Here is a 72,089-nt window from a genome sequence, read left to right as displayed (position 1 = left end):
CTGGGTATATAACAATATGATGAAACAGTAGTTTACATTGCTATCATATTTAGAAGAATGATTTTAATCCAATAGACAGGAACGTCTTATATATATCAGCAATACAAAACAAAACCAAATGGTTATGAAGCAGCAAGATAAAAAAAAAACACAATGACCACCACTTTTATGAAAAGAAGTAAGTTTTATCTATATTAGTACAAATACGAAAAGCCAGTCACAGGGACCGGCAGAGAAACAAAAACACAATTGCAGTAATTAAAAAGTGCAATGTGTCCCCAGTGTCAAAACTGCAACATTAATGGTATATATGCAATCAAAAGGATGCGTAAGACTTTTGTATAGTAACAGACAACTCAAAAATGTTCAGATAAGTCTTGTGGAGAGATGAAAACAAATAACTATTAATTTGTCTGTTATATTAATCGGTTTGTGATGTTTTGACCGCTTCTTCAGAAGCAAAGGGGTGCAATGGGGAGAGAATCCTTCCTGTATGTATGTATGTATGCAACACCATGGGCAGAGGATAGTGGAAGAATCTGCTGGAGCAGCGTGCTGAAGCACCACTGAATGTGCTTCAGATATAAAGAGACGCATTGGGGAGAGAATCCTCCCTGCACCCATATATGCGGAAGACCGTGTCGTGTCTTAAGGACACACTGGCAACCCTTGTATAGTTCCCACAAGTGGGTGGTCTCTTAGTTTAGACAGAGTTCCCATGGTTGTTTTCTAGCTAAGAACAATCAAAGCGCCAGGGTGGGAAATGAGGCACCCTGGGCCACTGCCCGCCAGAACCTGCCCCTTGTTTCTCAGAAGGGGCCTGGTAACCCTTTCCCCACACCTTATTCTGGGACCTGTCTGTGTCACCTTTGCTGAGGGGAACGTGAACCACCCTTCTTCGAGTCATTGACACGTATCTTCATGTGGACCTTGGTGCTAAACCAGAGGTCTGCTTCATTTGCAAGGATCCTCAAGTCACTGAACCTGATATCTAGCAGGTGCTGAGCATGTGGTCTCTAAAAATCAGATTGTACAGGTCTCGATAATTACTCACATTACTGCCCTTCACTAAACCATTCAGTGCCATACTGGCGTAGTCCATAAAATCTACCTAGTACTGGCTTGGCAGCTTCTGGGTGTCCCTAAACTTCAATCTGTGCTTTTTCAGGGATATAACCATAATTTTGGACATGGGTTTCTTTCATTAGTGTGTATATTATCCTGTCACCTTTACCTAGTGCTAACAGTGAATCCCTCCCCTCATTAGGTATATGCCTCCAGAGGCTGGCTTCCTAATCTTCCTCAGAGATCTATGCATTTCTAGATGTACTTTGAATGCCTCAAATCACTTGTCTATGTCACATCTCACAACAAAGTTAGGCACCAAATCTTTAGGGATTTGGGCTCTCCTGTATCCACTGAACAATGGATTATCACTGCCACCAGCTCTTTAAGACACACTTCATGAGCTGACAAGATGTTTCTTTCCTCCAAAGGCTCTCTCAGCCTTCTTTTCCTCTGGGGTAATCTCCCTTCTTCAAGTTGCAATTTGGCCTGCTGCAGCTTGAGCTCCCTCTCATCCCTCCCGTCCTCCAGGTCCTCAGGGAACACTCTGATAGAGGACACACTGCTCCTGGCTTGGGATCTTGCTCCTGTAGCCAGGTTCTCCTCCCATTTCTGCTGCAGCTATGGCCCTTTGTCTTTACCAAATAATTTCACACCCTCGTCCTCCTCCTTTTCCACCACATCCACCTCCTCTTCCTCTTGTTCATTGCCCTCTCGCTCTCTGGTTGTTGCCTTCATACTGCAGACCTCCCCATAAGTCAAATCTGATATTCACGCTGACGGTATTGCTGATTTCCATTTAGGCACTCAAAGGGGCCATAGTAGGGTTTGCATGGCTCCTGTATGTTATATTGCGGTGTGTGGTAGGCGGTAATGCCTATATTTTTGTTTGTTTTTTGGTATTTGTTTTGTATTTATTTTTAAAACAATTTATTGAGACATACAACATCTGTACAACAAAGAGCATTAATGGTTCAATCATTGTTATTTTCATTATTGTGGTCATCACCTCATCTTCTTCACCATAAATAATGATTAATACAGTTGGATCGAGTGGTTCCTTCCATACTACTATTTTGTTTCCTCCTTTATAGACCCGCTATGTCTGCCATGCCCCCCATATTTTCTCTCCTTTCTTGGGGCAGCCTCTATCCTTATAGACTGTTAACTCAGCTTGCCAGCACCAATCTAAGTTGTTTTCCCAATCTTTCACAGTAGGGGGTGTAATCCCTCCCGATGTTCTAGCTATATTGCTCTTTGCCACCACCGCGGCTAGAGAGAGCCATCGCTGTGTATGTCTTGGCCAGTCTTCGTTCGCCCCTGTTATCAAAAGAAGTCATTTAGGATCAGTGGCACTGCATACCCACTACCTCGGTCATTCTCTGTGCTATCTTTGTCCAGTCCAGTTAAAGAATTGGGCACTCCCAAAGCAAGTGGAAGAAGGAACCCTCTTCCTCACATCCCCTGTGGCATCTCGTGTCTCACAGCGTCCCATTTTGAACAGGGCCAACCTAGCGTAGTAAACTCTATGGAGTATTTTAAGTTGTATCAGGCTGAACCGTGCTCCAATCGCCACCTATTGTGGACCCTGCAGCACTTCCGCCCACTGTTCCTCTTCGAGTGCGCCTATGTCTTGCTCTCAAGACGCTCTAAGTGCTGAGGTGGGGTCAGGGGCGTTATTGACTGTCTTTTTATAGAATAGGGATATGTTTTGTCCTTAATCTATTCAGTCAAAACCCTGTCTTCTAGCGGCGATGCGTCTGGTAGTGCATCACCTTCCCTCATATATTTTTGGATTGCATGTCCCAGCTGGATATATCTCAACCATTCTCCCTTCCCCATTTCATAGTCTCTCTGTTGGTTTTTAAACTCTATTTATGCTCCTCCTCTTCAGATATCTCCCAGTTTTTCCAATCCTATAAGCTCCCATTAAGCAAAGTCCCCTAACTTAATGACTTCTCCCAGGAGTGGGGTCATCCCCGATAACTTTTTTTCCCATCCCAGGTACTTTGTGGCTGCCTTCTAAACTTTCACAACTGTTTGCGTATGCATGGGGAGGTGTTAGTCTATGCGTTTTGCATATAGCAGTTCTAGCGGGCCCTGTGTCCCCATGGTCAGTCTATCCACCCTGTATGCTGGCACAGCCCTGTCAACAAACATCCAGCCATTTACATTTACTAATTGAGAGACCCAGTAATATCCTCGCACATCTGGTACGGCTAGCCCTCCCTTGAACACCCCCTCTGGAGCTTACTCAAATCAATTCTTGGGGCAGTCCAGCTCCATATCAATGCTCGAATTTCTGATTCTGCTCTTCGAAAAAGGGATAGAGGGACCTCATATAGTGAGTTTTGTAGCACATAGAGCAGGCGTGAAAGAGCCATCATCTTAAACAATGCCGCCCGACCCATGAGTGTCAATGGGAGCTTGCGCCAGTGCCTTGCATCGTTTGTGGTCTGTCCACTTGCCGCCCCAGGTTTTGAGTGTAAAATTCATCTGGGTCCTGGGTGATATAAATTCCTCAATATTTAAAGCCCTTCTCCTGGATGGGCACATTGCATCTCGACGTTAAAGTCGGGGCCTCCCCAGCCAGGGGAAAAAGCAGGGATTTGTCCCAATTAATCCGATATCACGAGTACTCACCGAATATTCAGAAGATCTGCAGTATGCGGTCGATTGATTTTCTCGGTTTCTTAACGTTTAACAAAATATCATCTGCGAGTGATATCCGGTCCTCCCTTCCTCACCAATCGGTATCCCCTAGATCAGTGGGTCCTTCCTCACCCATGCAGCCAATGGCTCAAAGGCCAGTGCAAATGTAATTGGGGAGAGCAGGCATCCTTGCCTAGTTCCTCTATGCAGTGCAAACGTACAGGAGATTGTTTCATTAACCCTCACCCTGGCAAGAGGTTGGTTATACAAAAGCCTGACCCAGCCAATTGATTTTGGTCCAAGGCCGCAGTGTTCGAGGACAGCGTATAAATGTTGCCACTCCACGCATTCAAACGCCATGCTCACGTCTAACAACAGGAGTGCCGCCTGCTCCTGTGTCTGTGCCTGAGTTATATGTAAGATTCAAAAAAGTCGTCGGAGGTTTAGCCTTGTACTCCTATGAGGCATAAAGCCCGATTCGTATTGGTGGATGAGAGTCTCTATGACGTTTGCTAGCCTCGTGGCTAGGAGTTTAGCTAGCACCTTTATTTCAAAGTTTAAAAGGGAAATTGACCTGTAGGAGCTGCATCTGAAGGGGTCCTTCCCTGCGGTTCTTTGATCTGCCGGTAGTATTCAATTTTTCAACGCCTGGTTAAACATGTCCAGCGTATGCTTTGGTGTCATGCAACCATTGCCTCGTATAGTTCATCAGGCAGTCCGTTGGGGCCAGCGCTTACCTCTTTACTAGTTAAATCTTCCTCCAGATGTTCTTTATCTTCCTTCGAGAGGCTATCCATTGAGATATCTCTCAGGAAGTCTCTGCACTCATTTACAGTATGTTTGGCATGGGAGGAGTAAATATCCTCATAATATTTTACAAATTTGTCCACAATTGTTTTCCCCTGTTTCATGCTTGTTCCCTTCTTTGTCTATTAAGTCCGGGATTGATCCCCCCCCCCCTCAGCTGCCTTCTCTCTAACCATGCCAGTAATTTGTTGGCCTTATCACCTACTTCATATACTCTGTTCTGTGTTGCACGCGCGTGCGCCCTGGCTCTATCCTCCGACAGTTCCCTAAGTTCTTTTTGTCGGATTCCCACCCAGTGTCTGGCATTGGCAGCTTCAGGCTCCCCTCCCGCTACCTGTGCCTCAAGACAAACTATTTCCTTCTCCAAGGCTATACATTTAAGGTGTTTTTCCTTTATAATTACCCCTATTCTGGATTGGGCCTGGCCCCTAATAACAGTTTAAAAGGCCTCCCAAAGGGTGACTGCCAAGTCAACTCACCCCTGATTTTCTTCAAAGTAGTGTACAGCCTCTTCCCTCATTCTTTCTCAAAAATCTTCATCCTTTAAGTATCAAGGTTCAATTCTCAGCTGAAGCTTGAAGTCTTTTGCTGGGCTACCTAGCCTCACCTCCACGGGGAGTGATCAGATATACCTCTCGCAATATGTGTAGCTTCCCAAATTCTCCCATGTAGGATGCTTGTGCTATCATATAGTCAAGAATTGTTTTGTGTTTTTGCTCATTTTTTCTCCCTTTTAAGTTAGTTTGTTATGGTTCCCAGCACTTCTTACTTGCAGGGGAGGCTGCTCATGGGAATAGGGGTTGCTGGACACCTGTAATCGCTGACTTCATTGCTGATTTCCTTGAAGGCTCTCATGGGGCCATATTAGGATGTGCGTTATATTGCACCGTGTGGTATTGTCTATTTTAATAGTTGTATGTTTTTACTAATTTCTAACCTTTTAAGTTAGTTTGTTATTGGTTCCCAGCAGTTCTTACTTGCAGGGGAGCCTGCTTGTGAGAATAGGGGTTGCTGGACCCCAGTTTGCTCCATTTCATTCTTCCTCCCTGTTTTCCAATCGAAGGCACTTCGTTGAGCCTCAGAAGCCTGGCCACACCCCCCTTGAAGCTGGCCCTTAAAAAGAACGGTGCAGTGCGTACGCGCAACATTCATATCTGAAATCCACACTGACTCATTACTGATTTCCTTATAGGCTCCCACAGGGGCCATATTAGGAGGTGCTGGCTCCTATATGTCCTATATTGCACCGTGTGGCAGGCAGTATTGTCTATTTTATTAGTTTTATGTTTTTACTAATTTCTCCTTTTTAAGTTAGTTTGTTATTGGTTCCCAGTAGGTCTTACTTGCAGGGGAGCGTGCTCATGGAATTAAGGGTTAGTGGACCCCAGTTTGCGCTATTTTGTCCTCCCTGTTTTCCGATCCAAAGCACTTCATTGAGCTTCTTGGAAGCCTGGCCACGCCACCCTGCAGCTGGCCCTTGGAAAAAAACGTGCAGCATTCAAATCTGAAATCCACGCTGACGGCATTGCTGATTTCCATGTAGGCTCTCTCATGGGTCATACTAGAAGGTGCCTGGCTCCTATACATTATGTTGTGCCATGTGGTAGGAGGTATTGCCTATTTTTTATTTTTTTATTTTCTTTACAGAGTTTTATATAGCGCAAACTTGACCCGAAGGTATCGGGTATCAGAGTGCTTTATATAGCACCAGTTGCGTTACATGAGGACACATTAATTTCTGTTAGGCACGGGGAGATTAAGTGATTTGGCCAGAATCACAGGATGGTCAGCGTCATCGCTGAGACTCGAACCCTGTTCCCCATATTCAAGGTCGACCACCCTAGCTGGTAGGCCAACTCCTCTCCCCAATTGTTTTATGTTGTTGCTAATTTCTTCCTTTTAAGTTAGTTTGTTATTGGTTCCCAGCAGTTCTTACTTGCAGGGGAGCCTGCTTGTGAGAATAGGGGTTGCTGGACCTCAGTTTGCTCCATTTTGTTCTTCCGCACTGTTTTCCGATCCAATGTACTTCATTGAGCCTCGGGAGCCCGGCCACGCCCCCTTTGAAGCTGGCACTTAAAATGAACAGTGCAGCGCATCCGTGCCAAAGGCGTGCCAACAGCAAACCCATCTGCGCACGTCTGCGACCGAACTGCGCCAGGCTCTCTGGCTGTTTTTTTTTATCTACCTATTGTAGGGAAGCCCTTCCATTGGCGTGCAATGACAGTGAACATGCTTTTTGTAATACTCATGATTTCAAGAGAGACCCAGGCAATTACCAATGCTTGTCATGTAACTTTGCCTTTCACATGGATACCCCCTCTCTGTTGGGACAAAATATATCTCAGCCTCCCTTTAATGTGAAAGCTGAGTGGAAAGGTACTCTGAAGGCAATCTCATGTGCACTACTAAATAGCTAGTTTCTAATTAAGAATCAATACAAGTTTGCTGATTTTGTGAAACAACATAAACCAGATGTTATATTTGTCACGGAGACCTGGCCGGATATTACCATTACCATCCCGAGGGGTTTAATTTAGTTGATCAGATAGATAAAAGAGTTGGGGGCATTGCAATAGTTTATAGCAAATTTATAAATGCAACCATCCAGCCTATTACCGATCTTGATTGTGAAGCTCTTAGAGTTAACTTAAAACTGAATAATACAAATTCTTTTCAGGGTCTTCTTATATATTGTCCATGGCCCTAGGGGCAAAATTATTCAAATAGTCCAGAACACCATGCAATCATGTGTTGATCTCCCTAATTTCACGATTATGAGTGACTTTCATTCAGAACTTCTTGACAATCTTGACTCAAAACATCTTTTTTTTAACAGCTTTGATCTCCTGCAGATATTAAATGAACCTATCCATCAGGTTAATCATACTCTAGATGGAGTATTTACTAATAACCAAGACTTAAGTCTAGGGAAAGTCCTGCCGTAAGTATGGTCAGACCATAAGGCTATTTTTCTCTCACTTAAAGTTCCCTCCAACAATGGCCCTAGCCCGACGTATCCAGAACATTTAAAATCTATCCATGGAAAAACCTCGATTTTGAGGAACTAAAGAACATTCTCTCTAACACGAGTTCTACTTTGGATCATAATGTGGAAACTGCTGCAGTGAAATATGCAAACTGGAAAGACTCCTCAGCTTCGAGATTAGTTCCTGAAAAATAATGAGTCACAGGAAGAGTCTTTCACCCTCTTGGTATTCACAGGACCTAAAAGATTTAAAACAGAAATGTGGACATCAAGAGAGTAGATGGAGGAAAGAATATTGCTCGGAAGAAAAGATTAAGTATAAATCGATTATTAATGAGTATAAGGCATTAATCATTGCAGTAATATCAAAATAGTTTACCTAAAAAATAAGCTCAGCTAAAGTCTCTACTAGAGAGCTATTTAAAACTGCCAAATTACTGTCTAATTTTAGTAATGACAGTACTTTCAATCCTGATCAATCCGTTTGCAACAAATTGGCAGAGTTCTTTCAGGCCAAGGTTTTTCTTATTTTTCAGGATTTTAGCCTGAATCATAATACCTTTGGTGCTGATGGATATATTGCCACATCCAGGGTTGCTGACACTCAAGAAACCTATAGTGGTACTTACCATACAAGGTTTCAAAAATATACTATGTTCCCCTAAGAAAAAGTAATCAATTCCACCAAATATGGGTCTCCTTTGGACCCCCGTTTGCATCAAGTTTTATATGAGGTTTCTAGGACAGTGTCTGCCTATCTTATGGATTTACTAACCAAAATTCTGATCATAGGACAGTTTCCAGGTATCTGGAAAAAGCTTGTATCTCCCTTTGGTATAAAAAACCTTCACTGGGTCCACAAGATGTACCAAGCTGCATGCACATATCTGGCCTCCCCCCTTCCAGCTCAGATAATAGAAGGGGCTATGAATGATGAAATTCTATCATTTTTGGATTCCAACCAGCTTCTTGATTCCTCGCAGTATGGTTTTAGAGCAAACCATTGTACGGAGTCGTCCTCAGTGGCAGCCACTAGGGAAATAAGGATGGTCGTTGACAAGGGTGGGAAGGTGGCGTTGTTATTTTAAATCTATCCACCACCTTTGACATGGTCAACCATTCACTTCTTACTAATCAGCTCGAGATGTTAGGCTTTAGGGATCCAGCATTGGCCTTGCTTATCTCATTCTTGTGTGATAGGGAGCAGGTGGTGGCATTGGGAGATTTCATCTCGGACCCCTTTTTCCCTCTCTTGTGGGGTGCCTCAGGGGTCCTCCCTTAGAACCAAACTTTTTAATATCTATGTCACTCCCTGGCCAATCTCATCCACAGTTATGGTTTTGCGGTATTTCCCTATGCGGACAACACACAAATTGTGGTGTCAATATCATCTGATGATGAAAAGGTGTCAAATCATTTCTGTGGTTGTATGACTTATATTGTGAACTGGATGCAAAGAAATTGCTTGTAGCTGAACTCAGATAAAACGGAGGTTTTGCTCCTCTGAAACAATCCAGCTTCTGGAATTCCTCATAGTGGCCATCCAATCTTGTTTCACTTCCTTTCCCAGCTCAAAAAGCTAGAAATCTTGGAGTCATATTTGACACCAAACTGTGCTTTTCAGATCAAATAAATCAAACCACCTCCTCTTGTCATTGTGACACTTGTCATTACAATGATTGACTACTGTAATGCCTTGGATATGGGCACCCAGAAGCGTCTGGTGAAAAAACTTCCATCTCTTCAAAACACATCTGCTATACTGCTTTTGAAAATTCCTAAGTTTGTTTCTATTTCTCAATCCTTGCAGAGCCTTCATTGGCTACTCGTCAGGGATAGGATTAATTTTAAAGCAGTATGTCTGGTCCATAAGGCTCTTCATCGGACTGGGGCAGCATGCTTTCAGAAACGTTTTTCTGGCACTCACCTGGCAGGGTACTTAGATCAAGCTCAGGCATACTGGTATCTGTTCCCAGAATAAAAAAGCAAGATGGGGTGCCAAGAGTTTCTTCTTTTGTTCTTGCAAACTCTGCAACATTTTGCCTCTAAACCTGCTTTCTCAATCCAATCTGTTGCAATTAGGAAAGTGGTAAAAACCTGACTTTTCTTACAGATTTATAACTAATTTCATCCGGTGTAATCTAATCTCTAGTGGGTCTTCTTGGTTGAAGGCCAGCGCCAAGACACCTTCAGGTAATTGCATACTATATAAAACCTATTTACATTACATTACATAGGCTTAGAGGGATATAGGAAAGTCCACTTATTTGGCCCCCTTCTCCAAGGTTACCCCCACTCCTTGCAGAACTTCCTCACTCCACCATCTTGAGGTGGTCAAGGATGCTAAGCTACCTTCTGAAGTAGGTGTCACAGGTGGAGCAAATGTGAGTTAGAGATTGAATTTGGAGAAAGGGAAAAAGAATAGCCAATCAAGGAGAATTTAAAAAGGGTTGAATCTGATGTAAGATTGTTTATATGAGATTTTTAGTTTTGCTAAAAATCACTGAGTGGCACAGCACAAACACAAGTACTGGATCTCACTACTGAACACCAATGTAGGAAGTTGGGTTATGGTTTGACGGGGGTGGAAGCCCCACTCAATCAACAACCACAATCCTTGTCAGGGTGAACCACAAAGGTCACTAAATTAACGTCTGCTTAACCCTCTAGTAGCTTGGCATTAAAGCAGGCAGTCATGACCTACAGGGAATGTGTACAGTATTTATGCAGCACTCAAGCAGTATGAAATGAAAACACCACACAAGGAAAATCCCACTGCAATCTAGAAAAATAAATTTTATTAACTAAAATGATACCAGAATGACAAAAGTCCAATAAGTAGAACTGGAGATAAATACATTTTAAAGTTTACAGTGAAAATAGTGCCTAAAAGCATCAAGCGCCACTTACAGTTATCTGGTCGCACTACACTTTGGAAAAGTCATAGGTTTAGGCTGACAGCAATGGAGCCTGGGTCGGATACAGGGACCAAGCTAGTCCTGCTGAAAAGTCACCTTCAAAGTTCAGCACTAAGAGTTCATTTTGCATTAGAGGAGGTTGAGAGGAGGAGGCTTAGCATCAGGGGCGGTCAATGGAGTAGCACGAAGAGCAGGTTGGGCATTGCTGATGGTTGTCGCTGTAGTTTCGCATTAGCGGTCGTCGTTGCTGTAGGGGGAAGTGCAGGTCTCACATTGCAAGTCGTTGCTGATGGTTACTGTTGACGTGAAGAGCTGGTCTCACTGAAGCTTCACATTGACAGTCATCACATGTGGTAGAGTCTTGGTATGAACTACCCATTTACAAGGACCCCTAATTTCAGGATTTGTGACTTTTTTTAGGAAGGAGTACACTTTTGATGCCAGTCAGAGGTTAAGGACTTGGGGTGGCACCTCTTGGAGAGGGAAACAGCCTTTACAACGCAGGAATTAGCACACAGTGCCTTTACCACGCAACTTTTAGCACACACGTTTTTACCAGTCATATGCTTTACCACGCATGCCTTTTTGCACGCATGGTAAGTCTCTTTAAGGTAAATATAAATGTTCATGTGTGTGTGTGTGTGTAGATTTAGGGGTGTTTAGGAGTTTTAAGGATGGGTAGGATGGGTAGGGGTATAGGGTGGTAAGGACATGTTTCGGGTTTACGGTTGGGTAAGGGAATTGGGTGGTAGAGGAGTTTTTAGGGTTTAGGGGTGGGCAGGGGTAATGGATGGTAAAGGTATAGTGCTGACAATGTTTTTATAAAGAACATAATCTCAGAGTGGTTGAATGTGGGAAAGACATTTAGAGGGATGGCTGCTAGGAGAGATATCGGAACAATATGAGGACATAGTGAGAAATGATATTTTCTCTTTTGACCAACTATATTACTGTAATGCAGATTTGAATATTTACCAGGTGAATATTTACTGTTGAATCATTTTCTCCTACCAATAGTCTTGCTTTATCTCGATTACAGTGTTGAAAACCTGATACCAAAAGCATTTAGTTATCATCTACAAGTCACAAGATCACAATGAACATTCCATCACTGCTAGCCCGCTCACAGCAGCTTGCCACTATATTCTCATAAAGAACACTTAAAGTCAAGCAATTGTAAACTACAACTTATTCTTTGATTCTGCTCACCACATTCTCAGTTCTGTTTAGTGGAATTTAGCTTTCGAGTAAACAGACTCAACACTGGTGGCGATTAGAGCAAAACCTCACTGCATGTTTGAAGAGTTCTGCATAAGTAAGGATTTTGGGAATAATAATTCTTTATTCTGTGGTTAATTTTAAGCCATTAACATTTTGGTAAAAACACAGGAAGTTCAAAACAGCAAAACGAGTGGAAACAGGAATTTAGCATCGTTAAAAAAAAGCGAATGTGCAAAGGAAGTAACTCCACCAACCAAAATACAAGTACATCAAAAATGTATCTACAATCACATCAAGTCAAACACCAGTAAAAGGGAGCAAGGGCAATGTTAAAGCTTTGCATGCATTTAAAACAGCTATCAAGCTAAAAAGCATTTTTTTTATTTCTGTTTATTCAACTTGTGCTCAAGTACAGTAAACATATTCACCAATCTTGCTTCTAACACAGGTCTATACACTCTGACATTTGTTACATTTTTAACACTGGTCCCCAAAAGCTGATACTAGCAGAGGGATTCCCCTTTAGGTTCTGTGTGTAATATTGTATCAATGAATAATGAGGTCTCCTTCCACCGTCTTCTGGTCGTCCAGAAAGACCCGCTAATACCCCCGATAAGTCTCCCACATCCACTGCACTTTTTCCCATTTTCTGGCACACCCTCGGCTTAGGTACACAACTTTCTTGGCCTTACTACACCACCCCAAGTACTGTTTCCAGGCTGACACACTTGATGGGAGGCCCACTCCCAGGCCCGTGCTATGTTGCCACCATCACCGGCATCATGAGCCACATCTTCTAGTATTTGTGCCAGACCTCCTGTCCCTTTACATACAGCATAAGCCATTCTATTAAAGCATTTTTAAGAAGAACAAAAACTTTATATAAAAAAAAGATTATTTTTGTAAATAAAAGGGTTAAAACTTATTTCCATAACTCCTATTCACTTAGTAAAAAGGGACAACACACCAGCACTTAAGTGTAACATAGTATTAAATTTCACCTTAATTAAAAAAAATATATATATATTTAAATAATGTTGACAGGAAATACAATTAAGTGCATTTTATTTTGGCCCCCCTGCAGCTTTACAGTATCATTTGTGTTGAATGTGTCACATTCTTGGATCTAAGATATGCATTTTTTTATTTGCTATCGATCACAATATTTTTTTATTATAATGGTATTATATGTATGAAATAATTAACATTTAAAATGTATACATACATGAACATATATTCATATATATGTGTGTAATATTTATATATATAATTGAAATACATCAAAATGATCTCTATTTAAAATGCTATTTAATTTTATTTTTTAAATATTTTCTCTATTTGTTAGTAATATTGCCTACCTCCTTTGATTTTTATGATTGTTTGCTGCAGTACCAGTGGTTGGCAATATGTGGTGCTTGATGCACTTGAAAGCTGGGCTGAAGTACAGATAAGCCTGTGTTGCTAGTAGCAGTACAGAACTTAATGTAAATGTCTATTACCCTCAGGTCCCTTATGTCCTTATCCCATTCATTAACTAATTGTAGATAACCATCTCCCGACAGAAAAAAAGAACAGAGGCATGCTGGAACCCTAATACTGCCCCTCCCACCGGGATTACATAAGTAGTACTTACCCAGCATCCTGTCTGTTCTTTTTTTCTGTCTGTCGACAGAAGTTTGCTGTGGTTGCTGGTGCTGCTCCTGCTGGGCTTGAGTGGCTTCCTCACTTGGTACTCCCCATCCGGCTTCCTGACTGTTCGTTCGGGGTGTCAGCTGTCCTGCCTCCTGGCCTGCCGGGCTTGCTGAGAGGCTGTTTTCTTTGTGGCTGTGGACTCTTGGGTGCTGGCCGGCCCTTTGTGGCTGGTGCGCCGGACTCCGGGTCTCTTCTGGGTCATGGGGCGCGCCTTCCTGGGTACTGGCTGGGAGGAAGACGTGCTGCGATTGCCTCCTGGCTGTCTGCCCGGCCCTGGCATGGTTCCTGTGGTGCGCCTTGGGCTGGTGGGAGGGGGGGCCCCTGTTCATGTGTCCCGGCCTCCCTCCCGGGTAAGTCCCGTGTAGCGGTCTTTTTTTACCCTTCTTTGCTTTTTGTGGGGGTGGTGTCCTCTGCTCGGGGACGTCTGTTTTCCATACCGCTGCAGGCTGCCGCTGTTGGTGCTGGGGAGCCATGTTGTGTCCCGGCGGCTCCTCTGCCTTCTGCGGTTCTGGGCTTGTCTTTTCTCATGCCTTCGGCCAGTGGGGATGCTTTGCCTGTATGAGGCCCTGGGTTCTATCCCCGGTATCTCCCGTTTAGTTTTTTTGCCATGCTTCTCTTGGTAAGTTTTTGCGGATGACTCGACTGGCATCATGTTTATGGGAGAATTGTGTCCTGCTCCTGGCATGCGCACCCCTCCTTTCCCTGTTGGAGGTTTGCCTTACACTATGCCATGCACTGGGGCTGTCTCATGCAAACAGTCCTGGGTTTTGGCACCGGTTGGTCTTCCAGTTGGCTGCTTGGTGTCGCCTCGGTTTTGCCTTGTTCTTCTTTTGTTCCCCCTTTTTTTGCGTCTCGCTTATTGTGGCATGGTGGCGGTGTTTGTGTTGGTGATATGTACGTTCGAGTGCTCTGTTCTGTTGGGTGGCTGAGTGCCTGCTTGTTTCCGGGTTGTGCCGGTGCTCTCCTTTACGAGCTTTCTGTCTTATTGGGCTGTGCCGGTGCACTCCCTCTCACGTTCTATGATTGCCAGTACTCCGTACCAGGCGGTGCTGACCACTTGTTGGGTGATGTCAGCCCCGGACATGCTCTCTTGGGCTCCCTGGCGGTCTGCCTTGCCCTTCCTCCTTTGGGGGTTGTTCCGGGTGCTAGGCGCTGCTTTGTGGGGGTTCCTGGTGCTCTGTTGGGAGGGTTCTCCTCTCCGTTGTGTTCCTTTGGTGCCTCGGCTCTCTATGGTTCTGGGCGTCCACGCTCTGTGTTTGGTTGGCTGCCCTGGGCTGGAGTGTGTTCTTGTCCCTGCTATGGTGGCGAGTTCCTTTTGGACTGGCTCCCTCTTTGCTGGCTCCTGGGGTTGCCTGGTTTTTGGGGTCCTCCTGCGTGCTTGCTTGCACTCTGGCCCCTGCTGCTTGCCCTGGAGTCGGGGTCGTGGCTCGCTCCTGGCATCTGACGGTTGCTTCTGCTTCTGGCCTTCCTCCCCGCTTCCGGGCTCTGCTGTTGCTCCCACCCCGGGTTTTGGGTGGGGTGGTTTTCGAGCTCCTCTGGCGTCTGCTTGGGGGGTCCTGCGCGCTCGTGTTTGCCCTCTCCTGGGTTCCTACTGGCTGCTGGGGTCTGCCCCGCTTTTCTTGATGTCCCTGCTCGGCCCGGCTCCTTGGGGCGTCGCTGGTGTGGGTGATGTAGTCTGGCATTGGGCATGGTCCTTGTGTCTGCCCGCCCTTGTTCTCGTGCAGCCTTGCCTCTTCTGTGGGCATCCTGTTCGGTCATGGAGTGTGCTCCACTTGGGTGTGCTGTGTGTTCGCCTGGTTCCTTGGCTTCTGTGTGGCTGGTCTGGGTCCTTGCTCGGGGGCTCTCGGTTCCTGTTTGGTGGTGCAGTGTTCGCTTTCTCCTCTGGTTTCCGTGGGCTGTTCCTGGTGCCTCTCGGGGCTTCTGGGTTTTGTGCCTGGGGATCTGCGTGGCGTTCCTCCCCCGCTTTTTGGGTCCGATTTGCGCTCTTGGCCTGCTGCTGTTCCGTTCTGTGGGCTGGCCTCTCCGTTGTGGGTTGCTGGTGCTCCTCTTGCGGTTCTGGGGTTTCCTTGGGGTTGTCCTTGTGTTCCCCTGCTTGCCTTTGGACTTGCTTCTGTCGGTCCTGGCCGCCCCTCCTGTTCCGCTCGTTCTGGTTGGGTGTCTGGCGGGCCTGCGGGCACTGTGCCTTGTGTTTTTTCTGGCCTGCGGCTTTCCCCTCCCTGCCGGCTCCTGCTCGTGTCTGGTCTCTGGGGTTTTGGTTGGTGTGGTTGGGCTCCTGCTCTTCCTTTTCCTTTCCCTCTTTGGATGTGTGCCCTGTGGCAGTTCGGCTGTTGGGCCCCTGGGGTTGTGTGGCTGCTGTTTGGGCCTGGCTGTATTTCGCTCTTCTGTCCTGCTGTTGTCCCAGGTGGGGCTCTGTCTGGGCTCTGGGGGGGCTGTTGTTCCCTGGGGGTCTGCTGGGGCTTTCCGGCTCCTGTGATGGCCTTCTTCGGTCCTGCGTTCTTGCCTGGGCTCTCTTGGGGGTCCTGGTGTGGCATCAGTTGGTTTTGGGCCGTTTTCCTGCTGTTTCCTTCTGGGCCTGCTCCTGCCGGCGGTTCTCTTCCTGGGCTTGGTTCGTCTTTGGTTGGGTTTCCGTGTTTCTGCCTGGTTCTGTGTTTCTGTGAGTGTTGTTGGGCTTCGGGTTTCTCCCGTTGTCCTGGGGCTCCTTCTTTGTGGGTTTCGCTGTTTCCCCTGGGTTGCGGCTGCCTTGTTCGGGCCTTTGTGCCGTCCTGGTGTTTAGGGCTTCTGGGTTGCCATGTCCAGTTGCCTCCTGTTGCTCCTGGTCTGCCGGCTGCCTGGTGGTTTGCCTTGGCCACTGGCTGTGCCTCCATGGGTTTGCTCTCTATGCTACCGCCTCTCTGTTGGCTCTGGGGTGTGTTTTGCTGGGCGTTCCTGGTTCTTTTCTGGTTCCGGTGTCCTGGCTCTCTCCTGTCTTGCCTTCCTTCCCCGGGCTCTGTTTCCGGTGGGTGTCTGGTTGGGCCTCCCACCCCCCCTCTCTGGTTGGGGTGCGGTTCTGTGGGGTTCCTCTTGCCTCTGTGGGTTCCTCCCTTCCGGCTGCCGGTTGTCTGGGGTTTGCGGCTGCTTGGCCCTCTGCCTTCTCTGCTTCCTCCGGTTTCCGGTTTCCGCTTTTGCGGTTTCCTCGGTTTGTTTTCTCTTCCTGCCTTCTGTGTGGTCAGCAGGTGGTGTGCTGGGAGTCTCTGTCAGCCTCCCGCTGCTTTCTTTGGCCTGGGTGCTGCGTGGGCTCCTTCCTGTGGCTGGTTGGGCCTGCGGGTCCTCCTGCTTCAACGGGTTGCTTGGCTTCGGTCCTGGCTTCCTGGTTCCTTGTTCGTTTGTTGCCCTGTTTTTACTGGTCTCTTGGCTCCTCTCTGGTGTTGCCTGTGGTCGGGCCTTATAGGTTTCTGGTCTGGATGCTGTGGGCCCTGGGGCCTCTTCCACTGCTCCTGCCCTTGCTGTGTGTTTGGCCTGAGTGTGGGGTTCCAAGGCGGTTCTCCACCTGGTTGGCGCCTGTTTTTGTCTGCCTTCTGTGGTTCGGCGGGTTCGTGCCTGGTTGTTTCCTGGTTTGGGGTCTGCTGGGGGTTCCTGGTTGCCCTGGGTTTGCGCCCTGCCTTTTTTTCCCTGCCTCTGGGGTTGGGGTTTTTGTGGTGGTGGCCGGTGGCCCTGTTCCCACCCTTGCTCTGGCGGTTCGGTCCGGTTTGCTGGCCTCTCTGTTGTGTGGTCGGCTGTTGGCTGGTTCTTTCTCGGTGCTTCTCTGGCCTGTGGTCTTTTGCCTCCTCTACCCCTGCTGTTCTGGGTTTTGGGGCCGACCTGGTTCGGTTGGCGGCCTCCTTCCCTGTGGGGTTTTTTGGCCTCCTGGGGTTTTGGGTCACTGTCTCCTTCCCTGTCGTTTTCGGTGTGGTTGGGGTCTGGTTCCTGTTCTGCTCCTGGGGTTTGGTGGCCCTGGTGGTGCTGCCTTTTCTTTCCTGGGGCCTGGTCCTCCTATGTGGGGTTTGACTCTCTGGGGGCTGGGTCGTTCGGTTTCGTGGGATGGGCCGGTTTCTGGCCTCTGCTTTCCTCCTTCGTTGTTGGTTTGGGTGCTTGTCCCTGCGCCCTGTTGCCTGGGCTGGGCTTCTTTCTTTGGCCTTCTCCGGGGCGGTCGGGGTTTGCTCGGTGTCTGGGCGGCTGCCGGGTCCTGAGTGCCTTCCTGGTGGTACTGGGCTGGGCGGGCTTGTCCGGCCTTGTATGTGTCCTTTTAGCCTGGTTGCCCTGCCTCCTGTTTCTCTGGTTGGCGGCCTCCTTTTTGTGGCCCTGGCCTTCTGTTTTTTTCTTGGTTGTCTCCGGTCCTTGTTTTGACCCTGCTGTCCTGGGTTGCTGGCCGGTTGCATCCTGCAGTCCCCCCTTCCCTCCTTCTCGGTGCTCTCTTGGGTTGCTGCATTTGGTGTGGTTACCTGGGTGTGCTTGTGGTTTCGGAAGGCCGGTATTCTCCAATTAGTTAATGAATGGGACGAGAACATAAGGGACCTGGGGGTAATACTCTATTACTTACCGGTAATCTTCATTACTCCAGGTCCTGTTGTCCTCGTCCCGTTCATACGCCCCTCCCTCCCTCCCTGGCGGCTGGCCTTCCTGTCTGGGCATGGTTATACAGACGGGATGCTGGGTAAGTACTGCTTATGTACTCCTGGTGGGAGGGGCAGTATTAGGGTCCCAGCATGGCTCTGATCTTTTTTTCTGTCGGGAGATGGTTATCTCCAATTAGTTAATGAATGTTTTTTGGAATGTCCCTCCCTGCCCCCTACTTTATTTTTCCTAAATCCCACCCATTTTTGGAGTAATTATTCCCCATTTTCCCACCGCTCTTCTTTCTCTCGTTAACATTTGCTACTAAAACCTGTACCTATGTGTGCAAAGATCTCCGCAATTAGGTGGAAATCTCCATGTTGAAATAAAAGGAGAGGTGGGGCTATGACTAGTGGTTTGTGGACTGCATTTCGGAGTTCATAAAATAGTACTACTTTATGCACCTCAAATGCCTTTTGTAAAGAGTTCCCAATTTATCAGATAAAATAGTAAGTAATTGAAAACTAAACTACTTTTTTGGAATGCACAATACACTACGCAGTGAAAACTGAACCAATACTCTGACAGATTTCCAAATAATCTCTTTTATTCAGAGACCTTTTCGAATCCAAAGAAGAACCACTGTTGTTCTTACATCTATTAAAATATATATTCAACCCACACCTAGCCACGTGAGTGCCATAGCCGACTTATGTCTGAATGTTTTTGACAGCATGCACACTAGCACTATTACTCACTGACTCAGGAACCCCTCAAACGGTGCATAGCCCAAAATCTCAAAGGCTGACAATTATTTTCTTATGGCATGTCATTGAGTACATTACTAACACCAACAAGATGGAATAAGCTACCACCTCTGACTTGTCAGATCCGACGGAAAGGCCCTAGCAAATTGAGTATAATGAAGACACTGTTTTGACCAACAGTTGGCACATACATTCGGAAGTATGCTTTCGGTATGCTCCAACTCTAAAAGAGCGGGATCAGCTATACTTATTAGGTTATTTGATTAAAAGTGTGCAAAAAAATCAGAGATGAATATAATAATTCAGCCGATAATCCCCACAGTCTTGGTTTCAAAACATTTACTTCAACCGTGGCGAGTGAAATGCAGCATGTATAGTATGAATCTGGAACATTGTGGGAGCAGTTTGGCCCAAAATTGAATAATGAGAAGGGGAGCTGTAGTGTGTCCTAGTCACACCCACTCCTTACTCTTCATATCTATACCCTGTTTTAAATTCAAGTCTATATTTGCTAATGATTGAGATTGGTGGTGTGCTCACATTCCTTTATAATGGTAGGAAAATCAATGCAATGATTTGCACCACTGTGCATGACACACACACCAAAGTAACATGTTAGTAAATAACTCACTTAGTTTTTGGTCCTAATAACAAAACAGTGGTGTTCATGTAAGGCAAGAAGGAGAACGCTAAGGGAACTTTTTGGCTTGTGGTTTCACGTGTGGTGGGTTGATCCAATTTGCAATCACAATTTCCACTGCACCCCATCTGTATTTGTAGGATGGGTCTCTTGCCCATTTACCATATGTAGGAGAAGGTTGTGTTTTTTATTCGGAATCCCTCTGGTAGGCACAGTTACTTGCACTTTGAAAAAAATGTAAGTAAATGTTAGATGATATATTGTGCTCCTAGTACAGAAAACCATACTCACAAGTTGTTAAAGTCTGATATTAAGTTAGTTTTTAACCTTTGAAATAATATTATGTTTATTACCATGCACATTAGAAAATTGGTGCATGCCGTTTAATGGTGTTTGGTGTGCTTGGTGGATTTTTAATTTTTAAAAACCAATGCATTATTGATTGAAAAACTTAGAACTCATACACGTTCTCCACTTTTCAGATTTGAAAGATTAGACTAAATTTGAAATAACTCATTTTGCTTCATTCCTATTGTTTGTGTACAAAACAACAGTGCAAAATCCTTTGGACCCATTCCACATGACAAAACAGCATCTCATGTCCATATGAATTTGACCTATGTTTTGTTTGCACTTTGCAGTGCAAATGTTCTGTAATATGGCACTGATGAAATGTGTTATCTGCAAATCAGATCAACCCTGATCTTTTTAATGGTTTTAACTCACTAGAAGTATTGTGTGCCCACTCACTAGAAGTATCATGCGCACACCACCAAAGAAATGTAAGATATATGACAAGAAGCAGTGACAACGAAGGGTGGAGTCAGTTTGGCAACTTACATGGGGTCACCCGAGAGGATTATTCCTAGCCACCATCATCCAGACCATCCTCAATCCCAGAAGTCCACGATGGAGCCCAAGATCATAATCACATTGTGGAACATGGCAGGCCTGAGGTCGGTTATTACAAGCAAATCTGCCATGGCTTTCTTGAATAAAAGTAATATTATTTGCTTACAGGAAACCCGGGCACTCACCCCAACAGTTCTACATTGCTTCTATGTGTTTTTTAAGTCAACAAATTGCACCAACTCATTTGGCTGGCCCTCGGGAGGTCGCTCAATCTTCATCAAGCGAATCGGAAAGATTGGAGTCACACCCCTCAACCGATACTTTCCAGCATTGCAAGTGGCAACAATCTCAAGGCTTACAATTTGTCATAAATATACTCCACTGATGCTGATAAACTGCTATCTTATTGTGCAGAAAGCATTAAAACTGCACACAATTGATGACTTCTGCAGATGCCTAGAAGCCATTCTTCTGGACCACGCCTCACATGAAGCCCTGCTCATAGGTAACTTTAAACTCAGGGACTTGGGAAATGCCAGCATCTCCGCCCAGAAAGCCAAGGAACAGGAAAAGATAAACGATCTACTAAGAACCTTCAAATTAATATCTGCCGAACAAGTTTTTAAGGTTCAAGCTCCCCACCTCCAGTTTCCTCTCACTTTCAAAGGAATGACTACAGCTTCATGTCTGAATATCTAGCGAACCAACTCGTCAACTTTGAAATTCTCATGAGGCGCAAAGTGATCATAATCCCTGGACCTTAACCTTGAACATAGAAGCTCCCATGGACCCATCTACCGTGCAGTGGGCTTCTCTATATGGGTTGAAGCAGCAAAACTAGTCAGGTGCATTAAATGGAGGCCTACATACACCTCCCAGCACTATACTATGGGAACCAGGCTTTTCCTGGGGCCTGCGCTCTGAGTCTAGAACATGCGCAGTGCTCAGGTCTGAAGAAAGCATTAAACCTACCCAGGCAACTTTGTAGGTCCAGTACCCACCTGGAATTCAGCCTGTCAAACCTAACGCTAAACTGCGAGGCTGACATACTGAAATACTATCCGTGTTCTGCAAGTTCCCGCAAACTCACTGAAGACCTGTGTGAAAGCCACTTTCGAGCACCCAGGGAATCCATGGTATAAGCAACTATAGAAGGCAATTACATCTTTTCAAATTGAAGTACCTGTTTTAGCATCAGATACCATCCCGTTCCTGACCTGGAAGATGGCATTTGACAAGCAACTGCATTCAGTTTCATTTCAGCAAGAAATTGCTTCCCTAAATTCCTCATTCTACTCCCTCTGAATACCTCCTATCTGACAGGAAGAACCCAGCCTCACCTCTCAGAGGCCATCAATCGCCGAGTGTGTAGAGACAATATGTACAGGTAACTCCTTGGTTTACCAATAAAAGACTTCAGCCCAGCATGGGTCAACCGAGTACAGTAGGGGGCATTCAGACTATGTAATTTCAGATGGGATCATGCCCACATCTCCTATGCTGCTGCAGCTCTCTCGATGCTTCCATTAGGTCCTTACTGAAACCAAGATCGGTATCAAGGTGTGGCAAATTCATTAAAAACTTAGAGCTCACATCAAACCTCAAACTAATGACTCTCAACCCATCAACTATACTCAAAGGCTCATGAGTGATTAATGTATTCTGAAACCAAGAAAAGTTTAATCACATGGAAAATGGTCTACAGGCTATTTAACACATACAGCCCTTTTTAGGTCGAGCAGTCGAGACCTCTTGTATATACTTTAGTATATACTTTAGTATATACTTACTTTGTGGGCTCTGGAGATCAGCCCTAGGACTTGTCTGCTTCCGCTTAGGGACTTTTTTTCTGTTCAACTGCATCTATTTAACTGTCTTGATGAAAATAACCAGCAGGGGTCAGTAAAATACCAGAATTGCTTTCTGCTGCGTGACTTTCTTTTTTTATTTTTCTGGCAACTGCCTCTATTTAACTTTTTTGATAGAAAACGACCAGCAGAGGTTAGTAAATACCAGAATCACTTTAGCATTCTCTAGATTCCAGTCCATAGAAATTGTCTTCCATGAGCACCCGTAGACAATAATATTTTTTTCAAATCTTGTATTTTCAGTGATATGACCACGAAGGCCCTGCTTTTACATTAAAAACATATCTTTGGACTATACTATTTCCTGATGAAAGGCAATATTTCCCGAGGCGCTCAAACTTGCCAATGCCTCACTCCTGGTAGCGGGGACGCTGTTCTATGCATACTTCGCCACCCTGAGGGGAATGGCCATCGCCAGCATCACCTACCTACCTTGCCTGACATCTGCCCGCTGTGAGGGGAATGGCAACCAGGAGACTACATCTCCCAGTGGCCCTGCTGCGGCGCTGGCCGTGACGCGACCGCCCGCGCCTGGAGGCGCGAAAAGAGCGCTGCTGGCCTCCTGCTGGCGCCCTGGACATCGTCCTTGAATGGATTAAGGAATCCATAGACAAAATAGTGCTCTATTGCACGGTCGCCTAGAGCATCTGGATGGCATATTGACTAACATGTTCGGACGTTTAGAGTTGTCTTCTACCCCCGTGAACCCCCAGGTGTCAAGGTAGGGCCAGGGGTCCGGCAATGTTTCTGATCATCAAAAGTCAGCCCAGGTTCCCCTAGAGAAATTGTTGGCCATGACATCGGTCATTGAGGACCTGTTGAGTAAAGTACAGGGTGTAGGCTCTAACAACACACTGCATAACCACCCAGTGAGCACACTGAATGACGGCAGGGCAGCTCAGATATCTTACAATCGGTCCCCAGGGCCTATTTAGGGAGTTTAAAATGGCATGGAAAGTGGGATGGGTGGGGAAAAGAGATAAAAGATTCCCTGGCGACTGCATTGTTCTGACATTTAGAACGCCAAATCTAGCACAAGAGATTTTGCGCCAACAGGTTTCCAATTATGTGATCAATCATGGTATATATGTACTGCACTTGGGTTATTTTTACCCTCCTATAAACCATATTTCTAATGTATCACAGGAGACCCCGGCTTACCCCATGAACCATTCCCAACTCAGCCTACCCTTGTTTAACAGATTTGAAATGCTTTCTTCCCTGGAGGACTTACATTTACTTAGAAATAGTAGTAGTAATGTGGCTAAATCTCAAACCCTGGGAAATAACTCACTGGGTCCAACCTCGCCATGCATAGTCCCCGTGGCTAATGTCGAGCAAGTCGACACTGAGGCAGGAGATATTCCCAAAAACTATAATACTCAGAACGGAACAACTCAATTTATCATAAATACTTTCCACAGTGACATATCAAATAGCCTTGCTCATCAACTTGATGGCCCCTATGCCATCCTCTCCCCTATCGATTGTGCATCTCAGCCTGTGCCTAGAACTAATGAAATTGAAATTCTGTTTTGGAATGTGGCCGGCCTTAAAGCCGAATTGACTAACCCTGCCTAGCTGGAATGTATTCATGAATTCGATATTATATGTACTCAAGCAACCTGGACGGACAATATACAACATATTAATGGTTATAAAACATTCTTCACCCCGGCATTTTCTTCGAGCTAGGGGAGGAATAAGGGTGGCCTTTGTACCTACATTTCCTACACGTTAAATGCACGCAAGATATACTTTTTGGAGTCCAAGACCTATTATCAGGTGCTTAAAATTAATAAAGACAATATTCATTATCTAGTTCTAATTAATATCTATAATAATATACCCGCCGTGGATACTGAACAAACTCTAACGCATCTGCAGAGAGACTTGGATAATATTCAAAAGAGCACTGGCAAAGACTACTGCATAATTTGGGGAGGGGACTTTAATTGTGGACCCTGCCCACATACCATAGGAGATGTCTGTGGTATTGAATTAGATGATGATAATGACTCGTTCCGTTTTTTACACTCTGCTCCTGACGACCAATTCAATTTGTTAAAATATACTCTGGATCTGGGCTTTGCTAATAATGTATGTCTATCCCCAATTCCTATTAGTAGAACTTTTAATGGCCGTGGCCTGTGCTCAGTCATAGACCACATACTAGTATCAAATAGATACGCTGACAGAATACACTATTTTAAAATACATCCCGTTGCTTTTAGCGACCATTACCCAAGTATTGTTCTTATACATCTTCCTGCCAAGGTGCTAACTAGTAAAACATTGGCTACCCACCCGGCGGAAGATATTGTTATTAATACACAAAATGGCTATACAGTCAAGTGGGCAGGCGTCAACACATTACAACTATGTGAGCACCTTTTAATTAGCTGTAAAGACGACTTCATGGTCTGCCTTGACAAAACTGCTAACAAGTCTGACGTTCTTAGCACCTTCATAAATATATCTCAGTCTATACAAAATAGATTACGGGTAAAAAGCAAAAAAAGGGGCAGATAAGTAGAGTGGCTGGTTTGACTCCAAATGTTCAAAAGCTGACACAGCCCTGATAACTGCCTTACATAAGCCCATAAAAGCAATAAAAAGGGCTAGATTAGCGTAAAAGATGTCCCTTAAGGAACGCAAGTCGGCCCTAAAGCTAAAACTATAGCAAAATCTAAAACGAGCATCATATCTGAAAGACATAAAAGGTTTTTGGAAGGTCATGAATGCCCCCTTTCTTGCCTCGGGTAATACGCCCAGCATTCAAATAACAATAGGGGAGGATAAATGGGTGACTCACTTTTCTAGCCTTTATAATCATCTGGTGAATCCCCAAAACGAAGAGGTCTTAAGCGTAAACTCCTCTTCCGATTGAGATTGATTTTGATGCCCAGGAGGTGATTTTAGCCATAAATGCGAGTATGGGTGGTAAAGCCCCAGGCCCAGACAGCATACCAGTGGATTTGTTTAAATCAAGTCCAGCGCTCTGGGGACCCCTGCTAGCAATGGTCTTAAAGGCCTGCTGCACCTTGGAATCACTCCCACCTGGACGGAGTCCATACTCGTCCCTATCTATAAGAAAGGCAATCACGATGACCCGTCCTGTTATAGACCGATATCACTACTGGACTCTTTTGCAAAGGTGGCCGGGCGTGTTGTCTTAAATCGCCTCCAGCTCTGGGTGGAGGAAAAGGGCATAATCTCAGAGTTACAGTATGGTTTCCGTTGAGGTTTGGGCACTGTTGGACAGAGCCTGAACCTGAATCTCCTTCTGGGAAAATATCTACAGGCCAAAAGGGGAGTCTATTTTTGTGTTTTGTTGATTTGAGTTCTGCCTTTGATTGTGTCAACCACCAGAAGCTATGGAGTATTTTAGAGACCATGGGGGTTGATTCACTTATCCTACATTTTTTAAAACAGTCCTACCTAGATGCCAGGGCCCAGGTGCGCTATGGAAGAGGCGGCAAACTCAGCCACAGCTTCCCTGTAAAGAAGGGGGTGCGGCAGGGGTGCATGCTAGCACCCCTCCTGTTCACCCTTTATATTAACAGCCTGGGAGTAAAACTGAGTAGTGACTGTCAGGATCTACCATGTATTGATAGACAACCAATTGGAGCATTGTTATATGTGGACGATGCTGTCTTACTGGCTCGTACCCCTCTTGGCCTATAAAAAGTTATCTCTAGCTTTTCTGCCTACATGTCAAATCTTGACCTTCATGTAAACATTAACAAAACATTTGCAATTAAATGCTGTAGGCCTAATATCAAGTGTCGAGGTTTCTTCATTAATAATAGGAAACTCGAATTCACTACACTTTTCATACTTGGGCATTGTATTTGAAAGAAGGGGCCTAGGGGCAAAAGCTATAGAATCTAGAAAATTATTATTTTGTTAAGCAACTGGTGCATTGATTCACTTTGCTAGAAAGGTAGGAAAGCGCCCAATCGCTGATTTACTAACAATCTTCAAAGCTAAATGTATACCGATTGCTATGTATGGAGCGGGCATCTGGGGTTATGCTAACGTTGAGTGCTTGCAGCTATCAGAAAACAGGTTCTTAAGATATCTCCTAGCGGTCCCAAACAGCACAGCCACATTCATACGCCACGCTGAGCTGGGTCTGTCCTATCTGTCCCATCAGATTAACATGCAGCCTATCCTGCTGTGGCATAAGGTTTGGACCGGCATTTCTACTTGCTTGAACAGGGACTTGATCAACGATTGCCTTTCTCTTGATGGGGCAGACCGCATCCCTTGGTTGACCTATGTTAAAAATTTCCTACAGGACCTAGGACACCCCGAGTACTTTGCAAATCCTGACAGTTTGAATAATGTCACTAGGAATAAATTAAAATCATTATGTCTAGATCATTTGGAGTCTAATAATCTAGTTACTAATATTGTGAAACCATCACTAAGAGCACACCAACTACTCCTGACTCAATCAGGAACACAACCATACTTACTAGATATCATAGGAGCCTATGACAAGCTGTTACTGACCTGCTTACTCCTTGGAATTTTTCATATCAGGGTAACTTTTCCAAATATTAACGACTGGTCTCACTCCCTATGTTTATGTTTGTGCGACAATATCTCTGCTCAGTCGACAATTCATGTTATATTTTTCTGCAAATTCTATTCCACGCTTAGGAAAAAATGGATTTTACCTATTTTAAAGTTGTATGGCCTGTGACAATATCGACCTGCCTTTTTAAAGTTGCAATATCTGAGACATGGAACCGTGAGTGATCATATAGCCAAATACCTGAAAGGGGTGGTTAGATACCGGACGACAATGGATGGTCCTCCTCGTTCTTAAATTGTCTGAGCTCTTTTTAACCTTTTTTACTCTAATTATTTTGATGTAATGTATGTTCTTGTAATATGTATTGTGCTTTTATGGTTTAACATTTTTTAAATTGAATAAAGCGTATTGTGATCTGATCTATTAAAAACAGAGCTTTGGACTATACTATTTCCCGCTGAAAGGCAATATTTCTGTCCATGTGTTCCCATACCTGGCGTGTCACACAGTTTGGTGCTTACTTTCCCTCCAAGTTAAAGAACAGTAGATGTTTCAGCACCCAGGCTAATGTACTGCATAGCTAAATACATATAAGTTCCCAAAGGCGAGACTGATTGCATTGCAAATGCTTGTTTTACTACCGAGCCCGAGACCCCTATCATGCTCTGCTGTACTTTAATCTTTTTTGCCAGGGGATTCACAGCTCCGTTAGCAGGTAAGGACGAGATTATTTGCTTGCACACATGCATTATGCACTTTTTTAGGTACTGTACTAACAGGCTGAGACTTTGGGGAAAGATTATTCAGCCATAGTAGTTACCGTCCATAGAAATTCTTTGAAGATGATACACTACATTTTATACTAGGCTTTTTGCCTCTCAAGTTATGGAGAAGAAGTCTCCAAACAATATGCCCTCTAGTTCACTTGTCATTTCTCCTTAAATTATTTGCACATATTTTTCCGACAAGAAATGTATGGTCGTAATTTAGTGGTTTTAGATTTCCATCCGTATTAATCTTGTCGTTAAGGTAATGTTAATCTACCTGTTCATCAATAGGCACACTGCACAACCGAGAGATTCCCTTTTAACAGATGCATCTTGTCTGGGGCGAACCTCTGGGAAAGAATTACTGTGTTTTTTACATTAATACTGAATATGTGTTCATATTAACACTGCATTGCATTTTAGCCTATGGTCTTTCATATGATATTGTCTATGTTCAAAATGATTATAATGATTTTAATTACCTAAACAATCATCCACCAGTAGCTCCGCACCGGAAACCCCCAGTTCACCCCCAGTTTTCCCCCACGGTTAAAGGTTTCCCCACCACACCGAAGATCTAGAATTCGATGACATCTTGTCGGAAACACGAATACTAAAACACCCAGCGAAAGCGCACCACGAGGGAACACACTAGGGACACAGGCAAGCCTCGGACCCGATCTCTAATGTATGCAGCCTATATATGTTTTTTTCTCCTTCCCTGAGGTCGGTTATGAGATAGCCCCTGCGACATCTATTATGTTGTATCCTAAATGTAAAAACATGCGCCAGAGATTTTCTGCTTCTTCTTAATTGTGATTTCTCGCCGAATAATAGTCGTAGATCTACGTGCTTGTAAGATGCAATGATTTCTATTGTTGATTTACTCAATATGTGGAAATGTGAAAAACAAATAAAAAAATTTGAAACAAAAAAAACCCAATAAATTAACTCAGACTACTGGTTTTCAACATGACAGTTTTACTAGTATTTCCTAGATATACATTGTGCTCAGGAAAAAAATACATGGCTCACAGAATTATGGCACACTACAGTAGTTTCATTTTTCCCACTGAATCCAATATGCTTTCCTGTATTGCATTGTTTATGCCGATCCCCTGGCCTGGTCAGTTATTCATAGCTGTGTTTCTGCATTTTCTAGCATGGTTTTTAGTGTGCATCACTTTTATACACACTGATACATTTTTTGTAGATGAAAGGAAGCCAGTGAATTATTGAGAAATTACCATTGCAGTTGCCGTACTCGGTGTGTGTCACTATTTTCGCTAACTATGCTGGTTTTGCTAACCTGGTGAAATTAATAAAAAGTTTGACAAGATCAACTGACAAAAACATTTTGTCAAATGCACTTTCTTCAGGTTGGTTTTCGTGTAAAATTCATCCAGCCAGTCCAACATCAACATCGGATTAAATTAGGTTTACCTCCCGTAGCTCTGCCCTCATGGACAAGCCTAGCCAGAACTGAGGTAAAAGTCTGGATTGGTTCTAACAACCCCTGCACGAGCCGCGCCTTGAAGATGTTTCTATGTAAATCATGCAATTTACCTCACGTGAAACATCATAAAGTATCTTCGCAATTCTAAAGAGTGTATTTCTTTAACATGTGTTAAGTTGATATTAATATGCTGCATATCATGCACTGAGATGTACTTATTAAAAGTGATAATTTTTAAAGATGAACTTAAATACTTTTCTGTTACCATCCTTGAAGGTGCATGCGTGCCAGGTTTGTATGTTTTAAAGTGTTTAATTTTTACTTTGTTGATTCAGTATAGGAGGACGGCTTGTATATCTGAGAACCTAAATCTACCACGCGCTTTGGCTGCTATGGCACTGTCAAGCTAAGAATACTGAGTTGAAGCATGCTACATTCTTGATGCTGTAATGTGAGGCCATAATAAAACCATGTTTTCACTGAGAAGTGTCCACATTGGCCTGTTTCTTGAGAAACTGGGTTTTCTGGACAGAGTACCACTCTATGGTTACGCTGTGACGCTGTAGGAGCACGTTGAGAACATTCATAAGGAGGCGAAAGGCTGAGGCGAGGGTGGAGAAAGTTGAGAGCCATGAGTCGAGAGCTGTGGGAGTGGAGCCGATGTCTGAGGCTCGCGACAAGCTGGTCGCCTGGTCCTGAAACCCCTCCCACCTGACCAGTCATCCGCACATCCCAACGAAGCAGGGTTCGATGCGCTGGTTTTTCTGCTCTTCCTAGTGGGGGATGGATAACCACATACCTCAGCACCCGATGCCCGTCCAGGCGTTCGGGCAGGCGGGCAACTGCAGCCCGTGGCCAGGGCTGGTAAGCAGCAAGTGAGCAGCAAGTGAGCAGCAGCACAGCAGTTACTTTCAGTTAACACCAGCATTTGGGACTTCCTGATGAAGCCCCGAGCCTTAGCCCGAGCCTCAGCTATAAGCATAGCTCCCCCACTGCTCCAGTGCCACTTTCAGTTTTTTTCTGGCTTCTCTTCAGCTCCCCCTCTTGATTGAGGAAGGCCAGGCTTATGAAAGTAACTGGAACTCTTTGAGCCTCTTTGAGCTGCAGTTTAAGCCACAGTCTAGGCGAGATCCCTGTGGCAGCATAAGCAGCCTGGCTAGGTTTGGTTGCAGCTTGAGGCCACTGGGGAAGGGGACCTTGGCTCCTGCTACACCACCTACATTTTGTGCTCCACTGGACACCCAATGGCTTGGGACAGTTACAGCAATTGCCATTGCCTGACTGATTCCTGAGAACCGCACAGCACTGCACTAGGCGAAGGAAAGGGGGAGTCTCCTGCGTAAGCAGTCTGCCTAGGTGCAGGTGCGACTTGCATGTTGTCTACCCCTCCCTTTGATGGACTTTGTTACTCCAATATTCTGTGGATAGTGAGTTGTAGCCACAGTGAAGGATTGTTCATACATGACTGGTGGGGATAAGTTCTAGCAGAGTGGAGCTTGATTATAATTGGGTTCAACTTACTTGAGTGACTTGTGCTGTTATCTCTGCCTTGGAAAAGCCAATTCAACTGTTCAGTTCTGTTATCTTTTGCTTATATATATTCTACTTTTTTTTATTACACTGTGACAGCAGAAAAGTTAAGATCCAGAAAAATTAATCTCGTCAAACTGTTGTCATAAGACCAAACAAATCCATTAAGGAACAAGGCACCACATCTGGGTATTTTCAAGGAGACGTCAACTCTTCCGACTTATTTCATAAGATCTGGTGAAGAACATCTTAAGGTGGAATCTGATTTGATACTTATGAAAGATGTAAAATAAATATATTCACAATTATAAAGGCCTTTGGAGGACCCTGAGAGTATTTTTCATGACTCTTTATGTAGCAAGAAACCCCCAATACTTCCTTGCTCTTTCTTGATAATGCCCAAGGCCCAGTTATTAAAAGGCTTTCAATCCAAGGTTTCCTGGGTTCAGATCCTCCTGAGTGACTGCATGAGAAAAGCCATAAAGTTCAACAGGGTGACCACCCCAGGGACGCCTCCTTATTGGTAGAATACACTCTACCGGAGATATCACCGTTTAAGGCTGCTTTTTCTAGGTCAAGTAAAATTATTTTAGAAAGAGTGATACCATTGTCACACAGAAAGAGAAAGCCATTTGAATTCCTATGTAGTACACCCCGTGTTAATCTTTTGTGGCATCAGAATTATTGTTTAATCCATCAGTGAATCCCCCTGATGATGATGTCTGCCTCTCTAGAACTCTTCAATGTCTTGAGATAATTTTGTCCTACATTATGCAACTGTTGGAAAAAAATACGAACCGCTCAGTGTATATTCTGGACATCTTACCAGTAATCCTGAAAGAACTCCAATGGAATCTGAGGAGGTTGACCTACCAGTTGGTAAGCAGACTCTTGATATTGAACAACAAGTTGGCTGTATCATATCGAAAATACCAAAATGTACGCCAACAATTACACATAAATCAATGCTGGAGGTAGATCTATCTTCACTGGAGCTTCTCTTTATGGAGAAGGGTTCTCCTTTCCAAGCTTCTCCAAAGGCAGCTTTGGGCAAATATTGCCCTTCTTCAGTGCAACCGATGGATCCAAAGTTTTTCCAATGTTTAAAACCAAAGAAAAAAGTGGCAATAAATTGGTTACAGTTGTAATGCCCCAAAAAAGGAAAGATCAGAAAAAAGCTAAAAGAAAGGTTAAAAGATTAAACAACAGGGGGCGTGGTCTCGGCGCCGATCAAGATGGCCGCCTGAGACGGGAGCTCCGCCGCAACGGGACGGCTTTTTCTTCGCCGCTCCTGGCCTGGGTCATTAAACTTCCCTAATTGGATTAGTTCCGTCAACCGGAACACAGCGCGACGCCGGTGAGAGCTTTTGCGGCATGAATTGAGCCGTTTTTGGTCCTTTTCTCGTCGAGGATACATTCTCCTCACGAAGCTTTTTTTCTTTAACATGGCGTGATACGCTGGTGCCATCTGCTGGCCTCTTCATGCAACTGCGCCCTTTGTGGAGAATTTTTTCCTTCATTAAGCCTTCTGCTTTAAGTTAATATGCCCACAATTAGCCTCTGTGATGTTCCTGGCTTCGGGTGGCATGCTCATTGGCTTCTTCCATCCTTTTACCTGTGAGACTGAAGGTTTTTTTTTTTTATATATTTAACATTTCAATTGTCATGGTGCTTGGCATGTATTTATTTTGACAACTTCATCCAAATGTCAGTTTTTTGATGGCGCTGTTTTCCACCACTTTCAGTTTTTTAAAGGCCTGAAATATATCCTTCACTGGCAAGATACATATTGGGAGCTGTTTTTTTTTTTTTTTTTTCTGTCAAGTCATCGTTGTCTACCTAGATACCACCCTTGAGGTTTCACTAGTCACGGTATTGCCTTGGTTGGACCTCCATCTCTTCACGTCAAGCGGTTTGCGCATGGTTCATTTCTCTGGAAGAGAGTCTATGGGCAAACTGCGCAAACCCAGATTTATTTTTGTTCCGTCGAGGGGCACCTCTGTTACGATTCCACCAGTCTCTTCTCTACAATCTACTCCCTCTTCACCTGCAGGTCACATGGCTGGGGCTGCTCCTCATCGTCTCCCCTCTACACAGTCGTCTTCGACTAAACCTGCTTCTTCTTCTCCATCTACAAAACGACAAAAGCAAGACTCACCGCCGCCTTCTACCTCTCCGTCCTCTATTTCAATGGAGTTATTGTTAGAGGAGATTCGCGCTCTGCGTCCTTTTGTTGAAGAGACCAATACCAAGATGCAACAGTTTGAGGAGAAATGGCTGGCTTTGGATAGTAGATTGTCATCAGTTGAGCAGCAAATCTCCGAAACAAATACCCATTCTCAACGTATTTCCTGTTTGGAAAAATCTGTTCTTGCCCTTCAGCGGCACACTGAAGATTTGGAAAATAGAAATAGGAGGAATAACCTTCGTATTTATGGTCTGCCGGAGTCCCTTGAGGGAGATGACCCTGTGACTTTCTTTACTTCCTTCCTTCCGAAGCTTTTGGATATGTCACCTTCTACGTCCCTTACCATCCAAAGGGCTCATCGTTTGGGTCCCCGCCCTGATGCAGCGGTTAAGCCAAGAGGTGTCATTATTCTGTTTCTGAAGTTCACTGATCTTTTATCTGTTCTTTCAGCAGCAAGATCTAAGCGTCAAATAACATGGCAGGGTCAGAGAGTATTTCTTTCACAGGATGTTTCCAATGCTACGGCCTCCAGACGGAAAGAATTCTTAAATCTTCGTGCGCCTCTTCGAGCTCTTGGGGCGAGATATGGCTTGTTTCACCCCTGCCTGTTTAAAGTTACTCATCAAAATCGCACCTGGTCCTTTCATGATCCTGCTGAACTTAAAAATTTTATTCATATCCAGAATAATAGCGGCATGGATACCTCAGCTACTCCTAATGGTTGACTATTTACTGCTTTTTTGCCTAACTTTTTCTCCTCACAGGTTTTATGATAAGTGCGTCATAGTGTTTTTTCATCTCTTTTACTGCTTACTGCTTTATGCCTAACTTTTTCTCCTCACAGGTTTTATGATAAGTGCGTCATAGTATTTTTATCTCTTTTTGAAGCTTTTGTTTTTGTTGGTTCTCCATTTCTTGTTGTTAATTTCTTTCTGTACATTCTTTTCTCATTTATGTAGATCAATTCGTTGTATTTCCCTCCGTTATATTTGGCTCTATTCCCTTACTTCTCCCGTCCTGGGGTCGCTGGATTCCCCGGTCTTTGGCTGGCTCGTCTTGTTGCGTGTCGCCATTGCCCCACCGTTCTTCATTCTGTTCCCCTCAGGTATGTTTCCCTCAGTCGTCCTGTTGGACATGTACTGTCTCTTCTTGTTTCTCTATCTTCTGTTTTTCCTCTTCCTTTTTTCCACTTTCCTTTCCTTCCCATTCTCTTCTAGTTCTCCCACCTTTCCGTATTGTTTTTATGTTTCTTCTATCATCCTCCTTATACGAACTTATTTATCTTCTTTCTCTTCATACTTTGTTGATTTTTGTTACTATGCTCTTTTTCTTTATTACCTGCCCTTATTTCTTATCCTTTGTACTTTTCATACGATTTTTGGTATATTTATATTTTTGAGTGTTAATGTGATCCTTGTTCTTATTGATTTATACTGTTTGCAATTTCAGAGTTATTTCCTGGAACGTAAAAGGTTTTGTTAGCCCAGTTAAACGACAGAGAGTCCTATCTCACTTAGCATCTTATAACCCTGATTTAGTTCTTTTGCAAGAAACTCACCTTACAGAAGCTGAGTCACTTAAACTTAAAAGGAACTGGGTGGGTACGGTCTTGTTTTCCCCTGCTGCTCACAAAAAAAACGGGGTTGCTATATTATGTCACAAACGCTTGAAATGTAAAATTCTGTCTCAAGAAAATGATACTGATGGTCGATGGATCCTTGCTAAGTTATTGATTAATTTTGTTTCTTTGACTGTTTTCAATGTTTATGGCCCCACGCAACCTGATTTCCTTTTTTGGCCCTCTATTACAGAAAAATGTATTCAATACCAAGATGAATTTTTTATTTTAGGTGGAGATTGTAATCAGATTGTTGATCCGTTTCTTGACCGTAAATCTGCAGTACGCTTTCTTCCCCACAAATCTCATAAACAATTCCTTGACACTCTTTTCCAATCTCACTTTGTGGACTCTTGGCGGCTATCCCACTCTGACACTCTAGACTATTCCTTTTTCTCTCCGCCTCACTTTTCTTTCTCTCGTCTTGATTACATCTTTCTTTCTCAACCTTTATCTCAATCCTTACTATCTTCTTCTATTGAGCCCATAGTTATCTCGGATCATGCACCTGTTGTGACAGATCTTGAATTACTCTCTCCTTCTCCTAAATCTTCTAGGTGGCGTTTTAATGCTTCCCTTCTTACTGACCCTCTTTTTTCCTCCTCATTCCGTGCCTTTACTCGCGACTTCTTTTTAATTAACTGTGACCCTAGCATCTCCCCTCATATTTTATGGGATTCCTTTAAGGCTACTGCTAGAGGTTTTATAATTGATTTTGTCTCCAAGAAAAAGAAACAACGTCTCCAAATAAAAAAGTCTACATTAGTTGCTATCAAGGCATTAGAACATAAATTTTATACATCTTCGGACAAATTGATTCCTCCGGACCTTTTGCGTGCTAAATTGGAGTTCAATAAATGTACCACGGACAATGCCTCATCTATTCTTCTCCGTAGTAGTGCCCGTTTCCACGGTGGTCGCAATAAATCAGGGAAACTTTTAGCGAATTATCTTAAGGCGCGGAAGGATCGTACTACTATAGACTCTATTTTTTCTTCAGACAATACTCTTTTACATAAGGATGGTGAAATTCTCGACCAATTTCGTTCCTTTTATCAGCAACTCTATACTCCAGAATCCCCTCCTACCCCTACTCTTATCCAGACTTATTTGGAGGCAATCCCTAGACCCATTACTTCTCACCTCAATTTTCCAGATCTAGAAACTGATCTCTCATTGCATGAACTCTCCACCGCCTTGAATACTCTCACTAAGGGGAAAACTCCTGGTCCAGATGGTTTTTCGGTTGAGTTTTATTTGCATTTTTCTGACCTTTTGCTTCCTAAACTTCTTGTTCTTTTTCAATCCTTTTATGCTTCTGGTAAGTCAGATGGCACATTTCAGGACGCTACTATTTGCCTTATTCCTAAAGAGGGTTGGGATCCTCAATTTTGCAAAAATTACCGCCCGATCTCGCTAGTTAACGTGGATTAAAAGTTACTGGCTAAAGTACTTGCTCTGCGTCTGGAATCCTTTATGCCACACCTCATTGGCAAAGAGCAATGTGGCTTAGTCAAAGGTAGGCTTACTTCTGATAATTCCCGTCTTTTTCTAAACATTTTAAATAAAGCTTCCTCTCTTTCTATCCCCTTAGCAGCCATCTCTGTTGACGCAGAGAAGGCTTTCGATATAGTTGACTGGTCTTTTCTGTTTGCTTCTTTACGTTGGCATGGTTTTGGACCCAATTTTATTTCTCTTATTTCCTTACTTTATTCTGCTCCCAAAGCTTCTGTTCTTGTCAATGGTCAGATCTCTTCTTCTTTTATGCTCCATCGAGGGGTTCGTCAGGGATGTCCTTTATCTCCGCTTCTTTTTGTTCTTGCTCTTGAGCCCTTTTTATCTTCTATTCGCAATAATGACTCTATATCCGGTTTCCCATATGGTGATAACCAGTTAAAGCTATCTGCTTATGCTGATGACATTCTCTTATTCATATCTGATCCAACTTATTTTATTCCTTCTTTACTATCTGAATTCACCTCTTTTTCTTTAGTCTCGGGGTATAAAATCAATGCTGACAAAACTGAGATCCTCCCTCTTACGTCTGTTTGTCTTCCTCATCTCTTCTCTTCTACAGGTTTTGCATGGAATAAATCAAAAATTAAATATTTAGGAATTTGGTTCTCTTCTTCTATTGCCACTTCCGTTAAATTAAATATGTCTGCCGTTCAATCTCGTATTGAAAAACTGTTTACTACTTGGAACCCTCTTTTTCTCTCCTGGTGGGGTCGATTGGATTCCATAAAAATGATGATAGCTCCTGTCTTGATTTACACTTTCTCTATGTTACCTGTTCACATTCCTCTTCTCTATTTTAAACGAATTGACTCATGTCTCTCAAAATTTCTCCGGAAGGGCAAAAAATCTAGAATCTCTTTACTTAACCTTCGAAAGCCTAAGTCTAATGGAGGAATCAATTTTCCAGACTTCCGTCTATATCATAAATCTTTCTCTCTCCGCCAGGCATCCAGATGGCTTGCATCAGGCTCCTCTCCTTTTACTCCTCTTTGGCTCCTGATCGAACAATCGTTGTTGTTACCCTTCTCTTTTCCCGAAATCCTACGCTTTTCCGCCAACTCACCATATACTCTTCCACCCTTATTTAAACATACTTCTTCTCTTTTGCGTCCCCTATTTCTCCTTTCCAACATGACGCGTGAGTCTTTTTTAAATTCGCCTCTTTGGTATAATTCACTCATTCTTCTCAAAAACAGACCTATCTGTTGGAAGTCTTGGCGTTCAAAAGGTATCATATGGGTTAATCAGCTTTTTGATGGCTTAGTACCTTGCTCTTTCCCTAAATTTCAACTTCTGTTCCATTGTCCCCGTTCCTTTTTACAAAAGTTTTCTATCCTTATGACGATTGTTCTTGACCGTTTCTATTCTCTCCCCTCTTCCATATCCACTTCTACTCCTCCCCCTCTCCTTCCAATTCTTCTTACTTTGCCCAAGGCTTCTCTTATCTATAAATTCTTTTCTTCCCCCAATCCTGCACGTAATAAAACTAAATTAGAACTCTCTTGGGAATTGGATTTGGGTTCTTCCTGGTCTGTTGCTCTTTGGGATAAAATTTGGGCCAGATCTTTAAAAATTTCTCGTTCTGCTTCTCTTACTCAATCCCTATTTTATTTTTATCATCGCCTTTACCGTTCTCCTCTCTCTCTATCTCGTTTTTCTCCATCTATTCCTAATGCTAACTGCTGGACCTGTGCTTCGCCTATGGCTGATACTTTTCATCTCTTTTTTTTATGTCCTTCTGTTTTAAAATTTTGGGATAAAGTTTGGTCATATATCACCCATATTTTTGATCTTTCCTGTCCATATTCTATCCCCCTCCTTTTTCTTGGCAGCCTTTCTGACTTGCTTGATATTCCTCCACACTCTCATGGTCTCTACGACCTCATGATTGCTCTTGCCTTCCAACACATTTCCTCGAACTGGAAATCCCTCACCAGCATCTCTATTCAAGCTTGGTGGAACGCACTATGCCACACTCATAGACTTGATGTTTCTTTTGCCTCTTCCTGTAAGCCACCTCATAATGTGGATCTTTTCTGGTTACCTCTCACTTCATATTTAGATCTTTTGGCCACGAAGAAGGTTTCACAAACTAATTCGGAGAACTTTAAACCACCTTGAAATATTTATTTATTTATTTATTTATTTATTTTTCTTTTCTTTTTTTGACTCTCTTCTTTTCTGCCGCCTTTTGCTTACTCCTCTGGTTTATTATTATCTATATTGTATTATATTTTATATTTTATGTACTGATCGTGGATCACTCCTGTTTTGCATTCCTTAATGATTATTGTTGACATGTTTTAGCATTAAGTATTATTTTCCCTTCTTCTTCTTCCCTTTTTTCCCACTTTCTTTCTTTTCCCTCCCTCCCTCTTCCCTCTTTTTCCCCTTAAAAGTTTATAAAAGAAGCTTTTTCGGTTTTTAAAATGATATCAGCTATGTTCATATCTTGTGCTACTTGTTCACTATTTTATGTTTTCTCTTGCTGATATTTTCCTGTATAATATTATTTCAATAAAGCTTTTTCAAACATAAAAGAAGATTAAACAACAGAGGGGATAGAAAAGTTAAATTTCCTGTAGAAAATCCTTCTGTTGCACCCTCAGTAGATCCTGGAGAAAGGGTGCAGTCTACTGCTGTGCTTGAGGATCCACAGACAACTGTTACTTCTGAGAACCTTTGTGATTTAAGTAGGCTATATAGGGTTATACCATGAAAGGACCTGGAGTTTCTGACCAAAAAAGACCCTATCTTAGATAAGCAGGTTGTAAAGATGTCATTTGATCCGAAGAACTTTGTACTAAACCTTTGTCCACACTGGGACTCGAAAGACTTCAAAAAGGAAATAATTGCACCATCAGTTATTCTGAACCCGACTTTAACTGCCTTTGTGCCTCGTAGACTGATGATGTGGAAAATAGCCCTTAATATCTCCAAACGTTCCAGACTGAAGTGAAAAAGATAAAGGAGGAAACCATCATAACTTTGTACTTTATTGTCTTGTTTGAGGCTGACTCTACCTTTTTAAACTGATCTCTTTTGTTGAAGCTTTTTGCTCAGGTAGACCAAGCTAAGTTGGTAAGAAGCAGTGATCTGGAATTGGTGGAACTATTAGGCACACGACTCGAGAAGAAAACAAGGGTTACATTTAAGTCACCAGTTGTTGTGAATCTGATTTTCAACAACTCTGAGTTTTTTATGTCACAAGGAATTGATATTGTTACCTGCCCTCTTAAAAATAAGATCTTGCCTGTGGGTGGGAAAAATGATTTGCTAATGTCACGTCCCATTGAGGAATGTTCTGTTTCACAGGCAGAGATGGCCACTAATGCAAAATTAACATTAGTTTCTTGCAAAGCCGTCTCTAGGGAGGTTTCATTAATTGATTACAAATCTGGCTTGATGTCAAAAAGTGATGATGTATCTCAATGGGTTTAGTTATCTGGTTGGTTAAATAGTGAAAAAAATGGCCACCCCAAATGTGTCGAATTGGGGTGATTAGTAGTGCATTCCACTCATTGCGTCATGGAATTTAGATAATTGTTGGAAAAAAATTAAGAAAATCTGGAATTTGGATGTATTAAGACTTGTGGTAATCTTTTTGCAAGAAACATGGACACCTGCCGCTTTTGAGCTTGAAAATTACTTTGTGAGTAGCCATCCTGCTATTAAGTCAAAGAGAAGCCATGTTCGTGGTAGTATAACCAAGCTACTGACTATAACCTTCACTTCACATATCAGGTGTATTGTCATCAATCAAATCAATTACATTGTATTGTATTCCCAGTGCAGAATTCGGGTCACAGTTTTTCCTTTTATTTGGTCAATTTGTGTATCTTACCAGGTCAAGAAAATAACCATTTGTTAAGTTAGTTCTTTCATTATATTAACATGATCATGAGTAACGTAGGTATTTCTAAGGTCCTATTTATGGGAGATCTTAATGCTACTGTCACTAACCATTCATTTACTCTATTTGCAGAAAAAGATCGGGTAGAGGCTGTTAATATATTGGCCATCATATTCCCTCTCAGCTCCAGGACAAATAAAAGAGGAACCTTGCACCTGGAGGCATGCAGGGAACATGATTTAATTGTCCTCAATGTGAGATTACAGAGTAATATTCCAGCTCATTTAACTCATGTTACTGCAGTAGCAACTACAATAATTGACTATGGGGCAGATTTATAACGGACTTGCGCCACTTTTACGCCGCCGTTGCGTCACTTTTGTGACGCAGCGGCGGCGTAAACCCTGTGCCATGTTGCGCCCCATTTACAACGTGACGCATCTAGGGAGATGCGTCACGTTGTAAAGCTTGCGCCACATGTGGGCGTACCTGCACAGGTGGGGGCGTTCCGGCGGAGGAACGCCTCCGAAAAGTGGCTGAGTGAAATCTACAAGATTTCACTCAGTCACTTTTCCGGCCATGCTGCGTCAAAACCCTGCGCCTGCTTGGAGCAGGCGTAAGGATTGACGCAGCATTGTAACAATAGGGCACCCCCGTGCCTTGCTGGAGCTGCGTCGCGCTTGCGACGCAACTCCAGCAATTCGCCAACCTTCCGCCATCAGATGAGTCACGCATCTGTTTATCCTTGCGCCACGATGCGCTGCATTGTAAATGCATATATGAAAAAACACAAGGGCACCCAAAGGAATTAGACAGGGACCTTGGGAGGTTGTATATTACAGGAAACAGTGGTCCCTGAAAACAAAGCGATTAGTAATACAATGAATATAGCCAAGGTTGGTACTATATTGCAGCCAGTGTCCAGCCGGACAAGGCACCTTTAATAAGTTGAAATGGTTAACAATAATCCAAAGAATGTAAGTACATTCTTAGTGGGATACAAGCCTGTATCCTGAGACTTACATATCGTAAGGACAACATGTGAAAAACATTCAGGCAATTTCAAGGATGTTTCTATCTGAAAAATATATAGAGTAGCGAAACATCTGGTACATATACTGTAACCTTCACAAAACGTTATATGCAAAGAATCGAATGTGTAAGGTAGACAACTGTGTCGACGGCGTTTCGATCCATATCAGGGGGATATCGGATCATCATCAGGACTAATCAATTAAATTGCCCATATTCAAATGCCTGAATTTACATAAAATAATAAGGCAACAAAAAAACAATACGAAAGTTTGGGAGAAAAAAATGCAAGGAAGAAAGGGGGGGGGAAAGAATAGCACAGTAATTATTCAAACGTTTTCAAAGGTAAAACATAAAACGTAAAATGAGAAATTGCGTCAGAACAAGCAACTATCTACATTCAAGTGAAACATTCAAAACTCGTGAATAGCTGGTGAAATACATTGTAATGGTGGCATGGTGGACACGAGGTGTCCATATGAATAACTAAGAGGTCACGAGAAAAGAGGTGAAGTTAAAACCACACACATGAAAAGCGGGTAAAATAACCATACGATTAGTAAGGATACGCAGTGGGCAAACAATGGGCTATGAGTGAATGGTTGAATAATATAACCACAATCAATTAGGCTTGTAATCAAGGAACAATCAACTGTGCGTGCAAAAGTTAGGCAGCAAGAAAGAAGTTGATCAATGTCATGGAGGCCAAGCGGTATCTCGTGGTCGATAAACCATGGTGAGCAGACATGCCGTAATCGTGCCGAGCATTGTCACGGAGGCTTAGCGGTATCTAGTGAAAAATAAACCGTGGTTAAAAAACATGCCGTAATAGTGCCGAGGAAGAAGGAGGGAATTACCTCAATATACCATAATGGGATCATAGGGGGGCGTCTAGGACGGGTGGCAAAACCAGAATAATCCTGAGGGACGCGTTTCAAAGTTCAAAGGTGGTAGGACAATGCCTGTGAAGTACAAGGGTGAAGTGAGAAGGGTAAGGTTAAGGGGGCGATTGGTAAACGGTTGAGCGGGTTAAAGGCTTACCTACGGGTATAGGGTTCCGGGAATGCAGGTCACGGTACGAATTGATTGTTCGTCTGTGTGTGCAAATGAGGACAAGGAGTGGGATGAGGGAAAGTGTGGGGATGGCGTGGGGGGAGAGCAAGGGTAAAGCAGTCATATTCCTTACCTCAAGGTTGGGAGGGAAAAGAATTCCGTGACCACGTCAATAACATCTCGCTCGGGCAACGCAAAATCGGAAGTGAAGCGGATGTGGAACTCCCGTCATGCTGTGGGTATAAGGAGTCATGTGGTAGGTCATGTGATCCGGAAATAGGGCGTGTGACCGAAAGAGAGTGACGTGCAATTGCAGGCGCCATATTGAGAAGGTGAAAGGAAAGAATTGCTAATTGAGAGCCATGGAGGTGAGGGAAATGAAATAGGGTAAGGAATTCAGCAAGTAGCTACACAAAGATAACATACCTCCACGTTATACATTAGAGAGTAATGATAAGACATATGCAACCATGCAGAGTAGTTTGATAAGCACAAAATTGTAATACAAGGCACTCTCATGGAGAACAGAACAATGGTGAAGTACACAAGTGGAGGAAACGGTATTGTTGTCACAGTGAATGTTCAAGAAGATGGAGTGGAGTAGTCCAGGAAGTTATAGTAAAGCAGTCCAAGCCTCAAGGCGGTTCAACCCTGTATGAATGCTGCTAGTTTTCAGAATCCACTTCAATTCCTCTTTATTCAGCAATTGCGAGAGATCTGCGCCTCTCGGGGGGATTTTTACAACGGAGACCACTGCCCAGCGTATGGCATAGATAACATTACAAGTATTACAGTTGCTGAAGTACTTGTACTTCAGCAACTGTCTATCCTTGAGCCGTTAGGTCTATACGTAGACTTTTTCATTAAATACTTTGTTCCATCCACTCCTTACTATGTGAGAGACAGCATGCAAATGATTACCCTGGTAGAAAATCACGTCTTTGACCCCTCCACTGACACACTCTGCACTCTCGATGTTGAGCCATTATATACAAACATTCCCCAACGAGACGCATTATGCATCATTGAGGCAGTTTTGGACACACGTATTAGACCACACGCAGTCCCCACCATCTTCATCTTACAACGACTAGAGATCTGTCTTACAAGGAATTTCTTCCTATTTGATGGCCAATATTACCAGCAAACCAAAGGTACATCCATGGGAGCAGTTTTCACACCAAATCTAGCCATCTTGTACATGAACGCCCTCGAAACAAACCACATATTGGTTCAGCAGAACCCTTTCTTCTCTGCCATGTCACTATGGAAACGTTACATAGATGACATTTTTTTGATCTGGCATGATACTCAAATCATGCTTGAACATTTCCTTCATTGGCTCAACAACAACTGCGGTGGTCTCAAATTCACACTCACACATAACAAAGCATCTATACCATTCCTTGGCCTCAATATTGTACATAAAGATGGACATTTAATCACCAGCCTTTTTAGGAAACCTACTGAACGGAATATTCTGCTGAAGTATAGTAGCAACCACCCCAGAGCGTTAAGAGACTCTTTACCATACTCTCAATTCCTACGTATAAGACGTAACTGTACCCTCAAAGAGCATTACTTCAGAGAAGCTAAAACACTAAGTAACAAACTGACTTCTAGAGGATACCCAAAAAGATTGATTCGTAATGCCCTCAAGAGAGCATGGTACTGTCCAAGGGAAGTTCTTTTAGAACCTAAACCCAAGAATACACAGAACCGTATAGTTTGCGTCACTACTTTTTCCCTCTCCTCCAACAAACTACGTAAAAGTATTCTCAAACACTGGAATGTGGTGAACGCAGGTATACTCAACCTTGAGAGACCTCTATTTGCTTTCAAAAAAAGCAAGAACATCAAAGACCACTTGGTAAGAGCAGCACTTCCCAGCCCCACCAATACTGCCACTCTCCATGACCACTGGGCCCTACCACCCTTGATTGGACACACTAGATGTGGCAACTGCACAACGTGTAGATTTACCTCAGACAGTAAAGAGTTTGTATTTGGGAATATTCGTTATGTACACAAGTACTTCAGCAACTGTAATACTTGTAATGTTATCTATGCCATCTTTTGTCCTTGTGATATGATCTACATAGGTCAAACCACGCAAAAAATCCGGATTAGAATCTGCCAACACAGGAGCAGATTAAGATGCAAAACACCAAAACACCAAATGCTCCATTGGTCGAACATTTTGAGGCTCTAGGCCATACTGAGGATGACATACGCTGGACAGTGGTCTCCGTTGTAAAAATCCCCCCGAGAGGCGCAGATCTCTCGCAATTGCTGAATAAAGAGGAATTGAAGTGGATTCTGAAAACTGGCAGCATTCATACAGGGTTGAACCGCCTTGAGGCTTGGACTGCTTTACTATAACTTCCTGGACTACTCCACTCCATCTTCTTGAACATTCACTGTGACAACAATACCGTTTCCTCCACTTGTGTACTTCACCATTGTTCTGTTCTCCATGAGAGTGCCTTGTATTACAATTTTGTGCTTATCAAACTACTCTGCATGGTTGCATATGTCTTATCATTACTCTCTAATGTATAACGTGGAGGTATGTTATCTTTGTGTAGCTACTTGCTGAATTCCTTACCCTATTTCATTTCCCTCACCTCCATGGCTCTCAATTAGCAATTCTTTCCTTTCACCTTCTCAATATGGCGCCTGCAATTGCACGTCACACACCCTATTTCCGGATCACATGACCTACCACATGACTCCTTATACCCACAGCATGACGGGAGTTCCACATCCGCTTCACTTCCGATTTTGCGTTGCCCGAGCGAGATGTTATTGACGTGGTCACGGAATTCTTTTCCCTTCCAACCTTGAGGTAAGGATTATTACCGCTTTACCCTTGCTCTCCGCCCACGCCATCCCCACACTTTCCCTCATCCCACTCCTTGTCCTCATTTGTCCACACAGACGAACAATCAATTCGTACCGTGACCTGCATTCCCGGAACCCTATACCCGTAGGTAAGCCTTTAACCCGCTCAACCGTTTACCAATCGCCCCCTTAACCTTACCCTTCTCACTTCACCCTTGTACTTCACAGGCATTGTCCTACCACCTTTGAACTTTGAAACGCGTCCCTCAGGATTATTCTGGTTTCGCCACCCGTCCTAGACGCCCCCCTATGATCCCATTATTCTATATTGAGGTAATTCCCTCCTTCTTCCTCAGCACTATTACGGCATGTTTTTTCACCACTGTTAATTTTTCACTAGATACCGCTAGGCCTCCGTGACAATGCTCGGCACGATTACGGCATGTCTGCTCACCACGGTTTATCGACCACGAGATACCGCTTGGCCTCCATGACATTGCTCAACTTCTTTCTTGCTGCCTAACTTTTGCACGCACAGTTGACTGTTCCTTGATTACAAGCCTAATTGATTGTGGTTATATTATTCAACCATTCACTCATAGCCCATTGTTTGCCCACTGCGTATCCTTTCTAATCCTATGGTTATTTTACCCGCTTTTCATGTGTGCGGTTTTAACTTCACCTCTTTTCTCGTGACCTCTTAGTTATTCATATGGACACCTCGTGTCCACCATGCCACCATTACAATGTATTTCACCAGCTATTCACGAGTTTTGAATGTAGATAGTTGCTTGTTCTGACGCAATTTCTCATTTTACGCATTGTAAATGCGGCGCATCTATTGTGGCGCAAGGGTAAACTTTCATGACGCATCTTTCCTGGCGCATCCCTGCTGATTTGCAGGGATGCGCCAGGAAACATAAATCTGCCCCTATGTTTTTAGTTCGCATATGGTTGTCCCCAATTTATCGGATTTAAAAGTGATAAATAATTTCTGATGATGCACATTCATGGCAGATCCCTGAAAGTGATGACCATAGTTCCCTCTCGCATGCACGCGCACACACGTCCTTCCTCCAGTGCGCACACACACTCGCAAAGCATGCACGTCACCATGAGATCATTCCTTAACCACATGCGTAAACATGACCCATGATGATAAGCAGCGGTAAAACTGTCACTTTCTTGGCGAAGTGCAAGGAGCAGTAGCACGTTTTTCAAGGCCAGACAGAAAAGCAGCCATTCTGCCACAAGCACATTACATTTGCTGCAAATTACAAAGGTGGCAGCTTCTAATGGTGTGGCATAACGGCAGTGCTTCCGACGTTGGAACAGAGGAGCTGGGTTTGAGTCCAGGCTTGCATCAATTTAATTTTTTGTGCACATTCCCAGAAAAGCTTTTTAAATGCCTTCATAATAGCCAATGATTTGCATGTAATAATTGAGCAATTGGTCCTGCGAGTCAGTGTTTAACCTGATGGCTCTGGGTGAGGGGCTGCTATCACGCTGTAATTTGAGGTCATCCAGAACAGTAAATTCAGGGATGGCTAGTCCTATCTGAAAGATTAGTATTATAGATACCTAACCCAAAATGCTCTCTAGACATATAACTTTCTCTCCGCTCCCAGTAAAATTGGAGGGGGGAGAGTGACAGTGTTAGCCTCCAGGGGAAAATGTTGCCAAACTGTGCATTTCCAACATAGTGTGACTCTGGGAAAATCACTTATTACCCCAATAAAATAAAAAAATGAATGTGTTTTTGTGCAATTCAACTGGTGCTCATGTAAAGCGCTCCAAGTTCGTGCAGCAGTTGGGGGCACAACGCAGGAATGAATATGTCGTACAGAACATTTGTTCATTTATTGCAGTGGGACTGGCCTACATTTCATACATACTATGCTACGCTGCCGCGAGACTGGTCCTCAACCTGCCAAGACACTGTCACATCCTCCAGCACCTGCGCACACTCCACTGGCTCCACATTGAAGCTGGAGTCAACTTCAAGATGCTAACCCACGCTCACAAGGCCCTCCACGACACCGGACCAGCATACCTCAACAGCCGACGCAAATTCCACGCACCCCAAAGGACCCTACGATCAGCCCAGCTCTCCTACGCCGTGGTCCCCTGTACCAGAAAGACCAAATCAGGAGGCCGCTCGTCCTCCTTCTGCACGGCCAGAGCCTGGAACGACCTTCCGCTCCCCCTCAGACAGATAACATCGCTCCCCATTTTCACAAGAAACCTCAAAACCTGGCTCTTCAACAGACCCCCTCCTTGATGGACTGGAGCCTGAGACCCCCCTCACCCCCCAGTGCCTTGAGACCCTGACGGGTGAGTAGTCGCACTTAAAAAACACCTGATTGATTGATTGCTGCTACTGTTATATGAGTGACTGTTTCTCAGTTTATGTTTTTAACCACTTACTTTTAATAAATACTTGCAGAGGTGTATGCACTTTCCATTTCCGATTGATGAGATGAAGACAAAGAAACAGCCTTTCCATGCTGCTGTCCTGAACCAAACATTTTTTTTTTTTAAAAGCAGTGAATACCCCAGAGTTTAGCATGCATCATGAACTTCAAAAATATTATATGATAATAATTGGTCCACACAGCCACAGTATACAATGCCCCCTCCATGTGATGTCCTTAATGGGAAAGGTCATCCTTGATAATCGGAAGTTCCAAGCCTTAAATTATGTAATTATTCTCTGCAGTAGTTAAGATTCCAGAAAAGAACATCACTGGATGCACTGCATTTGTCACTGGAATGTGTTTTGAAGAGATTAACCTTAGGGGAGCAAGGATGCAGGAGCATCAACAATGAGAAGCAAACCTACATTTGGATCATTCAAAATGGGGTCGACAATGCTGAGTTCCTCGATTTAGTTACAGCTTCATCTTGTATCACATCTCATTTGAAGGGTTCCCCTTTCCTGGACACCTTTATCATATGCGACCTTATCATATTCAAACATTATTTTAGTTGAATATTTTACATTCCAAGTAATTTCAAGGCTCAGCTCATACAAATAAGAGTGTAAACTTTTACATCTGGTACTGTTAGGACAATGAATGGCTCTGTTGAGCTTTTATACTGTGGGTGCTGATCATAGAACAACATGCACATTTTTGCCAATTCACTATGAACCCATTACAACAACTTAATTAATGTGCCAACCCATAAACTGGTGGTCACCAGAAAGGGGTTGTGTTGTACCAGGCCCTTTTTGCAGGTTTATCTCCTGATATTTAGCTTTTTGCCTCCCATTTTTCTGACACTCTTTGTTTTGGTTTTAGGGCTCTGGGCACTTTACCACTGCTGATCAGTACTAATGGTCATATGTTCTCTGTGTAAATTGTAATTCTGATTGGCTTTCTATGATTGGCATATTTGATTTACTGATAAGTCTCTAGTTAAGTGCATTATGTGTGGCCAGGGTCTGCAAATCAAATGCTACTAGTGGGCCTGCAGCACTGGTTGTACCACCCACATGAGTAGCCCTGTAAACATACCTCAGGCCTGCCATTGCAGTGTCTATGAGCGTAAATTGAAACTGCCATGATGACCCGGCAAGTGCACCACTTGCCAGGCCCAATCCTTCCCTTTTATTACATGTAAGGCACCCCCAAGGTAGTCCCAAGGTAGCCCCCGGGGCAGGATGCAGTGTAGGTGAAAAGTAGGCCATGTACTGGTGTATTTTACAGGTCCTGATAGTGAAATACTGCCGATTTCGGTTTTCACTATTGCAAGGATTAACTTTCCCGTAGGTTATAATTGGAGCTGTCTTGTAACATCTTCCAAGTGTAACATTCACTGGGGAAGAGCTAGATGTGAGAAGTTGGCCTGATATATGATGTCACTAGTTCTAGTGTACACCTTGTATCAGTCCAAACAGCCCTTATGGTGATTGGTTGTAAAGTCAACCTTATAGACCAGCTATCCTAGTGGTAGCATGGACAAGAGCAGTCTTAGGCTAAACTCTGTATGGCATGTGAAGCCAGCTGTTATACCATTACAATCTCTTGAATACCAAATGAAAGGACACCACACCAGGTATATATAAAATTAGAATGTATTTATTCTAACATATACCCTCAGCACTCTTTATGAGTTCAGAGGTCTAAGTACAAACAATTTCTTAAATTGCATACGTTAAGTTACACAGGAAAATACAGTTAGGCCCAGGGGCCACGCAAACCATATTCTAAGAAAGTGGTATAAGTACCACGTCACGAACAGGGAGTAGGCCTAGGGCCTAGGGAATCGCTGGGGCTACACTACCCTACCAATAGTTAGGAAGTGGGAGGCCCACGGGAAGCGTGTGCAGTGTGGAAACACACACGCGGGTTACATTAAAGTCAATGGGAATGTAGCAGTTAGAAATAGGAAGAATAAGGACACTTCCGAAGTAACTAGCAGGAAGCAACTAAAGACTTAGACACTTGGATAGTCAATATCCACTGGAGCACCGGAGTACTCGTGTTACCTCACCCACAGGAGACGGTTGCATAGGTGTGAAGATGTGTCGGGTGTCGTCGCTGGATCCTATGGATGCCTGAAGAACAGATGCTGGCAGGCGGCCAGGAGGAAGATGTCCGGTGGATCCAAGGATGGATCTTGAAGGAAGAACACCTGCAAGCAGAGGGGACAAAGTCTGGGTCACTAGCCAATGACCGTGTGGAACCAGGAAGGAACCAGGCGATGTCGTGCAGAACACAGGTGATGTCCTGAAGCTTGTCTCTGCAGCTGCGTGGACCAGGAGGTGTCGAGGACAACCAGAACCAGGGTATGAGCTGTCCCACAAAGGATTTTGCTGCTGGCGGAGTTGACGTCCCGATTGGAGTCAACAAGCCTTGGCAAAGGCAACCCATGCGGAAATGGAAATTCGCTTCAGGTGCAGACCAGGAAGGTCTGAGGTGCTTCTCTTTCACAGGGAAGCAAGGGCCAGTCTGAAGGAGCCAAACCAGTGGTGAAAAGTCAAGGGTTCGTTGTCACTGAGGCTACTAGCCAACGGGCAAGCAACCGGACAGACGCGTCAAGGAGGAAAATGCAGAAGGGCCCCACGCAGAACTCGTGGAGTGTGGAGGGGTGATCTTTGGTGCAGTTGGTGCTCGGGGTTGGGGCTTCTTAATCCCCAGAGCACAACTTCAAGGATGCCTCAGAAGCTGTACTGGAAGCTACTTGCCAATTTTCCCAGGTAGCCGGTCCCACGTCTCTCGTCGCCTCCACAGATCTCAGCTTGGCTGTGGATGTGGATCAGGGTCAGAGAAGTCTGGAGGTCAAGGCGTTGGTTGGGCTCTGCAGTCGGTTCCTCATAGAACTTGGGCAAAGCAAACGGCAGGTTGCTTGTTGGTGCCTGTTTGCACAGGGTGGCCACTCCTTGGCCACAAGGGAGATTCTTCAGTCTTTTTGTCGTCGAATGTCGAAGGTCCAGAGTTTCGTGTCTAGTTTCAGTTCAGGATAATCCAAAGTCCTAGGGACTCAGCTCCTACTCTTATACTAATCTGGGGGGCTGGGTTACCTGCTAGGTCCCTCCTATGGGTGGGACCAGGGAGGGGGGTGGTTACACCCCCTTCCCTTTGTCCAGTATCGCGCCAGGACTGGGGCTGGAGTGCCCCAGCACCGGTTTGAACCGGACTATGCATGGGACACTTTGTGTGCCCCAGGCAGTGTCTCGTTTCTTTCATCCCTCCCTGCCCCAATACACTAAGCCCTGTCTAGGGTGGTGCTAGCACCTCCCAAGGCATGAAACCTATTGTCCAAGCCTCCCTCGCTGGAAGGACTCCCAGCAGCAGGAGGTCAGACTTGTGTCTGTGGCAGCAGCATCCATTTTGTGATGCTGGGGCTCTGGTTAACTTTAACCGGGTAGTAGGACTTCAACATGTCTTCTCCCTCTAGAAGGGGGGAATACTATCCTCATCGCCAGAAATGGTGTGGGGGTAGTATTCCAAAGTGTTAGACACCTTACACGACATGTTTTGATAAAGCCAAACCATAGGTACCATAACCGCGAGGATTATAAGGCACTTTAAGAGTATATGGTAGGCGATATCATAGAACAGCTATAAGGACATGGTTCCGAAAGCTGCAGACAGGCTCAGCTCATGCTAGAGCACCATCTTACATGTTACCAAGCACTCTGCCTTCAGGATTGTTAAGGCCTGCCATAGGAGTGGCTGAAAGGTTACCCATGTGTCTATATATAAGGTAGGTATAGGAATACTATACCTAAGCAAGGGGTGATTACACGACCTTGCCCCAGCTGAGTGATCAGCCAGTTGTGTCATGATGGGAGGCCAGCCAGGGGTGGCATAATACATGCTGCAGCCCCTGGTAGGCCTGGGGTACACCCATGCCCTGGGTACCTAAGGTACACTGTACAGGGCCCTATAAGGTGATCCTTACCAATTGGGTTATGTACCTAAAGTACATAGTATGAATTTAGAGAGAGAACAGCTGGGCTGTGGGTCTGATTAGCAGGCCCACAGCCACATCTAAGTCGAAAACCAGTGAAGCAAAAGCAAAAAGTGGGGGTGACCATAGGAAGCAGACCCTACTCTCCTACACTAGAGATTTGGAGTTTGGGCTTCCTGAGCTGAACATTTTAAAACTAAGCTTTTAGATTGTTTGTTTGAAAATGCCACTTTTAGAAAGTGAACTTTTCCTGATTTGCCATCATGTGCCTCTGCCCGTCTGTGGAATCAACGTCTGGTTTAGACTGACAGCTGGGTTGTTTGTGCAGTCACTCTAGACAGTCACACAAAGAGATTTAAGGTATGCCCTGCATATCCGGATAGTCCATCACCGGGATGATGGCCCTTCCTGAGCTAGAGTGGTGGGAGGAGCTGTCACCTGCACCTGAATAGGGCTGTGCCCGGCCCCTCAAACTGCTGTCTCCACCCCCTGGAGTATGTTTGGAGCCACAACCAGGCAGAACAAGAACTGGTGCACTTCAAAGACATTCCTTTGAAAAGTGCCTACTTCAAAAGGCAACGGGTATAAGATTTGGACCTAAATCCCCGGACTTTTGAAACACTTCTATACTAAAAGGAACCTCTGCCAAGGAGAAGAGCTGAAGAGCTGTGAGGATTAGTACTGCCCCTTTGCTGTGTGTTGCTTTGCTGGTTGACCTGCTATTGCTGCTTCTGCTTAGGAGAGGACAAAGACTGAACTTTGCTGTGTATCCCACTTGAGAAGATTCTCCAAGGGCTTGATGTAGAGCTTGCCTCTTGTTAAGAAGTCTCAGGAACACAAAGGCTTCACCTGCAGCATCCCTGAACTCCACTGCTGGGAGTTCTGCTCTGCTATGTGGTGCCAACTACAGTACTGGGCACTTGGAGTCTGTTTTGCTGCTCCTGTTGCTGAAAATCTATGCATCACCCTTCCAGCACCATTTTTCCTACTGCAAGCTGCAGTGCGGTTGAAAAACACACATATCGCCACAGTGCAGCCGAAAATATCAGTGCAACACCTGTCAGCGGCCAAAGAAACCTCTGCAGCCCAAAGCACGAGCACCAAGACTCTGAAGTTAAAAACTCCCGCTCCAACTCTGACACAGGCCCTGGTGTGTGCCTGGAAAATCAACGCATCACCTGTCTGTGGCTGCAGAGTCTAGATTGTAGCTGCATCAACCCCTAGCCCTATATTTTCTCAAGCGTTGCACCTGTGCACCAAATCTACATCGATGCTGGGCTTTCAGTAAGAAACCGACAAATCAACTCCCGTTTCAATAAGAAATCGACACATCACCTCTACTCCAGTAAGGAACTGATGCATCACCTCCCCTGTGTGGCAGTAAGGAACAGATGCATCACTCACCCTGGAGCAAGGAACTGACGTATCACCTTTCCTGCGAGTGAGGAACCGAAGCATTACCTTCTCTGTGCCTGTTTTCGTCCTGTAATTTTGACGTATTCTAGGTACTTTGTGCTGAAAGTGATGCATCCATAGTTTTCTTTGGACAGAACTGTTTTACCTTTTTAAAGTCATATTTTGATATCTGTAAGTTGTATTTTTGTTGTTTTGGTTAGATAAAGATATTTTATTTTTCTAAACTGGTGTGGTGTTGACTTGTAGTGTTTTCACTTTGTTATCTGTGTTATATACAAATGCTTTACACATTGCCTCAGAGATAAGCCTGACTGCACATGCCAAGCTAACAAGGCAGGTAAACAGGGGTTATTTTAGCTTTGTAATTCCCTTACCCTGACTGAAGGGTCCCTACTTGGACAGGGTGCAAGCTACTGCCAACTAGAGACCCCCATTTCTAACAGGGTGCAGTCACGAGGAACGGAGTCATGAAAGTCAGTCTGGCCATGTTCTAATACATTTACTTTTTGAAAACTCTGCAGCAAAGAAATTAGTAACAACAAGGACAAATGTGAAAGTAAACATGTTCTGGCTTAACTGACCACAAACACTGATCACAAAGGTTGCATTTTAAAATATGTTATGGGGTTAAGACACTTTCTGCAGAAATCTTTTTGTACCCAGGCTAATAAATATCCTGTAAAGCACACTGTGTAACATGCAAATCACAATTTCTTTTTTTTGTAGATAGGTAAGCGGGTTTTTGCTTTTGACACATATCCTATATTACATGCAGTTCATAAAGTGCAACCCTTCTAATATAGCACAGTGAGCTGTGAACGAGCATCAACAAGCTGCTTGCAAACTGCAAGGCAGGGGTTTAGAACCTTATTCTTTTCTTTCTCAATTTGTCTTATAAGGCTGCTAAAAAGGTTTCCATAGACCCAGCATTGTTACAATTCTAATCCAGACTTTTTGCCTCTCCCAGCTATGCCCTTTTTACATGTGCCTACCGTCTTACAGTACATGCATATTGCTTATATACAAGGGGTAAACAAAGTCAAAAACCTGCCTCAAATGTTTCCCTTAAGTACTTGAGTTGTAAATGATAAGTTGTGCACCTTTATTTACACTCCATTGCTTTAGTGTACAGGTATTAGGCTCCAGGTGACTCCAAATCAGCTCATTCTTGAATTAAAATAGGGCCCTTTAAATGAGACCTTCTTTTGGACCAACTTAAATTGTATATAAGAAAGCTCTTTCTCAGTCTGCATATTCTTGTTCATAACAGTAAAGTCGAAAACCTGTGGGCTCAATGTGCCCCGGTGTCGGCAAACTACACTGGGAAAAATGTCAGCATATTTCACTTGGTCCAGTATGGATCTGGGTTTGAGCTAGATAAAAGCCGCCTCCTTATGAATGCTTGCATCAACCCTGATGTTCAATAAAATCTTATAATGGTACAACCTTTTATGTCCTGTCTGTATCTAAACCTAGGGTGTAGGTGATGCAGGAGTAAACAATTCATGTCAAAAGAGTATGTATCTACATTGCAAAACTGTCTCAAGACCCTGTTATAGAGTGCAATATGTGTGTAATGCAAATATTTTTGCTCTCATTATAAACAAAGATTTGGAGTGGTAATTGCCACAGTGGTAATTGCCACAGATTTATATTGCTGAGCACAGCACTCGCATTCATGCTTGGTGCACAAAGCCTTGGTTGCAGCGCACAGGGATCATGCACCGCCGCACACAGAGGAAAAAATTAAAGGGACCATTAGTGATGACATGTTATTTAGCGCTGTGACTGGGAAGATTTTATGGACTAAGAAAGATAAGCAGACGTACTCAGTAGAAAAAAAACTGAAAACCTGTCCTCATTAGTTTGGCTACCTGCAGACATATTTGAGGAGCATATGGAAACATTTGTGAGGGTAAACCCGAATTTGGTATGTAGCCTATTCAAGAAATCCATAAGGCAATCTAATAATGTTAATAAATTGTTTGCTTTTGACAAGCTCATTAATCACTTGCAAAGAAGGCAACTCACCTTTTACTCTAAGGAATGTAATAAGTGGATCTCTCATATATAAAGAAGAACTAGATGGGAACGAATCCAAAAAAGACTTATCTCTGAGAACATCTGGGTAAAAATAACAGAAATGATGAAATGTAAAAATCAAAAAGCCTTTAGGAAAATTATAGGGGAGAATAGTGGCTACTTTTGTAAATCAAAGATAAATAATATCAATAGCATAGAATGGCAAGAATCGATAACCTCTCTCTATGCTATGAATATACAGATGCCCAACAACAGTGTTACAGAGTTCCTAGATGAGGTATCAGTTGGGAGATGCACACCCCTTTTCCCTCCTTCTAGACAGGAGGTGTTGCTTTATCTTAAGGCTGCTAGGAATACCGGTGCAAGAGATCCAGACCAACTACCTATCACTATCATAAAATTGGATCTGGACCTATGGGCCTCCTGCTTAGTGGCACTTTTCTGATACTATTATTATACTGGGGTGGTCCCTTGTTCTTGGAGGGGTAGTGCTATCTTGTTTTTACATAAAAAAGGCACTTTAAACACACAGCATGTATAGGCTGATTACTCTGTTAGACACAATACAGGAATGCTTTTTTCTAAATGTATCTTATCTGATCTGCTAGAATGGGTGGAGAAAAAAAGTATATTACCATTGGAGCAGATGGGGTTTAAAGCTGGTCGCTCGAGTCCGGATAAATTTAACTGTAATTCACCTTATATTGGAGAAATATGTGAAACTGAGGGGATACCTGTCTATGCAGCCTATATTGATTACTCAACTCTTTTAAGTGCATAGACAGGTAGACCCTTTGGAGGAAGTTGAGTGCCATGGGAATGCCAGGGGGTCTCCTACAACTTATCATTGCTTTTCACTCTGCTACCTGGTGTGATGTTATGTTATGAGGTAGGGTGGTATGACTCCGTAAATCCCCACCAGAAATGGCATGACACAGGGATGTCTATTGGCGCCCCTCCTTTTTTCACTGGATATGGTGGATCTGCCCGATGTGTTGAGTAAGGTTGCTGGTGATGCCCCAAAATTAGGCTCCTATCCTCTAGGTACACTCCTTTATGCGGACGATATTGTCTAGCTAGTCCTGACTCCTTAAGGCCTTCAGAGACGTCTTGATACCTTGTCATCCTACTCAGACGCTCAGTTCCTGAAGGTTAATATGAATAAAACCAAAGCCATGAGGTTTTGTCCAGAGTAACGTCAGATTAATGCAAAGTATAAGTGGTTTTATTTAAATGATACCATAGAAGTAGTAAAATCATACCCGTATCTTGGAAGAATTATGTCGGCAAATTTGTCTGACAGTGAACATATATTGCACATAAGGCGTATGCCCATGGAAATGCAATAAAGGCACTTTATGGGGCAACAGGTTACAAGCACTTTAATCATCTCTTAACAGTATATAAAAGAAAGATTCCACCGACTCTTTCATTCACTATAGAGACAATAAATATTAATCAATGGCACTTAATGCATAGGGTGAAGGGGAAAGATCTTTGCACTATTTGCACTTTAAATTCCATGGTCTCAATGAAAGCCCTCAGGCTTGAATTAGGATAGGTGAGAACTTTTATAGGAGCACTAGCTGCTATTTTACGATGGTATCATTGTATACTACATGCCAAAGAAAAGTCTTTAAGTAGTCTTATGGCTTCAGAGTGTTTTGTTCCTACCAAAAAGGCTAGATCATTTTTAACTAATATTGTAACTGCCGTCACCACTTTTCTTTAAAAATGATATTCAGAGTATGAGCTATGTTCACCTTAAAATTATTTAAAACATACCATGAAGAATTGCTCCATGGAAAATGGTATAGCCATACATTAAAAAAATCCTGTTTCCATTGTATTATTCAATCATGTCAGGTAGCAGTCCCCCAAGTGCATTTGAATTGGAACCAGGAACATAGGGTGCAAAGGTGTATAATGCTATGCAGGCTAAATTCCTCTAAAATCCGTCATGGATGCATTAGCAGAATGTAGTTTGGGAGAAGAGAATATGCACCTTATGTTATAATGATGTACAAACCTTGTTATATTTGTTCATCCCATTTTAAAAGATTACCAAACAGAGATTTTTTAAAACCACTTATTTAAAAATGTGGCATTGAAACAAGCGAAATCTGCAATGGAGATGATAAATTGCCCAGTTAATGAATTAATGTGTTGTAAAAAATGTTTAATTCTTTTTTAAAGTTGTATTAAACTATGTAATCTCATATTTTGTAGATCTCATTGCAAGATCTACATTTCTAATAACACCTTAAAACTTTGATCCTAAATCTTGCCCACGACCTGGTGGCACTGGCAATGCCACTAGTGAACTATGAAATTAGTGGTTTTGTGGCCCAGATGCTTATAGATAGAGCAACGTTATAGTTTATTAAAAAAACGACACAAAACGCTTTGTACAGCTCATATTTTGAACTTACATATTTGAAGGTGCTTTCATATGCAGTAATGCAGAGAAAGCAGGAGCAGGGAGATAAATTATTTACCTAAAATCACACAATTTGGTTATATGGGGCAGACGTGATTGATCCCATTTGTACTGGTTTCACTTCGCACAAATCTGCCACAAAAGGGGTAATTATTTGTTTTGTCTTCTTACCTCATATGTTAATGCCTTGCTTTAAAAAATGTAAGCATGGGTGGGGGGGGGGAGCGCTGAAGCCACACGAAATCTCATCTCGCTTTGGGCTCAAGGTTCCTGGAGGACCTCAAGCTGAGCCAGGCATCTCTTCCAGTGGCTTGGCCGCCTCTAGGATAACCTTACTAATATAACTAAAATAAAAATTATATATATATGGCGTGCTGTGTGGGTGCTGACGTTCATTAAAACCCTTTGAAGCACGACTTGGCGTCCGTGTGCTTTCTTCTACGCCCGCCTGGTAGTGGGAGATCGCGCTTGGTGTTCATATATATATATATATATATATATAAAATATAGCATCTTTCAAAATTGTGAACAATGAATAAGTTCAATTGACTTTATTAAACAGCTTCAAAATGGTTAACCCTGAGTATGATATGGCCCTTAGATATGAAGCCCATATTGTTGATTCACAGCAATAAGAAGAATACATTGTTTTAATATGGGTTCCAGCAGGGCTCCGTCCACTGGCAATTTTTATCTGCCAACCTAGTACTTTTACTGTTGTGTTCTTGGGAGGAGCAATATTCTCAATATTCTTCTTGAATGCATATAGGAATTTTGGCTGTCCTCGGAGTCCTCTTGAAGTCAAACCATACAGTGCTACAACTTCAACAAACACTAGACACGAATAGGACACTTTATCCCCCGCACACTTCTACTCCGCATACCATTACCCTGCTGTTTTTAAACAGCAAAATCTTTAAAGGGCTTTACAACGCAATCCATTACAACGCATTCCCCATTACAACACAGTTTATTATTCTAACTCCACGGGGGCATTACTTTGGGGAATGCGTTGTAAACGTTTTTGCCGTGTAAAAAAATGCGGGGTACTTGCATACGGAGAAACGCATGCGGGGTAAAGGATGTTTCCCACTAGCCACCTATGTCCCATCTTTAATGATGAACACTCCACAAAAATTTTAATATGAGGAAAAAGTCACCCATGATCATGTTAAATGATAGGGAGACCAGAGTGCAAACCTGACATTATTCATTTTCAGTTCTTGTGAGGTTGAGACCTGCCCCAGTCTTAATGACCTCTCCGTAGCTGAGTGTAACATTTGGATTGATCAGAGAGTCTCCTAAGGGATACACCGTTTCATCAACTTTTCTGACAGTAATTGCTTCTTGACCCTTTCAGATGCATTGTATAGGTCCACAAAATAAACATACAAGTTCCTTTGAAGTAGCTAACATTATTTACCCATAAAAAAGTTTATCACAAAGAACCAATTACATATAGAGTGGCTCTTCTGAAATCAATGTGAATTTTGCGGTGGAGTCGGTCTGCAAAAGTGATTCAAATGTTACAGATAGATGAATTAATCATTGGTAAAGCCTGTAGGTATGGTTTTAATGTGCTTACAAATAGAAACAATATTTTTGCGTGCGCGTATTTGCATGTGTTCAAGCCAAACTTATTCACTTCAGAAAAACTTTTTTCACGTTAAAACAGAGATGAAGTAGCTCAATGGAAAAGACACAGACAGAGGGTGGGAAAATGCATGCTGGGAAAAACAATGGGAAATAGACATACATGGAAAGTCAATAGGAACATCAGGGAGACCAAACAGCAATAAGGCGACAGCTATGGAAAAACATGCATACAGATCCTGTCTAAAACATTAAAAAGGCTTGCTGAAGTGAAAATAAACAAAGAAAAAGGGATTGCAAGGATGAGATAAAAACAATAATATTGCGTTATTCAGTATAACTGTTGAGATGTAAACTACTCCCTCCGGCTTTGTAAAGCGAGCACTGCATAGGAGGTGAAATGATACACCAACATCCATTAGTATGAATTGAATTATAACTACTTCTCTGGGTCAGCCAGAGCCCAGTTTATCTATATTACAAAGTAACAATAGGTCCAGCAGCTAACCTCACTGTCGAGCCAGACATAAAAAAACAAGCAATATAATTGGCTTTGTCAATTCGAAAAAAATAAGATCTATAAGTGGCAAATGTACTCTCCTTTTGCCCAGGACACAGAGTCCCTATAGAATTCTGCTGTCACACTGAATATGCAAGACACTGTCAGAGATCCCTTTCCAGGGTGTCTCCAACCGCTTAATAATTAAATGATGAAGCGGTCCTTGAGGAGCCCCCACAAGGTCATTCATGTGAAGATGCTAGGAGCTAAAGTCTGGAGGCTGGACCGGGGTGGCTCATTTGAACAAATGGAGCTGCGCTGCTCATGTATGCTGCATCCGCAGAGCAGGCACAGATAAGCAAAACAGGCGAGCAAACTGCTTTTCTTACCTCTGATAACAACTTTGCAGGTTTGCAGTTTTTGTTTAAGTTCATAAGGAATATTATAAGATTTAAAGCACTTTAAAGACCTACTTGAAAAGAAAAATTTGATAATATTGTTGAGCTTGGCCCATTTCTGCCAAAGCGTGCATTTTCAGCTTTGCATACAGTAAGACTTTAGCTGTAATACATACAGGAAACAATTTACATAAAACATGTATATATACAAGCCAAAAAAGTGCTGATGGGTGTTCTGCCTATAATTCACAAAAAGCACTGTCTCTCCGAAAGCGCTTAATGTAGAATGTAAACAGTGGCAGAAGTACGGGCAGATTGACTGCCACTTAAATCACAGAGTTTTGAAAGCAGAAAGCTCTTTAGTCGCCTGCAAGCCATCTCTTGCCAAAGTAATAGCATGCATTCAGACTCACCATTTCTTAAGCAAATTACAATGCATGCTGTTATCATCCATTGTGAAATCTAAATGCATGGTGGGCTCATTGACAGAATTGTGATTCACACTGCCGGTGTGGATCAGTTTGTGACCATTGACACAGTTTCCACGTACTCAGAGGTCACCGTTAGATCATGGCACACACGAATCTTGACACACTGGACACATGCAGTGGTAGATCACTTCCATCTTGCATGAGCCATCCTGAGAAATAGAGGATAGTTACGGTATCTTTCCTGTACCACTTAAGGCGAAACTCCACCAGCTATGACAATTGTCACTAATAACTCTAGAAACAGTGTGCCTTTAAGGGATGCATATAATACGCGGAGACAGGGGGGTTTCCCTGCGCAAACCTTTTTTTGCACAGAGATTGGTGCCAATTCTCACACAAACAGAATTCAGTAAAGATAACAACAAACTTTCTATCTAATTCTTTATTTTCTATATGAAAAATTGAAGTGGGTGTGCTTGCCGCCCCCAGAAAATACTGCACATTTGGCAATCTGTATTAATCAGATGTAGCAAATACCTAACCCTTTCTCAACCCACTTCTCATCAAGGCTCATGTCTTCAGAGGTTGGTGATGCCAAGTCTTAGCCAACCAGAGGCCGGCAAACTTGCCTCAATGAGGTACCATTTCCAGTTTGCCAAAAGAGTACTGCACAATGCCAGACCACCTGGCAGATATACAAGTTTGTCAGGAAGCGCAGGGCAGCAAGCAAAGTTGCTGCACTGTGTTGTGTGAAAGGGAGACAGAAGAAATGCAGCATATCAACTAAGATGTAGGACATTTCGGCTATCTCTAGAGCTGGCGCACTGTATGCTGCCTAGCTCCAACACAGGCACCCTTGAACTAAGATGCGAGGGAACCTGCGTTACAGGCAAGATGTTTTTTTTTGCAGCAAGGAATACCTTCCTGCACAAAAACAATCCTTAAAGGCATTTTCCTTTTTCTATATGTGCTGCAGAACGAGGAGGAATAAACGAGGAGAAATAAAGATGTTTCTCCTCATTACACCTGCTTCAGGAAGGCGCAGCTTTTTGATGCATGCCCAAGTTTACTACTGCTAGTAAATCTCCGAATGGGCCAAAATCCATGGGTGAATGCACGGGAACGCCCATGGTCCACTGATGGAACCCTTTCCTAAAGCAAACTAACACAAGGCAGTGCTTTGCTATGCACTGCCTTGAGCTACTTTTTGGAACAAAACCCCATGCAAAGTCACACAATTCTGATTTGCTTGGCTTTGTAAATCACAAATAACATTTTGCATTGTCGCTGCACTAACAAAGTAGTGCATCCACAACACAAAATGTTAGTAAATATTCCCCTAAGTTTTTGCAGTACCACATATTCTTCAAACAGAATTCTTAAGTATCATAAACTTCTAGAAAATACCTTTATATTATTTTTACAGAGTAATATATATATGTAGAGTGGATCAATCCTTGACAAGTATAACAGTTATATTCCCAACAAGTATATCCCATTGGGCACAGACTGACCCTGCATACCAGTGATGTAAAAATCACACAATAGCAACTGCTTTACCACTGGGGAGAGCTATAATCCATGTCAGGACAGGGGGTGAGGATTATGCTTTACTTCCATTGCTTTTATGAACACAGACAGCAGTGGTAAACCACTAACTTGAATCATAACAACCACATTTCCAACTGTAGCTCTGGAAAAATGTAGTAGAAAACTAACCAATCATAATCCTTATAGTTCTTCACATTCTCGTAAAACTTTCTGTTCCTCCTCTTTCTTCACTGTTCCTGCAGCACATAAGTATCCCACCAACATTTCTTAATTCAATTGTAATTGCCATGTTTTATTGGGTTGTTATATGTTTCCACGGAATTGGCAAATTAGTAAAGGGTACATTGCACAAGCATTTAACTGTTTTTTCCACTTGATTGTAGTAGGCGGCACAGAACTACATTGCGAAAGAAAGCGGGGCTGCCATGCAGTTTTGCCAACAAATTTAGGGAGTACAAGAGTCCAGCCTGTTCCCCATGGGCACTGTATCCTGCCAGTATACCTCACATCTGAAGATACACCTGCGCAGTCTCCTAGCACAGCCACCAAACAGATACAGCTTAGCCAGCACCTGCGGGATTAGAAGGAGCATCCACTGCCCTACCTGCCTTTAGTGCAATTGCTCAATCTGGGGTCTCATTGGGAGATTCGACCTATGTTCTAACATGCTCTTTTCTTTGGTACATATCTTCATAAAATGTATGATGTAGACTTGTAAACTCATTTACTGAGGAGGAAGAAGAGGCTCTAGATTCCTCTAAAAAAGGCAGTGAATTATGCCTTTGTGCCTCTAGGTAAGCAGGTAGTTATGTTGGCACCCTGCCAACCAGAACCCCTCCCCTGGAGGGAACATATAGGGGGCTGTTAGACTGCCATCATCGGTGTGCTTTCTCCTAACTTTTTTCCTTCAGACCTCCTGTTTTTGCTGACTTCATTTTTGCTGGCCTTAGGATTCTGCACGCTTTACCACTGCAGACCAGTGCTAAAGTGCTTGTGCTCTATCCCTAAAACATGGTAACATTGGCTTACTCACAATTGACATATTTAGTTTGCTTATAACTCCCTCGCAAATTGTACTACACAAATGCTACTAGGGGGCCGGCAGCACTAATTGTGCCACCCTCTTAAGTAGCCCCTTCAAACATGTCTTAGACCTGCCATTGCAGCCGGTGTGTGCAGTTTAAACTGCCATTTCAACCTGGCAAAATAAACCCTTTGCCAGGCCTAAAATTTCCTTTTTAATACATATAGGTCACCACTAGGGTAAGACCCAAACAGCCCACATGGCCGGGTGCAGTGCATGAACATCATTTGGAGGTAGTCAGGCATCGCAGCTGTGACCTTCAGCTTACTCCCTGCTACACCTGGAACTTCCTTTACGACCTCTGGCTACAGAGGGGGCAACATGTTTGCCTTCTCTGAGACCAGGGGTCATAAAGGAAGTGCCAGGAGTGGCAGGGAGCAAGCTAGAGGTCACAGCCGCGACCCCTGATTACTCCAAAATAATGTCCATGGTACAGTGTATTTAAAGAGTCAGACATTTACTTTTAACTTTTACTTATCCTGGTAGTGAAAAATATTTAGAAAGTTGGCATTTTCTTGTCCCAGTCACATGGTGCCTGCAGCCTGTATCCTGGGTCACATGATTAGGTATAGCTGGTAGCTTGTCGTTGTGTATTGCTCCCAGACAGTGAGACAAGGGGGATTAGATGTTGGCAGGATGGTCGATCTTTGACATTATAGGGGGCAGAGCTGTCTCCTACCACACTTGTACATCACAAAGGCTCTGCCTCAGCACACTCACAAAGGGTTTCACAGTAGTCTGTTGTGTCCCCAGACAAGCAGGGGCCAGAGCCTGGTGGAAGGAAATTCCAAACACCTTTGGGGATGGAACCCTTTAGAAACATCTTCTACTTCAAATCTGTCACCAAGAATAAATAGTGGACCCTCAGACCCAACTCTTCAGTGCACCTCTGGACCAGGCTCTGCTACAGGAAGGACTGCTACTCTGCTGCACTGCTACTCTGCTGACATGCTGCTCTGCTGCCTAAGTGAAAAGGACTGAACTTGTACCTTGAACCTAGGACCCCCAAAGTGACTCCAAGGGCTTGTTGGCTGGCCTCCAGATCAGAGCCTCAGGGACAGATAAGGCTCCAACCACCTTGAAACCTACACCTGGACTCTGCCTGTGGTGTGTCCTGGCCTCCAAATAGTGACACCCCAGGACTGGACCCTTGGAAGTAGGCCTGAAGGTGCTCTGCCAGCCAAGATGTGGTCCTAACAGGACAGTCACAGTGTGACCCATTGCAGTTCCATATCAGAATCACTGCTATGTGACACATTCCCAAAACAGGACCCTGCAGCCCTTCAGTACCACCTATGTGCGATGCATCCTCGATGCAGGACCTCACATCGCAGCTCCACAGCTCCTCGGAATCACCCCTGCCTGATGCATTTTCTATGCAGGACCATGTATCGCAGCCCTGCCACTCTTCAGACCCGCCGTTGTGCAATGCATCCCCAACGCAGGACCTCATGTCACAGCCGCAGCTCAACAGGACTACTGCTGTATGACACAAGATCTTGCAACATTCTTGCAACCAGGAATTGTGGTACTTTGCTCAGCAGGCCTAACTTTTTCCCTTATCCAGTCCTCGCTCAATCACGGTCGACCTGATCTTGTAACATTGTCTCAATCCGGCGTGACCAGGTAACCACAGTTGGTGCTTTCTCCTTTTAAACACTGTTTTTTTTCTAAACCTTTAAAATTGCAGAACTCTGGTTATACTGAATAGTATTTTTGTTTGTTTGTGGTTTGCTTGTGTTTCACTAAGAATTGTGGTTGCTTCTTGAGTAGGGTTTTACCCCGCTCAACCAGTAACCAAATTTCCTACAGATTAAACTGCAAATTCTATGGTTTATTAAGGCAATTAGAAAATTCCAATTGAGCATATCAAAAGCATTCTCTAGGTCCATGGCCAGGATTATGGCTGCTGGTTGAATATTAGAAGGCATTTCACCCAGCACTCTAAAAAAGCATGTAATGTTTTGGACAATATTTCAAGTGGGTATGAACCCATTTTGATAATGGTGAGTTAATTCTGTCACATACGGCCGAACTTGCAGGGCCAAAATTTCACTGAGGATCTTATAAGAAAAATTAATCATTGAGAATTGTCCGTAGGAGGACCTGTCAGTGAGGTCCCAATGCTTTTTGGGAAATGGCTCATAAGGGCCTTGCTAGTAGTGCTAAGAAGGCCACCACTCTCCCATGCCATGGCATATAGCTGGAGCAGTTGACCTACAAGAGTATTAGCATACATGTAATAAAGATTTACAGGAAGGTGGTCAATGTCAAGGATCTTGCCGCTGGCCAGTGATAGGAGTACCTCCTTAATCTTACTGTCTGTGATGCCACCTCCAATTCTTTCAGCTACATAAACTAACACTTTCTGCTAAATTAATTTGGATAAGAAAGCTGCTATTGATTCCTCTTTGCAGATGCCTTTGCTTACTGTGTGTCAACGTTCAAGGCTGTGCCACTCACCTGAATTCCACCCCCTCTCCGCCCGAGCACCAACCTGAGCGTTGGATGAGAGACTCTGCGCTGGTGCCAGTACCCGAGGGGAAGGGGGCTATGGGATTGACAAGAGAGAAAGATGTTGCAGTTGGATCATTTTCACCTGGTCACTGCACTGCGGTTTGAGCCCTAATCACTGCTCATCTGCTTCAGCACCCCAGAAAGCGGTAGAGCTAGTGCACAAGGTGTCTGTCAATGGAAAATAAACAAAGATCTCTGTGTTCACGTGAGAGTACACGTATTCCACATTATCCTAGAGTTGCTCTGTGATCTCACCCTAAACACACAGGATAGCGAATAGAAACTACACCCTGTTCTTCTCAAGGTTCACATTCATGGGAGATTAATGGAACAATGCGACATTCATTGAGCAGTGCCACAAATTATAACAAGTGTGGTTGAACTGTCAGCTTTTATCATCAAACACTCTCCTGGTTTATGATTTATGGATAAGGGTTAACATCATCACATTATCACAATCAGAACACTAGTCCTTAGTTTAATTATTTTGTGCATATTAGTCCTAATAACTAGTATTAGTTCTTTATTAGTCAAATGTCTCGAAAGTCAAAAGTTCACAGTTTTAAATCACAATGCGTTGTCATTCATGCTGCATGCAGCATGCCAAAAGTCCAAAGTCTTTGTTTACAGATGTGAGTCTCTGTTTTGAAAGGCAAGTCTTTGTAGTGTTTTTTTGTCGCTTGCTCACACGGCTGCCTGAAACACGTGCAGCCATGGAGCATGTGCTCGAGTGTCTGGGTGCCTCAGGTGTCTGTAAGCACTTGTGCGAACCACGTGGAAACTGGCTGGTTGTTTCCAAAGTGAGCAGAGTACTGTGTTGCAGTTACAACACCGCCTCCAGTATTTTTACATAAACATTGAAACAGTGAACTCAGGAGTACATTATAAGCCTACCGCTGCCATGAGGGATGTTATGGTAATAAGATGTAGATACCATATCCCAAATGATGCACATGCAATAATTCCTTCAGTGAAGCACTTCATAAACCCCGGGGAGGGGGCCACTCTTTTAGAGAAAAAAGGCTCACCTACTCCAGGGATCTTAGTGCACGGGTTGCACATTTTAGGGACATGCTGTAGCGAGTTCTGGAACCCTGACTTTGTATATAGAACCCGATAATATTAAAAGGAGGCTTTATTGATGCCAGATTGGTATTGTACCTTACACCCAAGGGGCGACATGCCTGAGTAATTTGGTTACCTATATTAGTCGGTCTGATTAAACAAACCATGTAGGTGCCCAGGCATCTCAGCTTCCACATGTGCTCATGACAAGTAAGCCCTATGATCAAGGATTCTAAGTTTCTCCACTAAAAGTGACTATCTTTCCCATAGGTTTAGCAATTCCTGTTTTTCTCAGGCACATAAAGTATTTGTAATTTGATTTGATTCATGTTCATTGTTGGCTGATGCTCTGTGAATAAAAGTGTAGTAAGAAAATAATAATAAATGCCTCTGTATCCTTAATAGAATTGAAGCATTCCTTCATGATAGCTGAGAAATGTTAGATTCACAAGTACTATCCATTACTTTCCAACAGGGAGGGATAAGCACTTTTGTAAGTTAAATAAATGGGCACTTGGTGAGCATATGAATAAGATTTTAATTCTGCTGTTCTCCGTAATGGGAGTGTGACTAGTCTGTACAGGTTATTAACTCCACTAGCTGAAACTCCCACCCTTTCCACTGTTGTCCTCCCAATACGGTATTTTCAATCTCAGGCCATTTTAGTCAGTCGATTAGTGAACCTAGGAGCTTTTTTGGATTTTCTATTTATCGGAATCAAGACTACTGCTAGTATCATGGCCAGTACAATACATTTACATTTAGATTTAATTCCCATACATCTGGTCATAAGACCAAAAAGACCAAGTTTCTTGTTTCAAAAAGTTTCGTTTGTTCATCAATTCAGTCACAACTATAACGAATGGGTGCCTGTATTCTCTAATGAATGGAAATCCCCATATTAAGAGCATGAAATCTGCATCTTTAGATTCAAATTTAGGGCAATGTTTTAGAGCTGATCATGCATATATTACCTATTCTTAGGAGAGTTAAGTACAACCTATAAACAGTAAAATAGTGACAACACAACACAAAAAGATGACACACAGGGTTAGAAAACTAGAGCAAATTGTTATAAATAAAACAAGACCAAGATGAGTAAAATCCTATTAGTAGAACCGGAAGATATTGAAGTTTAAAGTTTTTGGAGGAAATAGCGCCAAAAGGCATAAAGTGCCAACTGTGGTTATCTGGTCGCTCCCAACCATGGCTGGCTACAGGGACCCAGTTAAGCCCTCAGAAAAGAGTACCTTAAATACTGGTTTGCGGAGTGCTGTATGGGTCAGTGTCAAGGATGCATTGCGCAGCCGTGGCGATGCGTCGGTTCCAAGATTTGGCAAAGCTGCGGTGAGAGGGCCTGCATCATCATTCCGAAGGTGATGAGGACAGCTGCGGTGATGCAAGTCCTTGTGATCATTCCAATCCACACAGCAACGGAGATGCTCAAGGTTGTGCCATGCAGCTGAAGAGATGTGTTGGTTTTGCTGAATCTACAGAGGTTTGCATAGCACCTTAAGCCCACTTCAAGGGTCCAGGACTAGGGTGGCACCACTTGGCACGGTAGATTCACACAGAGCAGTATGGGTGCATATGCAAGGTTGTTGGAAGCCTGTCATGTTTTTGAGGCTTCAGATTAGGAGGCCAGTCAAGTAGCCATTGGGGACAGAATGGGTTCAAGAGATACAGGTTCAATCCTTCTTACCCAGGCAAGAGGGCAGCAGGTCAGCACAGCAGGGCAGCAGTTCCATCAGAGCAGCAGTCCAGCAGAGTGGCAGTCCTTTCAGCAGCACATTAGTCCTTCTTCCTGGCAGAGTATTGTGGTGGTGTCTGAGGTCCTTCTTTTACACACAGCTGTGCCTTTGAAGGGGGAAGAAGCTTCTAGAGGCATGCCTTTGTTAGTTGAATATGAATTTACCTTAAAAAATGAAAGTCAAGAGGCGTTTAGCAAAACATTAACAAACATTAACAGTTGGTTGACTTAAACACATTTTTTTTTGCAAAACAGTATTTGTTTTCTTTATTGTGTTCTGTATAATGTTTCTTTTTCTGCATTCTATCTCAGTTTTATATTGCTATTGTGCTTACAGATTATTGAGTATTTTCACATTGTCCACAAGAACCACTGTTTTCTATATATATTGTATACACTGGTTCCCTGTGAGAACTGGCATTTTCATAATTGTAAATTAAAATCCGACTTCACCATAAATTCAGATTTTACATTAGGATTACAGAGACACCAAAAATGAACCAGTTATCTCTTCCTGTTTGGAAATTACACTTTTAAAATGTAATAAAGGCACTCCTATGTTATCCTATGGAGGAGATAGGCCTTGCAGTAGGGAAAAACAATTTTAAGGGTTTTTCACTACTAGGACATGCAGAACTTAAAAGTGCATGTCCAACCTTTCAAATACATTGCACCCTGCCCTTTGAGTTGTACTGGGCCTACCATAGGGGTGATTTATATGTCTTAAAAAGGAAGGTTTGGGCCTGGCAAAAGGTTTATTTTCACAAAACAGTAATGGGTGGATGCTTAAATTAATCTCACTCACTGGTAATCACTCAGGCTTGCATCCCAATCCATCATTATTTTGCGCACCATGTAACCTCAGTTTGGACCCAGCCATGTGCAAATCAGTCTTGACCCTGCTCCAATAGGAACAGTCCAGCCTAAACTGCCAAGCCAAGCCCTTCTTGAACCGGAACATTAGCAACGCAGGACTGGTTTTGCCCTAGTTATAGGCTCATCAGCCGAGTACAGCATGGCTCCAGTGAAACAGCGTGCACGGGACCCACCTCTGTGCATATCTATCCCGCTTAGGGTGATACAAAAAGTACAAAAACAGTGATAGATGGAATGTTTGAATCATTCTCAGCCCCTGGTAATCACTTGGGCAACATCAAGGTCGACATGGCAGGTTAGAACTGCACACACAGGCTCCACAATGGCAGGTCTAAGGCATGTTTAAAGGGCTACTTAAGTGAGTGGTGCATCAGTGCTGCAAACCCACTAGTAGCATTTAATTTACAGACCCTGGTCACATGTAGCGCCAATTTACTAGGGACTTACAAGTAAATTAAATATGCCATTTGTGTATAAGCCAATTCAATCATGTTTTAGGCAGAGAGCACAAGCACATTAGCACTGGTAAGCAGTGATAAATTCTACAGACGCCGAAGGCCAACATAAACAAATTCTGAAAAAATAGGAGTGAAGGAAAAACTTTGGGCATGACCCTGCAGAAAGGGCCAGGTTCAACAGTGCCTTTAGCAGTTACTTCATTGCTTCGTATTGTGGCAGGCAGTGTTATATCGCCTTGTAAGGACTGCAATGGCCTAGTGTTAGAAATAGGATTCCTGGTTGGCTGAGGCATGCACTCAGACCAGGCAGGAAGCACCACTCTAGCCAGGGTTAGGCCTGGGTGGAGTTTGCAGAGTTTTACTACACAGAACTCCGCAAAATGCCAGAAAAACGCAGCCGCACTTTGTTGAGTTCCGCCAGCGGTGGAGTCTGTTAAGTTGCAATGCTTGCACTGATTTTTAGCAGTGGGAGTTTGTCCCATGCTGTAAAATCAGTGCTAACGGCACTATGCGTCACACCAGAAACCGCTGCTGCTTTCTGCTGCTCGAGTAACATTTTCCAGAAAAGCAGTCCAGTTGAGTCCTTTAAGCAGCACAGCAGTCCTGCTGACAGATCCAGTAGTGTCTGATTTTAAGGGGTCAGAGACCCAGTACTTATACTCAAAAGTGCCTTTGGTGTAGGGGGTGACTTCAAAGAAGCTCTTGAAGTGCACAAGGATCCCTTTCAACCCAGTCCTGTCTGCCAGGCTATCTGTGGAGGTAAATATAGGCCTGGTGTAAAACTCCGCTTCGCTCACGGAGTTTGCGAAAATCGGCAATTCCGGGTTCCGTAGAAAATGCAGAGTTATTGATAAACTCCGCACTCTGCAATGAAGTGGAGGTTTTTTTTGTTGGCACACTGAAAATGCCATTTTGTGCATGCAGGACTGACTGGTCGAGCACTCGTGAGTGCCCACGAGATTTCCAAGCCCCTCAGGAGCACCACGAGATTTGCTAATAGCCCACAAACCCCAGTGAAACTTCGCGGTGGCTAACATGGCTTTAGGCCATGCCATCTACTGCCAGAGAATGTGACGTGTGTGATCTCGAACACGCACGATCTACCGTGGCTGCAACCTGGGGAAGATTCTCCCCTCGAGAAGAATCTAAATCTTCCTGAAATGACGATTTGGAGTTTAAAACCTCCTCAAATGGACCGTTCGCTTTGGTTTTTTGTGCAAGGAGTCCTTTTTATTTTTACTTTTTTTCCAACAGGAAGAAAGTGCCCCAGAGTATCCCATTTCTTGTTCCTGTCAAGAAGGCTCCTCCCAGTGCTCTGTCCATCTCCTGGTCACTTTAAATTTGGCTTTGGAGCTGAAAGGATCACTCTTTGTGTCTGCTGCATATACCATTGGATTTAAGGAATTTTTTATTCTATATTTCAGAAGTAAGCTAAAAAGCTGTTGTATAAGGGTTTTGTTTGTTTCATAGAGGGCATGCAGCAGGATTTATTTATATTTATATTCATTTTTTTACATTTATTGTGGATGGGGTGGACTGCAGTTTTAGTAGGGGCCTAGTTATTTTTTTGCATGTAATTTTTCTTATTTTGTCAAGGGAAAAAAAGTACCACAGTTTAGTACATTTTCTCCATGTGTTTTAATACATTTGCAATATTCTTTTAATTCACTATGTGGCTTAGTCTGCCAATGGGCCTTCCAGACAGTAGGTCCAGTACCATTCATGGGTGCATGAAACAAGTGTTTCTGTGGTGGTCTGTTGAATTGAAACATCCTTTAGGCCATGCATGGCATTGGATTACATTACAACATATTATTTTAGGTGGTATTTCACATTGTTTTTCCCTGCAAATAAATAGTGTATAGGGTGGGGTAATGCCTTTGAAGGATATGTGTTGTTATAAAAAATATTAGCCCTGTTAATTTTTGTTTTTTGCATTTTTGAATTAATGCTGTGTTCTCTGTGTTACCACCATGCCTCTTTTGTCTGGCCAGTTTGTGAGTGTGTTTGCCTTAGGCCACCATTTCACTTTGTTGCCCATGCCATGTGGCCAGGTGCCATTTTGTATTGTCAGTGTCCATAGGCCTTCATGTGCTCTCTTCTTTCCAGGCCTCCTGCTTGTTGTTGTGACCACATGGCTGGTGGCCATTTTCTGTAGCCAGCCGGTGTGCTTTTGCCATAGGCCCGCATGTCTTCTTTGTTGTGTCCATGCCTTCTTGCTGGTTGTTGTTGTTGTGGCCATGTGGCTGGCGGCAATTTTGTGTAGGCAGCCAGTGTGCTTTTGCCATAGGCCTGCAGGGGTTCTTTGTTGTGGCCATGCCTCCTTGCTTGCTGTTTGACCATGTGGTCGGTGGCCATTTTGTGTAGGCAGCCATTGTGCTTTTGCCATAGGCCTGCATGTGTTCTTTTCCCCCCATGCCTTCTTGCTTGTTGTGACCATGTGACAGGTGGGCATTTTGTGTAGCCATCCAGTGTGCTATTGCCATAGGCTTACATGTGACCTTTGATTGTGGCCATCCCTCTTTGCTGATTGTTGTTTTTTAGTATGTAATTTTTCTTATTTTGTAAAGGAAAAATGTTGCACAATTTTGTACACTTTCTCTGTGTTTTTTAATACATGTGCAATATTTTTTTAATTCATTATGCGGCCTAGTCTGCCAATGGTCCTTCAAGCCAGTAGGCGCACTACTAGTCATGAAACAACTTTTTCTGTGGTGGTCTGTTGAATTGAAATATCATTTAGGCCATGGGTGGCACTGGATTAAATTACAAAATGTGTTTTTTTGTGATATTTCACTTTGTTTTTCCTCCTAAAAACAGTGTAAAGGGTGAGGTAATGCCTTCGGAGGATGTGTGTTATTGTAAAAAATGTTATCCCTGTTATTTTCATTTTTGGCATTGCTGAATTTGTGCTGTGTTCTCTGTGTTACCACCATGCCTCCTTTGTCTGGCTAGTGTGTGAGTTTGTTTGTAATAGGCCACCATTTGTCTTTGTTCCCCATGCCATGGGGCTAAGGGCCATTTTTTATAGTCAGTGTCCATAGGCTTGCATGTGTACTTTGTTTTTCAGGCCTCCTGCTTGTTGTTTTGACCATGTGGCTGGCAC

The sequence above is a fragment of the Triturus cristatus genome, chromosome 12 (genome assembly GCF_964204655.1).
Source record: "Triturus cristatus chromosome 12, aTriCri1.1, whole genome shotgun sequence".
Classification (NCBI taxonomy): domain Eukaryota; kingdom Metazoa; phylum Chordata; class Amphibia; order Caudata; family Salamandridae; genus Triturus; species Triturus cristatus.
The sequence above is the reverse complement of the archived record's forward strand: the minus strand, read 5'-3'. Positions refer to the sequence as shown.